Genomic DNA, 72,089 nt, shown 5'->3' on the forward strand with positions numbered 1-72,089 from the left:
GAAAAGGGAGGGACTTCTGGTGGCAAAGGTCAGGGGTTAGGAGGTGGGACTTCTGGTCCCAAGATGGCAACCAGGGGACAGGGCACCTGTCAAGGGGTGGGGCTACTCATGTGGCCCTTAACAGCTTGCCAAAACTCAGTAAGCATCCCTCCGCCCGAAATAATTGCCCGCCCCTGGACTAGATGAACTAGTAGAGGTTCTAGTCACACAATCATTTGAACTAAACAACAGCCATTATCCTCTCCACTACAAATCACATGACAATTCATTAGCCATTTTTCTGCTGCAATAACTTGCCTAGAGCAGTCTTTGGAACTGCACTCTTTGCTATGTCCAGTCCCTTTGTGCTACCCTCTGATTCCATTTACTGGGCTGAATATGTGACAGACTTACCTATTTCAGCCATTCTGTATTGTTTGGCAGTTCAAGGACATGCTGTTCAGCTGCAGGTTCAAAGATCTGTTGTTACATGGGTTTTTTTTAATTTTTTTGTTTTTGGAATATGCAGTGTAACAAGTCAGGAATGTTTTTCTTGGCTTAGGTCATTTGCAGTTAGAATGTGTACAGACTATACTCATCATTCTGGACATTTTCATGCTTTTTTTTTTAATGGCATTGCCAAGTGCTTGCATGTATAGATGCAGCTGATCAGTGGTGCTGTATGTTACTTTCTATACCAAATTCATAGAGGATGTGATTCTGCTACTTTCTTTAACCCAGTGTCCAGTTATATCCTTTTAGCGCCATAAGCATGAGTTCTCTAGTGTAGGCCAACTTGATAGCCATCAAAGACGCAGGGACTTCTCCAGGACTGAGACTGTCATGGGCTTCAGAGGCTTGGGGTAAAGTTCCTCTGTCCAGAACGAGAAGGTAGCCTAGATCTCGGAGCCTCTTGTGGTAGATTTTGGAGCCTCCTGGAATTGATCCAAGGCTAGGGTAGGGGCTGAGTATCCATGTGCATGCATGCATGTGCCCCAGCCCAGCAGATCAGTCCATGGGGGAGGGAAGGGCGGGGGCTAGATTGAGGCCCCCTCGGTTGAGGGACAGTGCTGCAGAGGCAGAAGCAGAGGTAAGTTGAATGGGGCCCCAGCCAGGTGGGACTTACCTGCTCAGGAGGTGCACCCCCAAATTAATTTTTTGTCCCTCTGCCTTGATCTGCTCCTCCCCCTTTCCTCCCCACAGATTTACCTGCTGGGTGCGGGGAGGGAGGATGGCGGCAGCGCACAGCAGATCTTGGGTTGCTTTTAAATGCCCAGGGTAATCTCCTACTTAAAAAGGTTGGAGACCACTTGTGTAGCCTATTGGTCAACTGGCATGACACCTCCTGCCCAGTGCACCTGGGATATTGGATAGGTCTGGGCACTACATGTGAACAGAACAGTTTTAGCTTCAGCTTGGAGAAATAACAAGGTTCTTTAAAACAAATAAAATCTTCCCAGGCTATCTGCAAGTCTGTCGAGCAAGAAGAATGAGAAAGCACCTGTGCATTCTCATGAAACATGTCAAATGAGCTTTTATTGGCTAGATTCTTAATCTTGTTTACATTCCCCTTGTGCCACTTCACACACTTGATATGGAAGATCGTATTCCAAAAATGCCTTATAAGCAAACAAAGAAAGAATCGGCAACATGTTTTCATCAGTACTAATAGGCAAAAACCAGATGGCTTATGTAGCTCATGATCATGCATCACTTTGGCAATTGGCTGAATATCTACTAAGTATCTTTCATGTCTAATTCTATGAAAAGTACTGATGTACTGTACTTTGAAAGCTGGACTAAGGACAGTTTTCCAATAGCTGCAATTCCATGGCATTTGTTCTGCAAACACAGATAAAGATCTATCTCATTTTTAAAATGAGCTTATGTTTACACAAGGACTGAAAAAATATACCTAATGGCAGTTTAATGAATGCATGTCATGAATTTTAGAGATAAAGGTTGAGGCTTGATGACTGTTTAATCTCATAAAGAGAAGTAGGATGTATTCAAATGTTTTTGCTGTCTTGGAGCCTAACAGTGAGAACTCCATATACCTACATGTTGGCCTACATTAGGCAGGAGCCATCAAAAAGAACAGAGCCAGAGGACATATTCTCAACCTATTTCATCACTGAACCAGTTGTATAGTATTGTCTCTGGCAGAAAGTTGTGACTAAAGTCCAAAATTATCAAAGATATTTTAAAAGTTTATATACTGGTGGAAGAAGAACAAAGTTGTATTTGAGAACAAATCCTGCTCCAGTTATTCAAGGTCTCCTATAAATTGCTATGCAAGGTGGGAATGTATTTTGATATCACAACCAGGTTCTTCTAATTGTCCTCTGTTAACAGCTCTGATTCTCATGGTTTAATACTTACAGAGTAGCTGATTCATTCATTCATTATCGTTTGTGATAGGAGGGGGTTGTGATATATATGCCTGTTGCTCATGCCTAAAAAGTAAATTTCGGACAACATTTTAAAGATTATGTGTGTGAATAAGGTTTAAAGTGGTTAACTTCAGACAACCAAGCTCTGTATATTTGGTCTACATTTTCTTTTCAGTCTTTACAGTCCTGCTTATATGTGATCTATTGTGAAGGTTCAATCTTGAGAGGTAAAACTACTAGCAGAAGTCAATAAATGTCAACAGAGCATTGACTTTAGTAGAAATCAATAAGGAATTATGTACATGAGGCCAACCTTTGGCCCCAGAGGTGAAACAGAGCAGCTGTGGCTCAGAGGGCACCATCAGACTGCCGTGATGCCAATAGCTGTAATGTGGTTAACTGCTCCTGCAGTGATGGCTATTTCTGCATTTCCCCGAAAACCCCCCAAAAGATGGCACCAGGGACTGCTTCTCCAGTTGCATCCCCTCACTTACACCATTGTCTGTCTCTGAAAACTGAGGAATTCTGATCACCATGCTAATTTCCAGAAGAACCTGGAAACTATAGGGTGGTAGTAAAGCATGCTGCAGAAAAACAGTAATAGAGATTGCTTGCTTTCCTTACTACAGATCCTAACAGAATAGGACCTACTTTCTGTCAGGGGAGATATGAAGAGCAGCAGCCTGCTGACAGGGACTAAACTGAGTGAAGCCTTGCAGTCATGGTAAAAAGAGAGCTATAGTTTCATAGTTTCATAGTTTCTAGGGTTGGAAGGGACCTGAGCAGATCATCTAGTTCGACCCCCTGCCATGGCAGGAAAGAATACTGGGGTCAAACGACCCCAGCAAGGTGTTCATCTAACCTCCTCTTAAACACCCCCAGGGTAGGAGCCTGCACCAATTCTCTTGGAAGCTGGTTCCAGGCCCTAGCCGCCCTGACCGTGAAGTAGTGCCTCCTGATATCTAGCCTAAACCTATCCTCTGCCAGCTTGTGACCGTTATTCCTGGTCACTCCTGGCGGTGCTCGGGGGACCAGTGACTCCCCCAATGCCTGCTGATCCCCCCCTGACTAGTTCATAACAGGCCACTAGATCCCCCCTCAGCCTTCTCTTTTGGAGGCTGAACAGGTTCAGGTCCCGTAGCCTCTCCTCATAGGGCCCGCCCTGTTGTCCCCTGATCATGCAAGTGGCCCTCCTCTGGACCCTCTCCATGCTGTCAACATCCCTCTTGAAGCGTGGCACCCAGAACTGGACACAGTACTCCATCTGTGGCCTGGTCAGTGCCTCATAGAGGGGGAGGATCACCTCTTTGGACCTGCTCGAGATGCATCTGTGCATGCATGCCAAGGTACGGTTGGCCTTCCTGACTGCATCCCCACACTGCCAGCCCATGTTCATCTTGGAGTCAATGATGACCCCCAGATCCCTTTCCGCCTCCGTGCTGACAAGAGGGGAGTTCCCTAACCTGTAGGTATGGTGCCAGTTGTTCCTCCCAGGGTGCATCACCTTGCACTTGTCTGTGTTGAAACCCATCCTATTCTCGTCCGCCCACCCTTGTAACTTGTCTACGTCTGATTGTAGCCTGTTGCATCCTTCCAGTGTGCCCACGTCCCCCCACATCTTAGTGTCATCAGCAAATTTGAACAGGGTGCTTTTTACCCCCTCGTCCAAATCACTGATGAAGATGTTGAACAGTGCGGGCCCGAGGACCCAGCCCTGTGGAACCCCACTGCCCGCGTCCTTCCAGGTTGAGAAGGAGCCATCCACTACCACCCTCTGGGTGCGGCCCTCCAGCCAGTTGGCGACCCATTTGACTGTGTGGGTGTCTACACCACAGCCCCCCAGTTTCTTAATGAGAATGGGGTGAGAGACAGTGTCAAAAGCCTTCCACAAGTCCAGGAAGACTATATCCACTGCTACCCCTGCATCTAATGATCTGGTGATCTGATCGTAAAAGGCCACCAGGTTGGTCTGACAGGACCTGCCACTGATAAACCCGTGCTGGTTGCCCCTAAGCATGCAGTCCCCTGCTGGCCCCTCCTGGGCATAATTTTCTCGAACAGCTTGCCTAGGATCGAGGTGAGACTAACCGGCCTATAGTTTCCCGGGTCCTCCTTCCTGACTTTTTTGAAGATGGGGACCACGTTGGCCCTCTTCCAGTCCTCCAGTACCTCACCAGAGTACCACAAGTGCTCGTAAAGCCGTGCCAGGGGACTTGCAATGACCTTGGCCAGTTCCTTTAGCACTCTAGGGTGGAGATCATCCAGATCAGCTGACTTAAATACGTGCAAACCCTCCAGAAGCTCCCTAACTAAATCCTCGCTAACCTGTGGCCCAGGTGTGCCTCCCCTGGGGCCCGAGGGGGGCCCAGCAGGGAGGTGGCTGTTTTGGTCCCTACTTAGGAATATGGAGGCAAAGAAATCGTTAAACATTGTTAGCTTTGCCATCTGGTGTGATGACCAAGTTTCCCAACACGCCCTGCAAGGGCCCCACATTACCCGGGACCTTCTTTTTACCCCCTATGTATTTAAAAAAAGGACTTCTTATTGTCCTTAATCTGGGAAGCTAGTCCATTAGGGAAGCCTGAGAGAATGGACTAGTCAGAAGGCAAGCAGACAAGTGAAAGTAGAAGCTTGGAAGAAGGAAGGATGTGAGCATGTTGGAGGCGGATGTTGGCCGCTTAATTGATTTGGGCTTCAGCACTGGAGGAAGAGGTAGACAGAAGGTCAAGGCCCTCCTGTGTTTTCCTGGTGCCACCTTGAGGTATACTTACTGAAACACCTGCCACCAAATGCAAAATACTCCTTTTAGAACCCTAGGAGCAAGAAGTCTGAACACTTGCTTACAAGCAGAGTGAGATGAAGTCCCAAAAACCTAGGAAAAGGCCCAACAGTCTAGAGAGAGCAGAAGTCTTTGTGAAGTCCCTGCAGTGCAAAGTTAAGAAAGCATTATTTTATTTTCCTAACTCTGCATTATTAATAGCATTATTTTATTTTCCTAACTCTGGAACTGGTGGACTTCTTAATTTGGGATATAGTTAACCTACCCAGAGCTCCAAGGCAAGGTATGCAGAGCACAAGATAAATTACCCAGAGTGGGTGTGAAAACTGAGACAATGCCAGCGTGGGATGGATTGAGAGCTCTCTCACAGAGCTGATGAAATGAGCCCCTGATGTCTAACTCAGTAGTACCTCCTAGGGTGGGTAAATGTAGGTGACCCATAGGATATACTTACTTCCTACAAAAAAAATGTATTCAGAATAGGGGAGAGAACAGTTTTGAATGAAATTAAAGCAGTCAGAAGTTCTAACAAAATGGCACTTTTATTTCAAAACAGGGAATGTACAAAACTCTATTGGTACATACAGGTACAATGGATCTTGGCCTTTAGTTCCTACTGATTTATTTTATTTATGATGTATAAATATGTACAGTTCTGGACACTGACGTAATGTAATATCACAGTTTCTGAATATGGTTGGTTGATGTTCTCACACAAACAAAGACATTCCAGCAGATGAGATAACCCCACAAAAAAGCTTCTCCAACAGCTGTCTTCAACAGCTGGACAACAAGATGTGGTGAGACATCTAACAATTATACTGAATGGCTGAAGGCCAAAAGCAAAGTTTTTGCTGGCAACACTCTAGGAAACATATTTTAATCTAATGTTACCAAGAAAATGTTCTATTCCTTTCTTTCCAGCTTTGTAAATACTTATTATCCATTCTTGCATGAACTTGTTTTTGCTAACTCCTTTAAAAATATATGTTCCTTCAAATTCAGTGGAATATTTGTAAGTTTTTAGTCCTTTTGAAACAACCTTCTTCAATTTATTGCCAAATGATGCCCTACTATAAGCAAGCTTCTAAACAAAATACATTTTCTTTCCAGAGAATGCCTCAGGGGTCCAATGCAAGTCATCGCAGGCACAATAATATTCAGTAGCCCCCTGGAAAGATTTCAGTGTACAATTGCCAAATCTAGATCAAAACAGTTGTGAATTCACACTAACTTGTGAAAAGTTGCCATTCCAGATATCCTTTATGCAAAATATTGCATTAAACCCTAAAATAGCTAGCAGCAATAGTTTGCTGTTTCTTTTTTTATGGACCACCAACAAATCTGTTGAGAGAATATTCCATAGCTTTGCAGTATGCACAGGGCAAGCAATTATTTACAATATTCTACAAAGAAGATGATATCCCACTGTCTCATGTTCTTTATTGTTTTTAAAAAGTATTTATTAATGGTGGCAATGATGTCCACTTGATACAGACAGTGAAGGGAAAATTAAAACACCTTCTGCTTCACCAAATTTAAGCTTAAATATTGTTGGTATGTATTCACAAGCATAACATAAGCATGTATGCTGTGAGTCAGAGTATTTCTAGGCCAATTTTTGGGAGTAATTAAACTGATGATCATCAGATCCCTCCCACTCTGTGAGAGACTCCCAAGTCTAAGTTAGGACTTCATTTTCTTATACTCTGAATACATTGCTTGACATTCTGTTAGCCACTGTGAAGAGAGTTGTGGAAGAAGGTAGCCACTCTAAAATATAGACTGTTCATTGTTTTACGTTGGCATTTACCAGGATGTGCCATGCAAACAGAAATGTTTCTGTGCATAATTCTTTTCAAGCTCACGGCCTTTGGCATCACCATGTCTTATACCCCCTGGAAAGATTGGTATGTGTGTTAATAGTTACCCATGTACTTAACATATGGTTTTGCTTTTGTAAAACTGAATATTATTAACCAAGAAAGGAGGTGTGGTGGGGAGGAGGATTGGAGGAAAGTACATTTACCTGTGTCAGAAGTTTCTAAAAACACATTTATGCAAAAACTAGTTATAAAATGTATTTCCAGTTATGAAGTCAGTGGTATCACTTCAGGTGGACTTTTTGCATTCTGGTCCGCTTCTTTTCTTTCCTTCTTTTTCTTGCGGTTCAAGTGGAAGAATACAGCCCCTAAAATCCCACCTGGTCAAATAAAGGGAATATAAAACAATTCTTTAAAAGTGTTTAAGCAAAGATTTCTTATTTGAAAATTATACATAATATTCACACCACTGGAAAGAGCGGACTTCTGGGTGTTATCACAAAAGACTGGACTAGTAGTCTATCTCATTTGGCATCCTGTCTCTGATTGTGGTCAGTACCAGGTACTTCAAAGGAAGGTAGAAAAAATAACCTATTAGTGGGTAGTAATATAAAAACATGACTACAGGAAAATATTCTTCATTAATTCCCTTCAGTTAGGACTGTTTTATTCCATATATCGTGAAGGTCAGTATCCTTTATCACTTCTTTTATTCAGGCTAACATAACTGGAAAATCTCATTAGTTTCATATACTCATTTCAGTAACTGTCCTCTTGTTTCTATATTTTGATGAAGCTCAGAGGGGTGCCTGAGTTACCTTCTGTCTGCCATTTGTTACTGTGTACATCCACTCTATTCTGTACAGGTTCTCCTGTCACATTCATCTCCATAGTGCCTGAGTAGCTGCACCTTCAAGTAGTGCATTAAGCAATCTGATTAGCATTTTTCCCCATGGTGCTTGTTCATTTATCCTTTCCTTAAGAAGAGAAGGATGTACAGGGCACAGTTTTATTTTAATAGGATTTTTGGCCTACTTACTTGGCTTTTGTGTTTCTTAACTATGAATGTTACACATATGTATTATTAAAAAAAAGGTAAAAAATTATGCCTTGCCCTTGGAATAGAAGATGGCTAACTTTGTGAAGGGCTTTTTTTCCTGGTGCTTCATTCTACAATTTTGGGTACAGCCCTGAGAAAATGCTGTCTCTGCCATGTCAGCTCTTCTTAGTATCCATTCTGAACAGACCAGTCTCATTATCTTCCATTTCTCATCACACGGAAGTCTTTCCAGCCCTCTCATCCTTAACACTGCCCAGTAAGCCTGTGCAAATAAGGAAGTATTCGATTCAGATTCAGCCGATTCAGAGGATTGATTCGATATGGAGATTCAGATCACTGTTCTGAATCGATTCAGCTGAATCAGCTTTGGAAGATTTGGCACTGATTCAGAGAGATTCAGTGATTCAGCCATAGACTATAATGACTATAACATTGTCATTTTTTGGCAGATTTGGATGAAGACAGCAGAGATGGTATGAAGCCTAACAAGTTTGGGATGGTATGAAGCCATGCCTTCTGCTGGCATAAGCCTGCCAAGTTTCAAGCAGACAGATGCAGGGGTTTGGGGAAACTGCACCTCAAACTCCTGAAAGCAAAACTTGTGACATGTGTGACTTTGTGTGTGGTTTAAGTCACAGTGGGATGAAAATAGCAGGGATGGTAGCCTGTAATAGGGGGGCCTTCCTGGTGCCGGTTAAATCTCTGCCCACCCACCTGTTTCTGGGCCAGCCGCCCATCCCCCTTTTGCTCAAGCAGAAACAGCTCACAAAAGGGACAGAAAGGCTGCAGACAGAGGCTTATATACGGTTTCTACGTCTCTCCCCCAGAGCACTGATTGGAAGAGGACTCATTGGCCAGCTACAGATGACAGTCTTTCCCCCTCTACTTCCCCTTCCTCTTCTCAGTTTCTGTTCCCCTGAAAGACTGCCTTCTGAATCACCAAATCTCCAAACCTTTTTCTGAATCTTTTCCGAATCAATTTGGAGGGGGGTTTTTGGTTCCCAATTCAATTCAGATTTGGTGATTCGACTTCTGAATTGCGCCGAATCTTCTCCAAATTGAATCAGCGACTGAGGCTTCACACACCCATACTGCCCAGCTCTGAATCGCTACTAAATCTGCCTGAAAGGTCTTATTCCTGAGTCAGGGTGGAAAGTCCCTTTAGATGTGGCAGAGTAAAGGTTGTCACAGTCATTTCTTTAAAAAGTCAGGCTGAGTCATGTACAATTCTGTATAAAGCGATGAACTAGTTGCAGCTTTCATTGTGCTCCAGAATTTGGCCTCTTTAAAGCAGGCCAAAAAAGGCAGCAAAAAATATTTTCACTCATTTCTCAGGCGTGGCTTGCACTAGTGCTCTGTCTCTAGCTTGTGTTAAATGAGGAGTAAGAGGAAGGGAAGGGATTGCAGGGAAATGGGTCCTTTTTCAAAGATATGAACACAAAAGGTCTTGTGTCAGGATTTGCTCTCTGAGTTGCAGAGTCTGAACCTTGTCTTTTCAACTCTTAGTTTTGTTTGAATCAAACTTTTCCCCTGTCATCATCAAATGGCTGGTAAAAGTTCATAGGTAGTTTCTCTTTTTTTTTAGTGGTTTATATATTACATGGTAAACATCACTGTGGAATCCTGGCTTCCTTTTCCTAGTTTCAGGACTGAAGACTTGTTCTCTGGTGCTCATTCCTTTTTCTCTTCTTCATAGAACAGACACAATTGAAAAGCTTACATAAGTTCTTTGCTTTTAAGCCTCCTCTGAGTTTGTCTGACACTTTCAGATATGATGTCTGCATTTTATTTAGTTTCATCTCTTTGATTCCCTCCTGTCTCTAAATCTGAGTCACAATTTCCTAGTCTGTTTGGCTATAGTATCCAAAAATCACATTGGATTATGCTCTGGATTCTCTTGTTTATTTACTTAGTTGGGGGCTGGATCCCATCAGGAGGTCATCCTGACTACTTTTGTGCTTACATTTATTAAAAGAATACCCCAAATAATTGTCTTGTTTTGGAAAAAAGTATTAAACTGTTTGTCTAAGTTCCATCTGCTTATGCCAATCAGAATATCTTGTGCAATATAGTCTAACGATATAATCCTACTTTGTTCTTATAAATGCTGGTATCCCACAGTGCATAACACTTACAGCACTGGAAAAATGGCAAACCTAAGGAGTTAAAGAGGGTGAATAGACTGGGAGAGAGATAATAATCAAAAGCTTTCATATGGAAAAGTTATAGCAATTTACAGCACAGATCTAATGGGCTCCTTTAAGAAGGGATCAGAGAGACACACTGATACACAGTAGCCTATTTTACTGAGCATTAAAGCATCTCTGCAAAAACTGTGCTTATGCACTAATGAACAGTAAAATTAGGCTACAGTGCATTAAGCATCACTAAAAAAGTGTGCACTTTTGCTACTGTGCATTAAGGAAGCTAATGTGAATTTAGTTAGTACTTCACATTAGAGACACTAAATTTAATGCACAGTAGCAAAAGCGCGATAATGAATGTATAGATGCACCCAGAGAGACTAGCAAGTCATTTGGAGTAGCCACAGCAACAAGTCTACCTTTAGAAGAGAGGAGGCAATAGAGGCATAAGTGAAATTTCTTCCAAAGCATTAGTCATCTTCCTCTTCCTGTTTTTTATGCAGCTGGCAAACAGCAGAATTGCACAAGAAAGGATACCTTGATTAGTGGAACCATTAGAGACCACTAAAAAGGATAAAGTGTCATTAATAGCCCTGGAATGAAGATTTTACAAAGAATCAGATAGATTATAATGAGCCATGAAGTGAATTGACTCGGTCACTGCTGCCTGAAAATAAATAAATAAATGCTGCTGCCATTGCCATCACTCCCACTCCACTTTGGTTGGAGCAGGAATCAAAGTGGGGTGCAACTGCACCAATGGACCTCCCACCCTCCCCCCCAGTCCGCACCTGATGCCATAGGGTCTGTAGGGGGAGGGGCAGAAGAAATAGGTCAATCGGAAGAAGGGCCAAGGTGGGCCTATACTATCCAAGAAAGCTGCTGCTTGACCAAGTTTTGAGTAATCAGAGTAGTGAGAGCTGTTGTTCTCACTGATTCGTCAGCATTTGTAGCATCTGCTTATCCAAGGAGTGGAAGATTTTAGAACTGCAGGTAAAGAAAACATTCCAAAGAAAATGTTTAACCTACCAATGGTTATCGCTACTGCAAGAAGGATACCAACTGCCATGCCGACTGATGGTGACTGTTTATTGTATACTAATTCAATAAAACATGTCCTGGCATCTGTACACCTGCAGATGTTTACTGTGGGCAAAAGTATATCATAATATTAGTGAGATATTTTACCACCTCCATGTAAATATCTGTGAATATTACCATCATCCGAACTAATAGCACAAATTCTGTGTTTATTGTACCTTGGAGATTCAGGTTTCTTTCCAATGGTGGTTCTCCTTTGTCCTTAATTTTTAGTGTAATGTTATGCATTTTTGCCTCTAGATCAGAGCTCTTTGGGTAAAGGTCAACATGGGTACCTGTCAACATGAAATGGGACAGTCATATTAGAACAATAAGAAACTTCCACATGTGCACAGCTAAGCTAATCACCATCGCTCATGGTTCTACCTTACCCCTATAAATATCTTGGAGAGCTTATTGCGTTTACAAAACATCATTAGTAAGAGCATGTATGCATGCATGCACACAATACTTTCCCTGGAACTCCCTTCATAGGGTGCTGTAAATGGACCTTCTGGGGAGCAGCTCCAGACATAGGAAGCCCATCTACCTATCACCTGCACCTAGGCCATCTCTATAGGTTCCCCATTCGCAAGGGATATTTGGGATGGGCTAGAAGCAGGGCTCAGTCAGGCTGGAGTTGTGAGAGGTAAGGTGGAGGAAGCGAGTCATCTTAGGTGTTGTTACATGTGAACTATTCTGCCCTCTGCAAAACAATAAAGTAGCCTTCATAATACAGGCAGAGGGAAGTACATTCCTCTGGATCCACAATGCCCCTGAACAGAATCCTGGACTGCAGGTTTAGAAGGATGATCATTACCATCTGATGATCTAGTCTGACCTCTTGCATAACACAGGCCACAGAACCTGACCTAGCAACAGCAGACCACAGTCTATCTTGGGAAGTCGTTCTATACCAGTACAATCAATTACCATAGCAGATCTAACAAAACTGTTAGTATCCCCACATTACACCTTGTGATAACCAATGTAGCAGGCCTTCTTATAGAATACTTCTTGGGTCACCCCAGCAGCATTGACACCTCTTAGGTAAAGAAGCCATCACAAACATAACCACACCAACTATACTGTGGACTGAACCTCCATAGTCTGATTCTACCCATTGCCACACAAGGTCAGCATGGGAATGCAGTATTATAGGGACAATGTAATGCATCGTTTGTTGTGGCTACTCCATTACTTCAGTAATAGTGATTTTTTATACTTTTCTATATGCAAGTTGGTACCTATAACATTGAGGCACTTGTGTTTCTTCTCTCCCAAATTTCAATAAAGTCCTGGTTAGCTAACTAAGTTGATTTTGTCAATGTGGCAAAAATAACACAATTGCCTTCAACGACCTAAGTGTTAAAATAACCACATATTCAAATACCCATTATTTTCTCACATCCCTAATATTTTGTGTGAAATATTTAGCATAAGAATATAAGGATGAAAGAAGCATTTACTTCTTTTAAATATACAGAATATATGAAAAAAGCCCTATGTACATACAACATTTAACATATGTTTGAGACAAAGAAAAGCTTACCATTGATTCTAAAGATCCCCCAGTTCCTTTTTATATTTTCATCACCCCCAATAGAAAAAATGAACTCTGGATCATGTTCATCATCATCAGTAGCTTCAATTTGTGCATGTTCTCTTCCACTGAGTGGATGGCAGAAGAATAGAGAATAATTCTTAGCTAAGCGGGGAGCATTATCATTCACGTCTCTTATGTGTAGTATGAAGATCGCTGTGGAGCTCTGAGATTCTTTACCTATAGAATTCAAGACAGCGTGAGTTATTCTTCAGAGCTTTGACTTCAGTCACAGTGAATCAGAGTTTTGGAGCTATAGCATCTTGAAGGTGGAGGTTAGTTGTTGTGCTAGAGAGTTCCTGTCTTCAGAACAGAAGCTATGTCCAAGGGCGCACTAAATGGCTAGTAGCAGTTCCTTCTGTTTTAACATGTGGTTTGGGTACCTTCCACTGCTTGGCATTCTAGAGTGCTAACTGGCAGAAAAGGAAATGCAGTGCATATTGTCCCCAAGGTCCCTGAGTCTTTCCCTTCTTTTAGGGAAATATTTTGGTTAATCCTTCCAAGAGTAGGCTAATGGCAGGACCTCTCTTGCCATCAGCATAAGAACTCAGCCAGGTGCCTGGACCAGCTGCCACACACAGGGCAAGCCTCACCTTGCTTCAAGATCAACTACCAGTTGCTGCAATCACAACCCAAATACCATTTTTTCACCCCCTATCCCTATTTGCACCCAGAGCTTTTGGCTCTACTGCTCTGCCCTAATTGTACCACTGCCTCTCTCTTCCTCTGTACATCCCTGAAAGAGCAATCATAGTGTAGCTTTTCATCCAAGATGACATTAGATTGCCCTGGCGTGTGCTGAAAGCAGTGGAAGCTATTGGACTTTCAACTTGAACACAACCTTAATTGAGGCTTCAGATGATCATGTAGTTTAAGTGGCAAAATGAAATCTTCAAAAATGATTGCTTAAAACCCAGCAGCAACTCGATCTGAGGTTTTCATTCTGTTTAACATTGTTCTAGTTTATTGTAATGAACTAGAATGCTGCACAGGGTTGTGTGGAGCTCCTACACACCTAATTCTACCAACCTTTCACTCCCTAAGTACCTTTCACTGGGAGGGATCTCTAAAAACTTTACTAAAGCTACTACTGTGGCTCCATTTTTAACTTTTTACAGACAAGAAAATGGTCAGATAGGCAAAGGAACTTGCCTATGGCCACTGCAAGTCAATGACAGAGTTAGGGATGAATTCAGGTCTCATGTCTTGAAGCTGTCTGGTAGCTGCAGGTGTGAGGAGTATTCTCCCAATATTTTAGAGCAGGGGTGTCAAAGATCAGACCTGTAGGCTAGATCCGGCTTGCAGATTCAAGTAATTTAAGCTACAGGACTCCTGGAAGGGCCAGCAACTCCAGGGTATGGAGTCCTGCTAGCAACATTTTGGCCGGAGTGCGGCTAATGATGGCTGAGTTAATTTCTGCAGTTCCCTGTTCCAACATAGTAGCTCAGGCACCCATGGTGGTTAATGTCACCACCATTTACATGGCTGCTGGAACAGTGATGGGTCCAGATCCAGCCTGTGAGTTTCCTTGTGTCCCATGAGGAGCTCCAAAACTTGGATCTGGTCTAGGGGCCAAACAAATTTGATACCCTATTTTAGACAACAGTTGCATCTACTAAAAAATTTTTAAATCCTACCTGCACTGACCTTTGAGAATATATAGAATAGCAGAGGTCAAAAGGAAGGCAGAATTTTCCCTAAAATTATTTGCTACAGGAAAAAACCAACAATATTATAACGATATAATGTATACCAGTGTAATCTTTGAAGAAATATCTCTTCTGTTAAATTAAATCAATTGCATGCGGTAGTTAATCTCACTGCAGCTGTTTCAGTCCACAAATTTCAATGTACAGAAAGTAATTCCTTTGGTAATATATTCTCTCAAGAGTAAACAGCAAGATGTATCAAAAATAATTTAAGACAATACAGATGTTATAGTTGTGTCAGATATAGTTCTGGTTTCCTATATCAGCTCTGCATATAGTTTTGGAAGCCATATATGTAGGACTTTGATTACTTACTGGTCTGTATTGCAGTGACCTCTACTCTGTATGCACGTTCTTGTTCTCGATCCAAATGTGAAGCAGTATATATGTCTCCAGAGATTTCATCAATTCGTAGCCACTTCCTGTTATTGTTCTTTAAGGTATATCTTCACAAAGAACAGACAATACAGATATTCTATTCAAAACCATATATTGTTGATAAAGCAAATGCCTTCTCTTTGGATAAAAATAAAAATATCTCCACCAATGTAAACATTATTGAGCATTGAAGATAAACCAATTGCTGTAGCACCCAGAGAAGTGAGCTAGTTCCACCAGAGATAGAGAGAGAAAGCAAGAGACACAACGGGCCTTCACGAGACTCCCACAATCTGCCAACAGCACCCTGTGTATAACATAATTATATTGCCAAGCAAAGGTTAATACACATTCAAATACGGTAATGTGCATTAAGCGTCACTTAAAACCATGCTTTTTAGTTAACATGCATTAAACAAGCTAATGCACATTTTCCTAGTACCACGCTGTAGCAGGAGTCTTACTTTCGGAGCCTCTCTGGACGTGGGACTCCGCCCTCCTGCAATGGGCCAACCACCTGCTTACTCTCACCTGCCACGCCTTGATCTTACTTGTGACTGATAGATGATCTGAATCAGCAGGAGGCTGCCCGTTTATATACGCCCCGATGACAGGGGGCGCTGTCTGCTGCTCCTTTTCTTCCCCTACACCGCAGCCCATGCCTCACGGATGTTGTTGGCCTGACCTAACATGGGCCATGTTCCTAAGTCTCAGCCCTTCTTTCATTCTCGGGGATCCTTGCTGCCCCTCCTCACTCTCGGGCTCCTTGCCGCCCCCTACCTTGGGACTTCTTGCTGCCCCCTGGCTCTGAGGCTCCTCGCTGCCCCCTTCAGCTCCAGGGTCTCTCGTCCTCCAGACTCCGGGCTCCTCACTGCCCCCTTTTTACTCCGGGGCACCTTGCTGCCCCCTAGCTCGGGGCTTCTTGCTGCCCCCTCGCTCAGGGTTCCTGGCTTCCCCCTCACTCAGGGCAGCCTAACTGAGCCAATGTGCCCCTACACAAAACTGCACCCCCTTCGGCGCCAGGAGAGCCCCGCTATCGTAGGGCTCCCATGAGGCCTCCTCCAACCCCTTATAGCCTCACCCAGTCCTCTGGTTAACCATAACTAAACAGAACCATAAGCCAATCGGCTGTAACACAACAACAAGCCCGCTGGCTATAACATACAATCCAGTCCCACCTGTCTCTCCTGCCAAGCCTCCCAGCCAGGGTCTTTCTACCCTGCAACATGATGCAGCTACTCCATCGGTCGGTCTGCTCAACTCAGCTCGGCTCCACTGCAGAGCTCCTGCTTCTCCGGCTGCCAGAAGGGGACTGCCCTCCTGGCCTTCTGCCTGGGCTTAAGAAGGGCTAAGCTCCACCCCTTCCTGGCTCTAGGTTTTCCCTGGTTCCTAGGGCAACCGGTGACTGGCAGTTGCGCTTCTCCCTTCCCACCACTAGGAGTCTCTCCCGAGCCATTTCTGCTCTCAGTCGCAGGGCACCTGAGAGCTCTGCGACACACACAATGGAGCCATTTGTATACATCCTTGCACTGCAGCACCAGGTTCTTTTAAAAGTGCCCAGCACTACAGCACATGCATTTATACAAACAGCAAAATGCATAACTGCACAGAGAAAATGGCAGCAGTGCACTTTTGAACTAAAACGCTTCAAAGGTGTTTTAGTTCAAAAGTGTGCCACCACTATTTTCTGCAGCACATAGCAGCTCAAAAATATATGTATATAAATCCCTGGAGGTACTAGATTTAATGTGCATTAACTAAAGCTCATTAATGCACATGTAGACACACCCACAGAGACTTAAGCTTTGAGAATTAAACAAGAAATAAAAGATTAATTTTAAAAACATTGAATGTAATACTAAACACGGACTTTACATGAATTAGTCTTCAGTTAGTTTATGGGTATGTTACAGTGAATAAAAAGCATCAAAAAACTCCTTTATTGATAGGAAAGCATTATTGGCTGTGGCCTATTTATATTCTCCATCAACTCTGTGCACAATACATTCACTAGTTAAACCCACTTGAAACTGCAAATCCTGGAAACAATGATTGTTTTCAACTCAGTAATGCCTTTCTTTCTAGAGATTTGCTGTGGCCTGTATTTCATACACCACCACAAGTCCCACTAATTATTCTAAATGCAACATAAAACAAGAAAGTAGATACAGAAACACTGCTGGAAACGATCACATACTACAACAGAATCACACCCAACTCTTTTCACTGCATTATTTCCCACTGTCAAATTTAATGTATACATGCATTTGAAAAAAGCTTTGTATTTTCCTTGTATTCCAGAAGTTTGGATGGGTCCTGTTCTAAACAGATGTATTGTTGTTCCTAACCCTAGTATTTATAACTGGGTGTTCACAAGCTGGAGTAATGAAGCTAGCAGCTGATGTAAGAATCCACTAAATACTATGAACTATAAATAAAGAGAAGACACTATTTTTTTTACCTTATTTCATCCCCCTCGGGATCATATGCCTTTGCTTTCATTACCAAAGTGTTTACAGGAGTATCTTCATATACAGCTGTTATATAAGTGAGCTGGCTGAAAACTGGTGGTTCATTCACATCAGTCACAATAACTCTGAAATAGGTAGTGGAGTTTGACTGATACTGTACTCCAGACACCAGAGGTTCAGGGTTTGTGGCCTTGATCGTAAGGTCATACACTGGAGATTTTTCAAAATCGAGAGCCTGAATAAATGGGGAAAGGTTGCAACATTAATAACATATTAATTAATAATAGAATGGTAACATTTACATTATAATATTCATAATATATTTATATCCTTTTTTTAAATGGGGTGCTGCTAAAAGTCCTGGAGGGGTCCCTTGAGTCTGAAAAGATTGAAAGCCCCTGGGCTACACGGTGGAAGCCTTCCTTGATAAACAACAATTCCAATAAAGGTTGTAACTGCTTTCCCAAATTTAGCGTTTTCCCAAATGTTAGCATCTTATTTATACCAGTATTATTTGCTACAGGCAACGAAGTCCTGGCTCAAAACTGGTTAAAAACACTTACATGATTAGTAAGTAGGGCTGTCAAATGATTAAAAAATTTGATTGTGATTAGTTGCACAATTAAAAAATTAGTCGTAATTAATTGCAATTTTAATCACACAGCTAAAAAACTCAAAAGTATGCACAGAAAAACTCAGTTATGCAAAATTATGCAGGTACTTTGTATGGTTGAGGGGTAGGGATAGGGTGTATGTGGGGGAGTTGGTATTTGTGAAGATGTGGGGGGCTGTGGGTGTGTATGGGGTGTTTGGAGCCTGAGGAGGGGGGTTCCTGCATACCCTGTCAGGATGTGGGATAATGAGGGTCAGGAGTGAGGGGCAGCCATAGGGCTGGGGGGGCTGTGGCTTGGGAGTGAGGGGCAAATAGGCAAACACACACATACACACACACCTGCCCAGCAGCTAAGTGTGGGGGGGGAGAGGAGGAGGGGGAGGGAAGGGATGGGGGTGGTCAGATCGAGGTCCCTATGCTGAGGGAGTGGGGCAGAGGCAAAGGCAGGGGGTGGGGTGAATGAGGCCCCATGGCCAGGGTGGGTCATGGGATGGAGCCACAGCCCATCCAGGGGCATGGAGGGGGCCACTCCCACTGCTGGGCATGCCCCCGGGGAAGACATAGGGGGCACGTGCCACCCATATTTGTGCACAGGGTACATACAGGCTGTGGGCCTGGGGCTATGCATCTTGCTATCATTGTCCCAGGAACCACGTGATGCCATGCTGTGCCTCCCACTGCCAAGCAGGCAAGGGACACGACACAGCCAGTGTGCAGCTCCCAGGGCAAAGGCAGTGGGGCACAGAGCCCCAGCCTGCAGTAGCAGCCCACCTCCACCCTGCGCACAAATCCAGGGGCACGTGCCCCTTATGCCTCCCCTGGGAGTGTGCACAGCAGCGGGAGCCCTCCCCCACATCCAACCTAGTCCCTGCCCCACTCCCTCCCTCACTATGGGGGCCTTGATCTGTTGTCCCCCCCACCCCTTTCCTCCCCATGCCCCTTCCCCTTCACAGACTTGCCTGCTGGGCGCTGCTCATACACTGCTGAGCTGCGTTCCTGGCCACCTGCAGGCTGCAGCTGCTCATCTGTGCATGTGTGCGCCCCTCCCCACCTGCTGTAGCTAACTGGAGCCCACGCCTGGGCTGCCCTGCAGTTTTCTGCACTGCCACCGCTGCCCCACAGGATAGCTTGGAAGTAGCAGTGACAGTAGAGGAGCAGAGCCTGGGTGCAGGCTCCAAAACCACGTGCATGATTAAAGCATTAAAAAATTAACACAAACAACAATTAACACGTTAATTGTGCACATTAATCATAATTAATTAACAGCCCTATTTGTAAGGGGGAAAAAAATCTAGTAATTATTTCCTTATAAAACAATACTGAAATCCATAGAATCAGAATCATAAAAAATTATGGTTGCAAGGGACCTCAGGAGGTCATGTAGTCCAACCCTCTGTTCAAAGCAGGACCATCCCCAACCTGATCATCCCAACCAAGGCTTTGTCTACCTGGCTCTTAAAAACCTCTAAGAACAGAGATTCCACAACCTCTCTGTGTAGTCTGTTCCAGCGCTTTACTATTCACTTGGTGAGAAAGTTTTTCCTAATTTTCCTTCCTAATTTTCCTAGTTTTTCCTTAAACTTCCTTTGCTACAACTTGAGACCTTTGCTCCCTATTTTATTATCTGCCACTACTAAGAACAGAAACATGATAATCCAAAATGATGATATTCAAGCAGATTGCACATGCAGATGACTGACCGTATCCCAGATGGCTGCAGGTAAGGCCAATGATAAAATATATTTTATTTTTCTGATGATGAATAATAGCTTTTTTAGATCTATAAATTCAGCTGCCTTTGAAAAAGTTAACTGCAAAGGAAAAATGCCTACATGTTTGAAACTCTTAGCAAAAATTATAAGTTTTTCTGATATTAAATTAAAAGCAGCCAGAATGCATTGAACACCACAGAAAACCATAAGAATCTAAGTTTCCTACACATGCCTTTCCCATTATGTGATATACCGGATCTGATACACCGAGTGCCCTTATGTCAACTATGCGGATGAAACTAAATGGCAACTGCACCAGAACAAACTCTCACAAAAAAAAAATATAAAAGATGGAAAACCACTAGAAGCACTTTTCTCACAGAACAACCACTGCCTCTGATCTCACTATCCTCACGCTCAATTGAAATCCATCTAACACCTTTAAAAGGTGAACTTCAGAACAAAAATTCATAAGCTGGCTGGATACTAAACACAATATAAGTTTCAATCCACACAATATTTCATCCAACTCCTATATTCTTCCTACACAAGGAAGAATAGAAAGACCTTCCTCCCTTTTGACAGTTATCAGCTATCACTTAGCAGCTTCTTTTCTGCTATCCCTGAGAATTTCTCTCAGGCCCTGCCCTCTGTTGTTTTTTCACTGTGCTGTGCCTGGCTTCTTGCTATCAGAGACGCAACAGAAATGTTTTGCATTCAGAAGTTTATCAAACTTTATTCCAAGTACATAGTCGGTCCAATAAAAGATACCACTCTAAGGGATTCTTGCCTCCTGCATAATTTCTGGACCATCACAGCTACAACATCACTCTTACACTGCTGGAACACTATGTACTGATTTCTTCTTTCAGTGAAGAGTACTTTGGCTTTCTCTCAGTTAAGAAACAAACTTCAGTAGAAACTCTTCAGTAGAAACAAACTTCCACTCACAAGACATTACTATTCCACAGTGAAAGTCATGAAGGATTGAATGCTCAACCACTTTATAGTTCCATCCCTGAGACAGGTGTCTTGCCTAATAGCAGATTACAAACAACTGTCCTGGAGACTTCATTTTCCAGTGGCCCTAAGAAATAACACAGCATATAATACAATGATTTCATGGAATACAAATATCTACTGCATAATATGCTGTCATATATTTTGTGATATATTCTGAAGAAACTGAAAAGTTTCAGTGAGGGACATATATATATATATATATATACACACATTTACATATATATACACATATACATATACATATATATACATACATATATACATATATATATATACACACATATATATGTAAATTCTCCTGACACCAGGGAATTCCACATGAGGAATTCCACAACTGAATTCTACTACAGCCACAAACTTGATATTCTAGCAAAGATTACAGTGTACATTTTATGTATCTAGCATTTGACTTAGTGGAAGAAAGATGGATGGTTGGTATAATATTTGATATAATCATGATAAAAGACATTAATATTATAGTGGACAGATAAGATGTCCTTTCAGGTATATACCAGCTAGAAATACAGCACTACTGCTGTGTAGGTTTCAACAAATTATCACTACCATGTTTATAGTAAAAAACAAAAGGCTTCGATACACTTTAGAATTAAAACATTTTCTGCTCTGCTACAGCCATTTTGTAAAGTGTTATAGCCATTCGGACTTGAATTACAAATTTTTGTTACATACTACATTTCATGATTTTTTTTTTTTTCATTTTCCTGGGCACATGTAGTTTAACTATCAATTCTGAAGCTACTGTAATGAAAAAGTTTCTTCCAGTTCAACATTACATGTCAAAGTCTCTGCCTTACGAGGAAGGGGGGCAAATTTTAAACAGTGATCCAGCCATTGAATACCCAGACCTTGTTTAATATGTTGTAGAACAACAACAGAAAAGAGTAAGGAAAAAAAGTGTTTGTGCAGCTAAAACTTGGATATAAAGTGGTCCATTTATTCACCTTTTGAATCTTGATGAATCCTCTATTTGTTTTGGGGTCTGTCTCTATGAAAAAAAAATTTCCTGGGTCCCCCTCTTCAATCTGGTAAATGATTTGAGAGCTTCCCGTGAATGGCTCATCTACATCAGTAGCTTGAATTTCTTGTATTACATTTCCTATTGGAGTATCTTCTGGAATAGTCACATTACCATACTGAGGAGAAAAGATCATTAAAGCATAAGACACTAGGAATCATATAAAGAAATGAACTTCAGTGCTACAAGCAGCTAGTGACCCACAAACAGAAACCCTGTGGACAATTATCTCCATTTCAGAAAGACATAAGGGGTGTCTTTATGCATGCTCTGGGATTGCGGGGGGAGGAGGGCGGCATTTTATTTAGAGGGGCTCTAAGAGCCCCTCTAATTAAAGCTCCTGCAATGTCTCATGAATTCAGCATCCCATGCTTCAAAACAGCAGTGGGGGCACTTTAACTAAAGCTCATTCAACAAACTTTAGTTAACGCACAGGGATGCTGAGTACATGAGATGTGGAAGCTGCTGAAGTGCACTAATTAGCATGCTCCAGCAGACTTGATTAATTGAGTCTTAATCTGACATGCTGTAATAACAGTGTGTCAGAGCAGTGTCCTTGCACATCTACAGGCATGCAGTGAAATTAAGGGATAATCACACCTTCCTCCTTGTTTTTCTGCATGGTCTGATCCAGCAGATTTCTTCTAAGAATGCCTACTGGATTGAGACAGGCAAGGTCATACCTATTTTGTGATTCCCAAAGGGGCTTAATCACAAGGTCAGCACCTAGATGTTGGTCAAAGGGATCAAAGGGAGCAGGAAGGCGCAAAAGCCCCCACAGCTCACCAAAAGCATCTGGGAATGTCTCCTAGCTAAAAGGGAGGTATACACCCAATGGAAGGGAGGGGCCATCACCAAGGAGGATTATACAGCAGTTGCTCAGGGATACATGGGGGCAGTCAGGAAGGCCAAGGCGGAGATGGAACTGGGACTAGCTTCCCAGATCAAGGATAACAAGAAGTCCTTATTTAAATACATAAGGGGCAAAAAGAAGGTACCGGGTAATGTGGTGCCCCTGCAAGACACACTAAGAAATTTGGTTGTCACACCAGATGACAAACCTAACCTATTTAATGACTTCTCTGCCTCCATTTCCTGAGCAGGGACCAGATCAGCCCCCCCAATGGGCCCCCTTCAGGCCCCAGGGGAGGTGCACCTAGGCCAAGGCTCAGGGAGAATCTAGTCAGGGAACCTCTGGAGGGACTGGATGTATTTAAATCAGCTGGTCCAGACGATCTCCACCCCAGAGTGCTGCGGGAATTAGCTAAGGTCATTGCGGGACCCCTGGCACGGCTTTACAAGCACTTGTAGTGCTCTGGTGTGGTGCCAGGGGACTGGAAGAGGCCCAGTGTGGTTCCCATCTTCAAAACAGGGAGGAAGGAGGACCCAGGGAACTATAGGCTTACTTCGATCCTGGGCAAGCTTTTTGAGAAAATTATTCTGGCACATGTCCACGAGGGACCAGCAGGGGAGATTATGCTTGGGGGCAACCAACACGGGTTCATTAGAAGCAGGTCCTGTCAGACCAACCTGGTGGCCTTCTACAACCAGGTCACCAAATCCTTAGATGAAGGGGTAGCAGTGGACATAGTCTTCCTGGACTTTTGGAAGGCCTTCGACACTGTCTCTCACCCTGTTCTCATTAAGAAACAGGGGGACTGTGGTGTCGACACCTACTCAGTCAACTGGGTCACCAACAGGTTGGAGGGCCACACCCAGAGAGTGGTGGTTTCATAGTTTCATAGTTTCATAGTTTGTAGGGTCGGAAGGGACCTGAGCAGATCATCTAATCCGACCCCTGCCATGGCAGGAAAGAATACTGGAGTCAAATGACCCCAGCAAGATGTTCATCTAACCGCCTCTGAAAAACCCCCAGGGTAAGAGCCTGCACCACTTCTCTTGGAAGTTGGTTCCAGACCCTAGCCGCCCTGACCGTGAAGTAGCGCCTCCTGATGTCTAACCTAAACCTACCCTCTGCCAGCTTGTGACCGTTATTCCTGGTCACTCCTGGCGGTGCTCTGGGGAACAGTGACTCCCCCAATGCCTGCTGATCCCCCCTGACTAGTTTATAACAGGCCACTAGATCCCCCCTCAGCCCTCTCTTCTGCAGGCTGAACAGGTTCAGGTCCCACAGCCTCTCCTCATAGGGCCTGCCCTGTAGTCCCCTGATCATATGAGTGGCCCTCCTCTGGACCCTCTCCATGCTGTCGACATCCCTCTTGAAGTGTGGCGTCCAGAACTGGATGCAATACTCCAGCTGCGGCCTGACCAGTGCCGCATAGAGGGGGAGGATCACCTCTTTGGACCTGCTCGAGATGCATCTGTGCATGCATGCCAAGGTACGGTTGGCCTTCCTAACTGGCTCTCCACACTGCTGGCCCATGTTCCTCTTGGAGTCAATGATGACCCCAAGATCCTTTTTCACCTCTGTTCTGACAAGAGGGGAGTTCCCTAACCTGTAGGTATGGTGCCGGTTGTTCCTCCCGAGGTGCATCACCTTGCACTTGTCTGTGTTGAAGCCCATCCTATTCTCGTCTGCCCACTCTTGTAACCTGTCTAGGTCTGATTGTAGCCTGTTGCATCCTTCCAGTGTGCCCACATCCTCCCACATCTTAGTGTCATCAGCAAATTTGAACAGGGTGCTTTTTACCCCCTCGTCCAAATCACTGATAAAGATGTTGAACAGTGCGGGCCCAAGGACCCAGCCCTGCAGAACCCCACTGCCCGCGTCCTTCCAGGTTGAGAAGGAGCCATCCACTACCACCCTCTGGGTGCGGCCGTCCAGCCAGTTGGCGACCCATTTGACTGTGTAGGTGTCTACGCCACAGCCCCCCAGTTTCTTAATGAGAACGGGGTGAGAGACAGTGTCAAAAGCCTTCCACAAGTCCAGGAAGACTATATCCACTGCTACCCCTGCATCTAATGATCTGGTGATCTGATCGTAAAAGGCCACCAGGTTGGTCTGACAGGACCTGCCACTGATAAACCCGTGCTGGTTGCCCCTAAGCATGCAGTCCCCTGCTGGCCCCTCCTGGATGTGTGCCAGCATAATTTTCTCGAACAGCTTGCCTAGGATCGAGGAAAAACTAACTGGCCTATAGTTTCCCGGGTCTTCCTTCCTGCCTTTTTTGAAGATGGGGACCACCTTGGCCCTCTTCCAGTCCTCCGGTACTTCACCAGAGCACCACAAGTGCTCGTAAAGCCATGCCAGGGGACTTGCAATGACCTCGGCCAGTTCCTTTAGCACTCTAGGGTGGAGATCATCCAGACTGGCTGACTTAAATACGTGCAAACCCTCCAGAAGCTCCCTAACTAAATCCTCACTAACCTGTGGCCCAGGTGTGCCTCCCCCAGGTCCCAAGGGGGGCCCAGCAGGGAGGTGGCTGTTCTGGTCCCATCTTAGGAAGATAGAGGCAGAGAAATCGTTAAACATGTTAGCCTTGCCATCTGGTGTGATGACCAAGTTTCCCAACGCGTCCTGCAAGGGCCCCACATTACCCGGGACCTTCTTTTTACCCCCTATGTATTTAAAAAAGGACTTCTTATTGTCCTTAATCTGGGAAGCTAGTCCCAGTTCCATCTCTGCCTTGGTGGATGGGTCATTTTCAGCCTGGAGGGTTGTGGGCAGTGGGGTCCCCCAGGGCTCCGTCCTCGGGCCCGCACTGTTCGACATCTTCATCGGTGACTTGGACTAGGGGGTAAAAAGCACCCTGTTCAAATTTCCGATGACACTAAGATGTGGGGGGATGTGGGCATGGTAGAAGGAAGGAAGGAATAGGCTACAATCAGACCTATCAGGTTACAGGGGTGGGTGGACAACAATGGGATGAGATTCAACACAGACAAGTGCACGGTGATGCACCTGGGGAGGAAGAACCAGCATCATACCTACAGGCTGGGGAACTCCCTTCTCCTCGGGTCCCTTCTGACCCTACTAACTATGAAACTATTAAACTATGTCTGGCACTATCAAGACTTAGGTTCTGGGTATATTCAACAGCAACTGCTTATACACCTGGAACTTTGCTGATAAACACTTCAGCACCTGGATATATTAGACACCTCCAGGAGGAAGTGGAAGCTGAACAGCAAAGAATCTGAATTTTGGACCCAGGCACCTACATCAGTCAGGTGCCTCAGTTCTTTGGGCACATAGTATACAAGACTCACACATGTCACATGGGAAGTTTGTGGCAGAGCCAGTCCAGTGCCAAAAGACACTAAATCAGCCCAAAAGAAAGGTGACAGGACAGGTTAAACCCTGAGTTATGCAGGCTCCATTTTACTTCCCAAATTACTCCTTTACTTAGATCCCAAAGACTTGGACATCATGTGAATGGAGTGGCTGTTAGATCCTTTAACAACCATGAGTTTAAATGATTTCTTAATGTCATCCTCTGTTAATCATCTAATAAAAATTTCTATTGAATTTCTCAGCTCACAGAGCTTTTTAAATATACTCTCAAACAAAAGGTAGGCTGGACACATGCCAACAAAATGTTTTTTTCCTTATCTCTTCAGTTAGTTTACATGGTAAGTAATTATACAGGGCTAGCCTTTTTTAATTTTGAAACACTTATCCTTTTTTAAGCTGATTGTATAAGTGTGATCATACAGCACAGATTGCTATTATTGTTTCAGAAAGAAAATGGCAAAACATTATTACATTTAAATAAATAAAATCCATAAAAGTCAGCTAGTGAGGCAACCTAGTGATGTACCTGATGGTAGATTTTGGCCAACTATTTAATCTGCCCCACATAATTTATTGCAATATTTTTTCAAAAACTCTTTTTATTGAAAAGCCCTTCTCCTTGTAGAAAGGACACTGTTAGAAATGTGGGTTTATATTAAAATTATTTAAAGATTACTGGTAACATTTTAGATGATTAGAACTGAACAATGCTAGCACTAAATTTCACTTATTGGGACACATCTAACTTATACTATATTTGGGATGGGAGCAAGGCAAAATTTAAATATAATACACGGGGTGGGCAGAGTTTTCAGCCATTTTAATTAATTTTTGCAAAGTCTTTTATTTTTCCGCCCCCATTTACAAAACCTAACTTTGGAGACTAAATTTTTGGCACTGTCCCTTCAACAGACCATGGATCAGGCCCAAATGTTTAGTTATAGTTTGGTTAGTAACATCAAAAACAACATTAGAAATACTTACATCTGATTTTTCAAAGATGGGAATCTGATCGTTGATGTCAATGACATTTATTTGCACATCACACTCTGTTTTAAATCCTGCACAAAACAAAATAAAACCGTATCACATTTCTGCAGGAAATGTTTTATTTCTTCTAATAGCATACATGTGAACAACTGCATGGGTTATTACAATCAGAGTAAAATCCTCCAACCATCACAAGGACTGGCTCGAAAGTACTGGGAGCCAAAACAGTATTATGATGGGGGGGAAGGCGGGGCGGGGAGGAGGGGATTCTCTCTCTCTCTCTCTCTCTCTCTCTCTCTGTCCCTCCCCCTTTCCTTTTCCATCTTCCTTTAATACTTCCTACATTCATTCATTTTCAGCAGGTTTTATAGGTCCCAAAGTCAGCAGTGGTTGATTTAAAATAATTTACATAAAGGCAGATTTTAGTATTATCAGCATGTGCTTCATAAACTAGGACTCAAGGAATATCCTAAACACAGTAATTTGGATATAATTCATATGAGCCTTCAGAATAAACCACCATATTATTCACAGTTCTCATATTGCTGTTTAAGCTGCTACTGTCTAAGCAATGCTGTTTCATTAACATAAGAGACATGTAAATTTGCTTTCTCTTTGCTCTTGTGTAGTAGTGTGGCCAAGGGAAGTTTTGTCTGGCTAAGGATTTCAGGATGAAGCTTTTAATTCAGTGGTTCCCCAAGCCATGGTTTATGGCAGCATGATTCCTGTAAGCCCCTCTGATGTTGCTTATGACCATGGGAAGTTAAAAAGCTAAAACTGAGATCACCACCACTGGAGTCCAGGTTGAATATACCATGCAGAGTATATTGTTTGTTTGCAATAAAGAGATGCAGTTGTGAGTCTGAAGTTAGGCAGAAAGCAGGGTAGGGTGGCATCTTATAGCATTTGGCAAAGCAGCCTGTAGCCTACAAAAGCTCCTGCCTATCTGTACATGTTATTCTATAAGGTGCCACCCTGCCCTGCCTTTTGCTCCCCCACGGACCAGTGAAAGCACAGGACCATTGGTTTAAAAATATATCACTTAGTTAACCATTAAGGATTTCAGGGCTCTTCCATAACAGGTTTTGCAAACCCTTTTAAAACTGTTTTTCCTGTATAGACTATGTGGAAATTGGTTAACTGTATTGAATTATCTGAAGTTTCTTCAGTTAGACATTTTGGCCTCCTATACACATACAGGGACCTGGCTGCTACATTGCACTGCTATTACAGAGCATCAGAGCAGACACAATTAATTGAGTCTGCTGGAACATGGTAATTACTGTGCTCCAGCAGACTCCAGCATCATGAGTTTATCAGCATCCCCACACTGAAAAATGGCAGCAAGGCACTTTAAACTAAAGCTTGTTTGATGAACTTAGTTCAAAGCGCTCTGCCACCTTTTTTCAGCACAGGGATGCTGATACACGTGATGCTCCAGGCGCTTTAATTAGCATGGCTCCTAGACCTGCTCTAATTAAAGGGCCCCCCTACCTCCCAGAGAACATATATAAATGCCCTTTTATGTTTTTCATTAAACCCAAAGGAAACTCCACAAATCATTGAAGACTATTTTAGGCCCCAAGCTACTTAGTGGCAATATATTGTATTTGCTTGACCAAGGTTTGCATAAGAGAAGAGGCCAAGGAAATAAATGAGAGAATGGTGAGGATAATTGTACAGAGTGCCAGAAAGACAGGTCAAAAGAAGTAGGCTAAAGGTTGCCCAGAGTGCATTTAGCAGTTTTATGGTATTTAGATCTGATTTTAGCCAAGATATAGCTTAAATAGAGAATAAAAATACATTTCTAATTATACTGGAACCTATTAAATAGGGATTAAATAGGTTTGAATTTGAGTAGGACCTAGTAGAAGCATTTTTATATGTTTAGCCATATCTAGTAAGCTTTAGCCAGGCAATAGAGTATAAAAATTTGGGTCCACTTTGGAATCTTCACTCTTTGGTCTTGAATTACAGTTCTTGCTGACTTGCTCACCTCCAGGAGTGCCTGCTTAGTGTTTTTTCAGAACATAGTTTCTGAGACCTAGGTAAGATGTCCTTTTCCCCAACAGGCTGGCCACTTGTTGGAGGCTTTTCTACTTAGAAAATGTAAGAGTAATTTCTTTTAAATATTAATATGGTTGATATTTCTTTGGATTGATAATTTGCTTGATATGCCTTACCTGTATGGTTTGCTCATTTATATCTTATCTGTATTTCATTATTAAATTTGCTATTAACATTTATCTATATTTATACTTTTGTATATTTAATTTTGGTGAGACCACCTATTTGAACATTTCTTCATTCCCAAAATACCTCTTGAGGTTATCATCATGCATCTTCTTCAATTTTCTATATTGTGGGTAACCCTTTCTTCAAGAGCTCACCTCTGCATCTTTAAAAAAACTAAGTGAAATTCAAAAGGAAGAGTAGCTTTCAGTCTTGCTGGGTGCATCTACATGTTCATATTAATGTGCCTTAGATACTGCACATTTAATTTAGTACTTGCTTAATAAAGTACTAATGAAATGCACAGTAATTAGACTTACTGTGCAGTAGCGCCATCACACAGGTATTTTTTGATGCTTACTGTGCATTAGCCTAATACACTGCCCAGCAGCCTATTAGCATGTTTTTAATTGCCACGCTACTGCACAGTGTTATTAAACTAATGTGCAGTAAGTGTCTCGTGTAGATGGGCCCACTGTTTCCTTTAGTGCCCTCACCCACAACACCTCAATTCCTGAACAAGAACAACTTGGATACTGAACACTGAATCAGATAGGGGGAAGTGTGAGATTATTCCAATGTGTAACAATTATCTCTACTGACCTGCATCTGTTACTTCCACTTTCAGGGTATAGTTAGAAACTATGTGCTTGTTTAATGAAGAGCTCCTTAACTGGAATGTCCCAGCTTCTTGCTGAACAATGAATAATTTATCTACAGGAATTTTGGGGTTCTGATCCACAATACGAAACTGCAAGCGAGAATTAAGAGTGCCTTGTTCATCCATGTCTGAAGCTTCCAGAGTTCCAATAACACTTCCTAGGGTCAAGGAAAAATAGACATTAGTCAGATAACATATTTTCCCCACTTCCCCACAGAATGAAATACAAAGAACCTCAATAGTGATACAAATATTGGAGAAGCAATACAATCCTGAAAAGAAACACAGTAGATTGACTTAAAATATGTGCTCTGACTTAGCCAGCAGTTATAGGGCTTGATGCAGTTATTACTGGGAGCAATTTTATTGCTTGTATTATGTGCTGTGGTTAGAGTAAATGACCATTGCAGACAATCCTGGTCTTAGCAATGAATACATAATATGAAGACTTTGGGATAGATTTAACTTACAATTCCACTGGAATCAGTGAAGTCATGTCTGTGCACATAAGGGGGAAAGAAATGCAATTACTCAATTAGAGCAAGCATTATCTTGTATTTTAATAAAGAAAGGGGAATTCTTTTTTACATCTTAGCAGTGGAGCAAAACTGGGGCTGTGGAAGATAACAGTGTTATAGTCTAAATGCAATCACATTTGAACACTGAAGGTTTGATTCAGCTTAATCACACTGACTCAGTTTTTGTCACAGTTGTCAGTGAGATAGTGCATGAGTAAGCACTCTACCTACAGAATACCTGTAGCTGTAGAAGGCCCTGAAATGACAGCTTTAGTCCTGTTTAAGGGAAACGGCATTCAGACCGAGAGAATGCTTTTGCAGTATAGGGTCAAAAAATATTTTCTTACCTACATTTTCATTCTCCTGAACTTCAAATATGGTTAAAGCTTTCTGGCACACAGGTGGATTATCATTAACATCTTCCACCACAATTTGGATTTCCAAATGCTTGTCTAGTATTTCTCCTTGTTCATCTTTTGCAGTTGCATAGAAGGTATACTGCAACAAGAATGGCAAAAGGCAAACACTATAATAGTTTAGACTGAAAAGGACAACAATGAAAGCCTGGTTAGAAAATAAAAGATCCTTTTGCATATTTGGTCAGTATTTCTGTACTACTTACAGGTTCTTTGATGATCTCTATTTCCTTAGTATTTGAGTCAGATTCTCCAAAGCATTTATATATATTTGAGGGTCTGGGTCTGGGTCTGGGTCCAGGTGCCTCAGAACCAATCAGTGAATTTATTTTCTCAACACCCAAGAGATGTACAAATATATTATTATGTTTATTTCACTAGATGAGTAACAGAGCATGATTTACCTTAAGTCACAAAAGAATGCCTGTATGACATTAGGACTATAATATAGTCTGCAGGGGAAACCCTAATTCCAGTAGATGTCCATGGGAAAAGTCCCATTGATTTCAATGGTCCAAGATGTCACTGTAGAGCACAGTCTAGTCCCAATCCAGAGTCTATGGTTATGGATAATTGTGTACCTGAAACGGCTTCAACAGGCATGGTGAGCAGCTGCTCAGGAATGCAATGCAGCTGTTATGCTGTAACTTATATGTGCATGAGCCTGTAGCGCTACAAGTGAGCTAAACTGCCCCAGCTTTAACCATGGATGAGGCATAGTTAACCTTGGAGCAGTTTTGCTATAATTGTAGTACTCCACTTACAGTATAACAGCTACTTCTCATTGTTTTTTGGAGGTTTTTCCAAAAGAATCAGTCTTTTTTCCCACACCCTAATGATGATGTGTTGGTGTGGGATCAACGAATTCCCAGGCAAATGCTGACTATGCCTTTACAGGAAATGAAAAGAGAAACATTCTGGGAAAAAGGGTTTTTTTCAAATTAAACATCACATGTATAAAATTGATCTGTACATGCTGACCAATTGCTGTTCAGTATTTTATCAGCTCTTTCAGCACCGAAAGCTAGGTTTAGGTCCTGAAAACTTATAATGTATATAATCTTTTTCTTAGCTCAGTCAAAAGTATGAAATTATTTTCCTTGTTCAATAATTATTGTCAAAAAAACCACATTTAACACCCAAATAGACTAGAAACTTCACATTATGACAGCCTGTCCTTGTGGTTAATTCAAAATGCAAATTTTTGTTTATCCATTACTACAAGTCAGACCCTGGCCTTTGCTTTACCAGTCATCAGAACAAAGCAGTCATTCAGCTGGTGGATACCTGTGATTCACACATTATGAGGGAGCCTCAGGTGGTAGCAAGCCACCAGAACAGTTCCTATGTCCAACATCTTTGCCAAGTCTCCTCTTTAGTGGGGGGACTATGGCCAGGGGAAAGAGAGACTGGGAACAGTGCTGTTAAACTCTAGTGATTCCCAGCTGCCCTGAAGGCCCCCAAGAACCATGGAGAAGTGGTACAACTTAAGAGCAGGCCTTGGGCTACAGTGGTAATTCAAGCTCACACTTTGACTTAACATATGATTTTAATTAGGAAAGGAAAATGAGTTTGCACAGTTAAATCCTAGTCATAGGATACATGTTACACAAAATATATATAACTTTTCGTTCCTCTTTGTAAAATGTAGGAATGCATTTTGGGAGAGAGAGAACTGGAAAACATCTATTGCTATCCTAACAGGAAATGCATTTATTCTTTTTTTATCTGTTGTCAAAAAAATAAATCCCATCCTATCTCCTGCAGAAAAGCAGAGGAAAGATTGCAGAGGTCTATGATTCCTAACCACAGAACACACAGTGCACGTCTCAATCAGGTACTGTAACATTTTCTTGGTATATATCTCATATTCTATGTACATCAATGTAGACTATGAACACTAAAAGGCATACAGAACTATAAGAAAAATATAAATACTGAATTAATGACTATTGGATAAATTAATATAATCAGGTGGGATGAACGTGTTTGTTCTTAAATTGCATTAAATCCATGTTTATCGACTCACTTGGATTCATCAAGAAAAAACATCAAACCAAACCTGTCCTTCCTCTTTTTCTTCTGTCCACAACCAACTTTCATACATTTATACACACACACAACAACTCCTCAACCTAAGATTATGGTTAGGTTTTACAACTTTACTTACAAAATCCTTTTCTTCCCTGTCCAATGGTTCAGTCACATAAATAGTCCCATTCTTATTAATCATAAATGGGAACCTGGGTAACCTCTCTTTTGGAAGAAGTTCATATTTTGCATCTGGATCATTCCACTGTACCTAAAATTTAAAAAATGAATCAAGGTAAAAGACTTTAAGAACTGCAGGCTGAGCTTTAACAAGATTAAGTGGTGGCAACCATCGAGTCTCCTGGATCATGGTATATGCATGAGGGCCACCCAGACCTTTGATGCATATGCCTGGTAAGAAATTTTTGGAGGAGTGGAGGCTGCCCACACCGTCCATCCTCCCTTTAGGCCACTGAGACAGAATCCAAAAAACAGACTGAGTCCCATAGGCAACATGTACGGGGGAATATAGGGGGGCACAATCCTCCAAGATTGGCCACCACTGAAGCCACCGCTAGCTTCTGCGGGCAGTCACCACTCGCTGAGTAACTTTTGTCTCTGTGATATCTCTTGATAAAACACCTTTTTTTAAAAGCACTTTGAGATCGACTTATCTGCACAGGAATAAGATACTACTATTAGAATGTCATAACACTAATTTATAACAGCTTTTCATACCAATCGACTCTTCTGCTTGTCCTTTTCATGTTTTTTCACCAAAGGTTGGATGCATGCATGAAGATATAAAGTGGATAGTCAAACTGTAGGAGTATGTGCACATATGTTTGTATAATACCTTCCAAAAATTTTGACATAGTCTGGCACAAAAGAAGTCTTTGGATACAGGAAACTTATTTCTTCATAAACATGTAAGACTTTTATCTATACAAATAAGTAGGAGATGCTGTTTATGCAGTAACCAATGAGACACCACCTCCTATTCCACAACTCTCCATAGAGAGAAGAGACATATCTGTGGGTTTTCCTAGGAAATTTTGATATCAATTATCTCAATATATAGTTATTACTTTTGCCTCATGTGATGTTATCTGGACTTTCTCCCACCTGCACTCACTTTGATCCTACTTGATCCTACTACCAAGTCAACGGAAACACTCCTATTGCCTTTAATGGAAGTAGAATAAGGTCTTCTGCATGTTGTTTAAAAAACAGCTGTTCTCAGGAACAGGGTGTGTGGCATCTTGTAATATTCTAAAGATCAGAATACTGTAGGATCCAGTTCCAAGTAAACTTTCAAAGTCAAACATTTCTGGGACGATGTTTGTCTATTGGTAAATATTTGCATACAGGTATGTTACTTTAGCTATGCTGTTATCATCAAAGTGTTCTGCATTTGCACTGCAGAGTATCAGAGAGGGTCAGTGTTATAATAGGGAATGAGGGAAATTGAAAGAAAGGAAGCTGTCTTGTCTACTAGTTTGAATGTAGCAATATATTTAAAAACTGGGTGGGTGTGTCTACACATGCTATAGTACAGAGCAATAAACTCTGGTGCATATTGTGCCAGAGTTTATTGTTCCCAGGTGCAGCATTTCATAGGTTTACAGATGTAGGGTTGGAGGGGACCTGAGCAGATCATCAAGTCCAACCCTTTGCCCTGGGCAGGAATGAATACTGGGCTCATATGACCCCTACTAAGTTTAAGCTCATCTGACCCCAGCTAGATAGTTATCAAGCCTCCTTTTAAAGACGCCCCCCAGGTAGGAGCCAGCACCACATCCTTTGGAAGCTGGTTCCAGATTCTGGCCACCCTGACTGTGAAATATTCCTGATGTCTACTGAACCTACTCTCGGTCAACTTGTGGCCATTATTCCTTGTTACTCTGGGAGGCACTCGGGAGAACAGGGTCTCACCCATTCCCCTCTGGTCCCCCCTGGTAAGTTTATAGATGGCCACTAGATCACCCCACAGCCTTCTCTTGTGAAGGCTGAATGGGTTCAGGTCCCGTAGCCTCTCCTCACAGCACCTGCCCTGCTGCCCCTGATCATGCAAGTGGCCCTCCTCTGGACCCTCTCGATGCTGGCCTCATCCCTCCTGAAGTGCAGAGCCCAGAACTAGACACAGTACTCCAGCTGCGGCCTGACCAGTGTTGCATAGACGGTAAGGATCACCTCTTTGGACCTGCTCGTGTAGTGCCTGAAGACTGGAAGAAGGCCAATGTGGTGCCGATCTTCAAGAAAGGGAGGAGAGTGGATCCGGCTAACTACAGGCCCATTAGCCTGACTTCTATCCTGGGGAAGATCTTAGAAAAGTTTATTAAGGAGGCCATCCTTGAGGGACTGGCCCAGGCTAACATTCTAAGGGACAGCCAGCACGGGTTTGTTGCAGGTAGGTCTTGTTTGACCAATCTCATTTCCTTCTATGACCAGGTGACCTATCATCTGGACAAGGGAGAAGAGATTGATGTCATATATCTTGACTTCAAAAAAGCTTTTGATCTGGTATCCCACGATCACCTCTTGGCCAAACTGGCCAGTTGTGGCCTTGGCTCCACCACGATCCGCTGGCTGGGAAATTGGCTCCATGGTTGGACCCAGAGGGTTGTGATTGATGGCAGTCACTCATCGTGGTGCCCTGTGACCAGTGGGGTCCCTCAAGGCTCAGTCCTGGGACCCATACTGTTCAACATCTTCATTAACGATGTGGACATTGGAGTTAGGAGTGGACTGGCCAAGTTCGCCGATGACACCAAACTTTGGGGCAAAGCATCCATGCCAGAAGATAGGCGGGTGATCCAGGCTGACCTGGACAAGCTCAGCAAATGGGCAGACCAGAATCTCATGGTGTTTAACACCGAAAAATGCAAGGTTCTCCACCTTGGGAGGAAAAACCTGCAGCACCCTTATAGGCTCGGCAGTGCTACATTGGATAGCACTACAGAAGAAAGAGACTTGGGGGTCATCATTGACCACAAGATGAACATGAGCCTCCAATGCGATGCTGCGGCTAATAAAGCGACCAAAATGCTGGCTTGCATCCATAGATGCTTCTCGAGCAAATCCCGGGACGTCATTCTCCCCTTGTACTCGGCCTTGGTGAGGCCGTCACTGGAGTACTGCGTCCAGTTTTGGGCTCCACAATTCAAAAAGGATGTGGAGAAGCTTGAGAGAGTCCAGAGGAGAGTCACGTGCATGATAAGAGGTCAGGAAAACAGATCTTATGATGACAGGCTGAGAGACATGGGACTCTTTAGCCTGGAAAAGCGTAGGCTCGGGGTGATCTGATGGCCACCTATAAGTTTATCAAGGGTGACCACCAGGATCTGGGGGAACGTTTGTTCACCAGAGCGCCCCAAGGGATGACGAGGTCGAACAGTCACAAACTCCTGCAAGACCGTTTCAGGCTGGACATAAGGAAGAATTTCTTTACTGTCCGAGCCCCCAAGGTCTGGAACAGTCAGCGGAGGTGGTTCAAGCACCTACATTGAACACCTTCAAGAGTAAATTGGATGCTTATCTTGCTGGGATCCTATGACCCCAGCTGACTTCCTGCCCTTTGGGCAGGGGGCTGCACTCGATGATCTCCCGAGGTCCCTTCCAGCCCTAATGTCTATGAAATCTATCAAATCTGTGGACACATGACAAGGTGCAGTTAGCCTTGCTGACCGCGTCCTCATATTGTCAGCCCATGTTCATTTTAGAATCTATAATGACTCCAAGATCTCTTTCTGCCACTGTGCTTTCAAGAAGGGAGTTCTCCAGCCTATAGATATGCTGCTGATTCTTTCTGTCCAAGTGCAGTACCCTGCACTTGTCAGTATTGAATCCCATCCTATATTCGCCCACCCCTGTAACTTGTCCAGGTCCAGTTATATCCTGTGGACTTCTAGCGTGTCCACTTTGCCCCAAATCTTGGTGTCATCAGTGAATTTCACCCCCTCGTCCAAGTCACTAATAAAGAAAATGAACAATGCAGGCCCAAGGACCAACCCCTGGGGGACTCCACTGCCCATCTCCCTCCAGGTCAAATATGACCCATCCACCACCATTCTCTGGGTGCGGCCCCCTAGCCAATTTGCAATCCATCTGACTGTGTAGGCATCAATGCCACAGTCACCTAGCTTTTTAATGAGCATGTGTTCCCAGGACTGCAGCACATTGAGCTGCGTTGGAGCAGCCCCAGCTGGCAGAGGGCCCTGAAGGGTCAGCCTGCCATCCTGGGGCTGCTCTTACCTGGCTCAACATGCTGCGAAGGGACTGGGCAGAGCAAGAGAGTGCTCCAGTGTGGGGCTAGCCAGCGGGCAGCCCCAACTCTGAAGCACCCTCATGTCCCAGCCAGCCCCATCAGCATCTACACATCTGCTGTTGCACAGGAAATAACTCCACCATAGGATAGTATTTGTATTTATAAACACTAACCTGTGGAAAAGTTAATTAGTTTCATGCAGCTTAATGGGGATGCATGTGTAGACATTGAGACTTTACTGTGGAGCTAATTAGGCAGCTCCTTAGTAAACATCTCACGTATATGTGCCTTATGGGGGACTGTTCACACCAGGATCCAGACTTAGAATGAGAGAACAGAAAGTAGGGCCGGGGGGGAGAACCTCAGGAGGTCACATAGTGCAGGCCCCTGCACAAGGAAGGATCATCCTTTTCTAAACCATCTTATAAAAGTATTTGTTTAAACTGCTCTTAAAAAAATGCCAAGAATAAGTATAAAGTGACCCATGCACTGATCCCCTTCTAGGTTCCCATGTAGAAGAAAGGAAGCAGCCTAACACTTCTTTCAGATCAGGCATAAACTGGCATGTATTGGCCATGTAACTGTACTGAAATCACCCAAGCACCTGGGACAGGACACCAGATCTTCTGGAGAAGGTCACAGCATCTGCAAATATGACCTTAGTCCTCCAGTGATCCACCCTGGAATTTGGAAACCACTTAGATCTGGATGACCTTCCACCTAGATAGCCTATTACTGATCCTATTACCTGTTACTGATGTAATAAATCTTATTCCAAAGTACAGTAAACCTGGGTTCTTCATAAGTTTTAGTTCCCGAGACATGTGCAAAGATGAAGGTTTGCAAATTAACCTAGGTATAAACAGAGCTATGTCAAACAGCTGAGAGGCTCCTCACTGTTTGCTGCAACATTTATTTCAAAGGGACAATGCTTTTCCAATCAGCTACATGGAATCATTGATGAGCTCCAGCTGAGCAGAGAAGGATGCCTTAGAAGAAAATTTGTCCTTTACTTGGCATCCCACTGACTATTTTCTGGGACGAGAACCACTTAGATCTGGATGATCTGGGTTCTATTCCATTGCATTTTCTGTATGTAATAAATTCTAGTTTAAATTCTATGACTAAATCAGTTTTAAATCAATGTGCCTCTGCTTTCACAGTTCATATTACGCCAAATACCCTGAAAAGTATCCTCTCTCTTCCTTCTTTGCTTTAGCAGAAGACTCAGTACATTTCCTTTACTTCATAGACTATACAAACACCAGCACATTCTTTAAATAAAGAGTAGTAAAAGTGCTTCACATTGCCCTAGGCCAGGGGCAGGTAAAAATACAGCCTGAGGACCACATCTGTCCTGCCAGATATTTTCATCCTGCCTGAACTGTACCCCACCCAGCTCTTCTGCCCATGAGGGTGGGAGCAAGGTGCCCATGTATACACATGCCCCAAACATACCCCATTGAGTCTTGCTCCCACCCTCGTGGGCAGAAGGGCATGGCCTGGCCAGCATACAGCTTCCAGGTGGGACTGCTGCTGTCCTTGCTGCAGCTGCCAGGGAGCTGCTGGGCTTCCCTGGCATCCCATTTGCTCCAGGCAGCAGGTAGGGAAGTGGTGGGGGCATGGCCAGGGGCAGAGCTGCAGCTGCAGAGCAGAGCAGTGCAGAGCATAGGGATGGGGCTGGTGGCTGTGCGGAGCCCACACCCAGAGGGACAGTAGCAGCACAGAGTTCAGGTGGTAAGGGTGTGGATGTGAGGGAGGGTGGGAGGGTGTGGGGAGCCCCAAAACGTTCCCCCCATGGCATACAGTCCTGGCATGCAGAAGTGGCAGCAGCAATAGGCAGGGCTGCTCAGGGCACTCTTGCCTGGTGCAGGCGCTGGTGCACAGTGGTACATGGCTCCAACCAGCACTGCACATGGGAGTGAGGAGCACAGCCCTGCCAGGCCATCTCTATTGCCAGCACTCCCCACCATGCACACACTGCCCCTGCACTCATGCGGCACAGGAGGGAAGCCCTGCAGAGGGTGGGGAAGGCAGCCAGCTCAGTGTTTGGGGCTTCCCTCCCATGGCACACAAGTGCGGGGCTTGTGCATGTGTGGGAGGAGGCACCAGTGATAGAGACAGCCTGGTGGTGGCTGCGCTCCTCAACGTGATGTGCGGCACTGACCAGAGCTGTGCACTGCTGAGTGTCCCTGCCTCGTGCTACACCATGGGAGGGTATGGGGGCAGTCCCTACACACCCCCACCCTCTCTCACACCTCTCAAACACCACACACCCATACCCTGTTCTCACAACCCCCCACATATACACAACCCCCCAACATACCCTATACTCCAACACACAGCCACACATCCTCACACCCCCCCACACCCACCCACACCCCACCCTACACACACACCCAACCATACCCCCACACAATATACAAAACTAAGAAGTTATTTTTGAGTTATTATGCAATCACTTCTATATACATACAGTATGCAAATACAAATCATGACAAAAATATTTTTGTAGTAAAATTAAATATGTTAGAGTAGATGTTTGACTTTTAGTGTATGATTTATTTTGTTTCTGGTTCTAAGATGGCAACCCCACCCTCCCAAAAGGAGTATTTCTGGGGGGCAAGGAGAGGGACTTCTGGTGGCAATGATCAGGGGCTAGGGATGGGACTTCCAGTTCTAAGATGATGACCAGGGGGTGGGGCAACTGTCAAGAGGTGGAGCTACCCACCAAAAATTGCCAAACCTCATTAAGAGGCCCTCCACCTAAAATAATAAAGGCTACATCTAAATCATGCCCAAATTATCACTTGCATGATAAAGATATAATAATGCAACCTGCATTATTCCAAATTTGCAGCCTATATATAAAGTATTCCCAATCCTGAAATCTGTATTCTGTGTTTACCTAGGTCTTCCTTGAGCAAAATGCACATAGACCTTCATGTCCAGCACCGGAGATATACCCAAGTGTTCCAACTAAAGGAAAGAGATTTTGCACCGGGGGTAAGATTTAGGGCAGGTAGATGCATTGACATCAGTCATTTATCTGCTTTCTAGATCCTACCTGAGTGATGATGATGGGATAGGGACCAGGATTGTTCTCTCTGATGTGTACTGGAGGAGGTGCCTTCCAAAGGTTCTCCTTCACAGTGATTTCCACATCAGCATTATTGGCGAAAGCATTCCCTGTCATTCCTGCCAAATCCTTCACTGTGACAACAAGGGTGAAATGATCCTGCTTCTGGGGATCTAACCAACGAGCTCCTAGAAACCAAAACAAAGTGATATGAATGCAACAATACCAAGGCTCTGACGTTACACATACATTGCTTATCTGCAGAGGGATCCTAAACACTGTTTTGTGTACTTGTGCCAGCACATGCTTTTCTATAACTGTTATTCCAAGGTATTTTTCATCGGATTGCTTTATCCTGCTTCCCAAGGGAGAGAATAAGGACTGGAAAGCATAGGTAGTATTTCAAGGTCTGATCAATTCCAGTTGATTTCATGAGGACTTGGATAAGGCCCTTCATTTGTTTCTCTGTTATAATTACCTAAAAGCCCGAGAACTGCTCTTCTGCTGAGTGTAATACTATACTGAAATTTTAATATTTAAATAAATAAATAAACAAACACACGAAGATTTTTGACAGACAATTCTGATTTGGCGCTTATCTGAACTAGCATAAGGTAATGCCATTGTAAAGATGCATTGTCCAAGAAACACCTATTCATGAGAAATATATAATCTACTGGCACTATCATAATTAACTCATAATTATCCATTTTTGTTCTCTCTTTTTTTGGTGCTTAGTCCAACAGGATCCTGTACTGTGACTGAGGCTTCTAGGCACCACAAAAATAGACAATACTCGGTTATACTGTATGAGATGATAAGAATAACAACTAATTCCACAGAATAACAGAAGACATATTCTAGTCATCTCTTCCTTAATATTTTCTATATCATCTATCACTACTGCTACTATATCTAAGCAGTTCACAAATACAAGTTTCAACAATGACAATAATTTTCCATACCTTGAGGACTAGTAGCGATTCCTCCAGTTTTATTATTGATCTCAAAAAGCATCTCATGATAGGGGTTAGGAAAATGCTGGAAAATGCTGTAACTCAGCTGTGCATTGGGAGTTGTAGGATCATCAAGGTCAGTAGCATGCACATACATGAAAGGTTTTCCTGTTTGGATTATAGAGGAAAGGTCAGTAAGAGAATGGAGAGAGGGATCATGATTCTCCAGTTCATATAATAATCAGTCACAAGCGGCAGAGAAAGGAAGACCCACAAGAATAGAATCATAGAACAGTGGAGGGAGGGACCCAAGTAGGTCATCTAATCCAACTCCCTGCTCCAGTCAGGCTCATCTCTGATCCATAACCCCAGCCAGCAACTGTTTGTCTTACTTGCTCTTGAAAACTTTCCAGAATGGGGATTCAACAGATTCTCTAAGTAATCTGTTCCAGGGCTTAACCACCTTCCTAGTGAGAAAGTTTTTTCCTAAAATTCAAATTAAATGTCCTTTGTTGCAATTTCATAGATTTCATAGACATTAGGGCTGGAAAGGACCTCAGAAGATCATCAAGTCCAGCCCCCTGGCCTAGGGGCAGGAAGTCAGCTGGCGTCATACTGTTACTTCTTTTCCTGTCTTCTGTTGATAGAGAGAAGAGTCTATCACCATGCTCTATAACCACCTTCCAGGTGAAGCCTGTTGCCCATAGATGATACATAAGTGTTGACAGTGCTGGGGCAAACCTCTGTGCCACTGGCAGCACCGCTGCCCCCGCTGCTGCCAGGCACTGGCTCTGGCCAGGTTGCAGCCCCACACTGTGCCAATGACACAGAAATGGGGGCGGGGGGGGGGCACGTGGCCCCCCATGCACCCCTCCTCACCTGTCAACTATGCTGTTACCAAATCCCTGCTCAGTCTTATAGAAAGGGAGGGCTGGAAGAACTTCAGGAGGATATCCAATCCACCCCCTAAGAAGTCTTCCCTTCTCCAGATTCAGTAACCCCATTTCTTTAAATCTCTTCTTGTAAATCATATCTCCCAGGCCTCTAATCATTTTTGCTGCTCTCTGATGGACTCTTTTCTTGAAGTGTAGTACCCAAAACTGACCATAGGACTTCAGGCAATGCTTTAATAGTGCTGGATAGAGGGGAAGAATCACTTCCCTTGATTTGCAAGCATAGCTCCTATGAATAAAACCATTTATGCTATTGGCCATTTTTTTGTAACATGAACACACAGTTGGCTCATATTCAGCTTATGGTCTACTGTAACCCCCAGGTTGTTTCCTGCAGTACTGCAGCCTAGTCAGTCATTCCCCTATGTGTATTTGTGCATGCGATTTTTCCATCCTAAGTGCAGGACTTTGCCCTCATCCTTAGTGAATTTCATTTGATTGATTTCAGACCATTTTTTCAGTTTATCAAGGTCATTCTGGATCCTAACTGTACCCTGCAGAGTGTTTGTTCCTCCACCCAATTTGGTACAATCTGCAAATTTACTAAGTATGCACTAATGCACTCGGAACTTCTCAGCACCTACGTTAATCAGGCTAAATTTATAGCCCTAACATCAAATCCCTCGGAGAATCTTATAGGTCCTGCCCCAGACACTTTCTCTCCCCACCTACACCAGGGGTGGGGAATTGTTTCATCAACTAACTCTCCACCAGCAGGGAGTTCTTCTGCCCAGAGGGCGTTCTCTGCTATCTATATCTGAGTAGCTTGGGGTCACTTTGCACTGCTTAAGCCAGTAATCCAGAATGAATAGAGAAAACGTAAGAACGATTAAAATCTTAACAACAATTATAATGACAATGGCAGTTACCTGCACGTGAAGGTAGTGGCCTCACTACTCCAAAATACTTTGGCTGGTCAAACTGTGGCTGGTTATCATTGATATCCTGAACATTTATAGTGATAACGTAGGGACCTTTTACTTTCTGTCCCTTTGCATCTACGGCATACACCTAACAATGAAAAGAGAAATAAATGTCAGAGACCAGTTCTCATGTAAGTGAATTTGACCATTGCATCAGCCTGAGTCAAATGGTCTAGACCAGTGACATCACCAGTGAGATACTGTACTTTCTTTCCACCCACTCCAGGCCAAGTAGCTGAGAACTGTATTTGGGCTGCTGATGCTTATCCCAGCCCTCCTGCTCCCTGGCTGGCGTTGGGCAGATTCCAGCAGGTGGGGAGGATGGCTGGGAACTCTGTCCATGCTGCCACTGCTTCTCCCTCTCCCCCACACCTCTCAGCTGCAGCACAGATGCATCTTGGCCCCACTGCAGCTCCCCCCTGGCTGGAAGCTGAGCCCATGCTGCAGCCTTGGGGAGCATTGGCTGGTAGGGAAAAGAAACCTCAGCAAGAGTGCAACTGGAAGTTGCCTGGCCCTGATGCAGCTCCTCACTGCTGAGCCCCTGAACAGGCACAGGCAAAGCCCTCCAGCTCCTGGGCTGGATCCAGTGATTACATGGACCAAACCTGGCTCATGGGCCATATGTTGCTGACCCCAGTCTAGACTGTTATTATAATTGTCTAGAGCCTGGATAAAAGTCACAAAGGCAATTGTTGCACTTTCTCTCAACAAATCTTGGTACAACCCCTTTCAAAGGAGTAAGTTTCACTGGACTGGAGTGTCAGTACCACAACCCCTTACTACAGTTCATATCATTTTGGCTTCATGACATTGTTCACATGGTAGTTTCCGCTGCACAAAAGCCAGCAATTAGGAAGACGATCATCCTCATGAGGTGGCCTGTTTCAGTAACAGTCTGAGCTCCTTTTCCCCGTGATTCCCCCATGATTTCCCCAGACATTAGTTAAGGCTGGATTCTGAACATTGTGGATAAGGCAAACTCTTCAGGACAGTTCAGTGCCAGGAATCAGTGTCTTTCATCTTTATAGTTCCATAGTCCAATGCGGACTATCAAACTATGTGTATGGGGCATTGCTAATGGTAAAAGTGTCAAGAAAAATAATTTGATTCAGAGGGCTCGCCCTAAGGATGAGCCACAGAAGAGCAAAACTGTGCAGGATTTTCCAACTCAGGAAAAGTTTTGAGGTCTTGATTTTTTTTTTCATTCTGAATGAAAATGGAAAACAGTTTTGAATTTATTTGTTGGAAAACAAGCTTGGAGAAATTCCATTTTGCAAGAACTGAAATTGATTTTTTGTTGATTCATTGGCTGCCTAGATTTCTAGGACAAGACAAATCATTTAAGTGAAAAATGTACTGAATGGCTGTAATGTGAGATTATGTTAGAAACGTTTGATCCAGCTGATCCATTCAAAACCTAGAAGAGTGCCAATGATTTGGTAAGATAAGTGAGACTGAGGATATGTCTACATAACATCCTGGGATGCTGTGAAGTCTTTTCAAGGGTGCCGCACAACATTTAGCACTGTTAGGTGTGCAAATATGGTTTACAAAATTAAAACCAGAGATTTTGAATAGGGCTTCATAGGTTTAAAAATATTCTGACCTGTTGTGGTCTTTCTACATTCTTTGCAAGAAAAGAATTGCTCTACCGTTTTTTATAGTAAAAAAAACAAGTAAAAATTAAGATCTCACATTTTCTGAGGGGTGCCTACAGTCTAACAAGGGGGTGTCTTCAGTTCAGAAACACTGGTCTACACAGTAAAGTTTTTGCTCCGAGATAGTTTGAGTACAAGAAGCAATATAACTATATTAGTACAGGACTCTGCCCAGGGTACTTAGACCTACTGAGAAGTAGGATATATTAGCGCAGGTGGATTGCCATGCTTTTGCATCTGTACTTATTTTGGTACCCAAACTGTATCTCTGCTCAGCAGTGCATGGTGCCATTGTAGATATACTCAGAGATAAAATGGAAACAGAACAAACAAGAAGGTCTTGCTCATGCTCTACATTTACACAGGAACTTTTCTTACAAAATGGAGGATGACAACATTGCTTCAGCATTTGGTTTGATATACTGAGTTTTTGCAAATGTTTACTGGGTGCATCATTAGTACACTATTAACGTCATCAACCAGATTCATAGTCTCATCACAAAAAGATATGCAGTTAGTTTGACAGGTTCAATTGGCATTAAATCTCATTTCCTTTGTTGTTGTTGTTATTTAATTCTTTCTTGAGCCCTATATTAACCATTATTTTACTTGAGATCAATACCAAATTGACATGTCTCTACTGATACCCAGGTCATCTCATTTACCTTTTCAAATATTGACATGTTAGGTTTTTTCTAGGTTTTTGGAACTTCCTTAGATCATATCTGCATGGTAAACTTACCAAGTGCAGCAGTACTGCACACTGTGCTTCAGACTACCTCTTAAACTTGAAGCACTGTATCTTGGGGGAGCACCAAGGTCAGGTGAATTAGCATGGGAGTTCAGTTGATCCCTGTCCTTCCTTCCCCTTTTCGTATTAGTTTAATATAGTGATCTGTCCCAGTTCTGACAGATGGGATGTAAGGTCTTGGATCAGAACCTGCCTGCAAATGGAGGTCTGAAGGAACAACTGGAAATTTGGGGGAAGTTTTCTCCTCAATTTCAGGTTTTGGCAAAAAAATGCAAAATAATTACTACTCCCTCCCTATTTTTCACCCAGCATTTACCTGTAGCTTATAGACTGCTTTGGTTTCTCTGTCTAAAGTCTTATTGAAATACAAAATTCCTCGCTTTGGTCCAATTTCAAAGATGCCATCTGTTTCACCACTTAGTCTCAGACTATCAGCAGGTGGCTCTATTATGAACTACAGGAGAAAAAGGAGAAAGAAAATCAAGAGGTTAGTGTAAAAGAGTATTACATAACAACTTTTTCTTGGAATTCATTGTTAGCATTACTTCCAAATGGAGCTGGAGAGATGGTATTCAAGTAGTTTGCTCAACCAAAGCAGGTATTTTTCATTTTAAATGCTTCAATGAATTGTTTTGAACTTAGCAGGGACTAAGGGTTCTGCATCCTCCATAGCAAATATCTCCTTATAATGCTTGTTTGAAGATAAGAATGGGATGACATGACCCTCTCATCCCACATCTACCTGTCTGTTTTCTCTGCTATGTTCCTGCCTGAAAAAACATAGCAATGGTCACTTGGAGTGACCTGGCTGTGTGACAAAGGGAACTTCTAAGAAGAGAGAGTTGCAGAAATGAAATGAGCAATGTTTACCTGAATCCAAGACAACTTTGCATTTAAGATGACCCCCCATTAATTAGATACAATACATGGAAAATATATACATTTGTTATAATTTTCCAGGTTTAGAATGTATTGCAGGGTCATCTTAAATTCACCTCCCCCCACTGCAGTTAAGGCAGCAGCAGCATAGGGGCAGGTGGGGGTGGGGGCAGGCCGCAGGGGAGACCAATAGTCTTCCCCCTGCCCCTTCTCCCCTCCTTTCCCCCCTTGCTGCTTGCCCCACCCCCACTCCCAGTATCTGTACACCCCAGCACCTATGCACCCTGGTGCCTGGCCCCCCAGCACCTACCTCTGCTACTACTTGCCCCCTGCTCCTGCTTGCCTCCGTGCCTATGCCCGCTGTTGCCTGCTCCCCACCACCTGCCCCCCTGCCTGTCCCTTCTACTAACTCTACCCCCCTGCCACTTAACCGGTAGCTCCAGGCTGGGGCACGAAGCACACGATCACTCCAGCCACCACCTGACCATGCAGCAGTAGTTGCGGTGGTGGGCTGAGACTGGAGCTGGAGCTGATGCTGCATGGTTGAGAGGAGGCCAGAAGGTCCATGTGCTCTATGCCTTGGGCTGGAGCAGGGCCAGAGCCAAAGCCAAGCCGGAGGGTAAACGACAGCGCTGGGGCCAGGCAGCGGGGAAGCAGGGGATGCTGGAGGAATGCTGCAGCTGTGGTCTGACTCTGACCCCTGATCCTGGGATGGGACCAGAGTCAAGAGCCACAGCAGGCCCCCCTGCTTGTACTCAAATCCAAGATGAGGGGCTTTTCTCATGTTAAATGGGGGGATGGGGACTTTGTCTTGAGTTCAAGTAAATACAGTAATTGCTTGTGTTCATTCACTAGGATTATACTAATATCCATTCTAGATTTATTCTGATAAATTTTGGTTTCTTTAATTGAGTTTTCAGATAATGGAAGCCTGTGGCTTTTGGGGTCACTGATAAACTCTCCAAGATGATGATTACCTGGTATAGGTACTGAAATCCAATTGTACCTTCTTGAACGCTGAAAGTCATATCTTGCAGAGGTCCGCTTAGATGCAGTTCCTCTGTATGCTGGCAGGCAGCCTGTAGGGAGGGTAGGGAAGGAATATGTTGGTATTAATTGTGATTAAGCAGTTGCTTGGCCTTCCCTTCACAAGAATGAAGCTTTACATTTATTTATTTTGCCCTAAAATAATGTGAAGTGAGCAGCCTGGGGATGGCTGGCTTGTACTGTGCCCCATCTTGTCGGTTTTTAAATGTATGTCCATTTTGAAAGTCCATGTCCTGCCTTAAAGTTTACTTCAAAACAAATAATTTAAAAAAGAAATACATTAACTAAATTCCAGATGATCATCTTGCAAGAGTCATCACTTTGCCTGCATAAAAGGACAGAGGGGACAGACTGGCCCCTTCTGTAGAGCTCTACGGAAGAGGCAACGTGTAGCTGCAACACCCCAGAAGCCTCTTACTTTCCTGTCAGCTGACAGGCTACAGGATCGAGCCTTGGTCCTGCCACTTGCTTACAGGTTTCTAAGCCAAACAGTGGGCCTTCAAAGCCTACTTCTCTACCCTTAGCAGCCATAGCAATCTGGGTAGATCCAGCAGAGGGATGTGGGACATCAGAGCTTCCTTCTTTCTTCCCCCTTCTGCCTGGCAATCTTAATCAAAATAAGCAAGTGGAAGAAGCTGAGAGCAGACAGAGGCAAGGCTTGGTAAGTCTTCAAAAGATGGTGGTTGGCTGTAAACTATCAGAGGATTATATTAAAATATTATGACATAGATTCAAAAATCAAATTCAAAATTATGAAGAATATCCTTGATAATGAATCCTTTAAACAAGCAGTTTGTACATTTTGTTACTCAATTCAAGAGATTTATATTCTTTTCCTTGTGGCTTACAAGTGACTTGCCATTGTGTCACTTGCTCTGATATGCCTAAAGTGCAGACTGTAAAAAAAAATAGCTGTCTCATCACTCAGGAACTTGGCTGCTGAAAATGTAATGTAAACTTGCATCAGTGGCTGCTGTCTTTTTAAGGGGAATGACGTTCAGTAAACTTGGTGGTGTTCCAGTATACCCTTGTGTTCATTATGACCAAACCTCCCTGTCCCTTGGAAACTCTGCACATGGACATGTTGTTCAGTTTTTCATCCTACCCTAATAACTCGGAGCTGCTCTTGCTGTGAATCCAAGGTTGCCAAACAGAATCTGTTTTTGCAGATGTAGCTTTTACCTACCAGAAAGCCCAGCCTAGGATTCAGCTCATCTGATTGATATTTGTATTCCCTTCTCCCTATCACTGTGGCCTTGCCTGGGCCAAAAAACCAGACCATCTATACTGACATAGCAGTATTATTACATACTACAGCCAGCTGTGCTGGTATAACTCCTGTGTAGACACTATGAGCATTTATACACACACATTTGTCTGCTCTGACATGCTGGAAAACCCCTGGGGTGGAACAAACTTGATTAATCAAGTCTGCTCTACACACAAGCTGATGTGCCTGGCGCTGCATTGCATGCATTTGTATAAATAGCAAAATGTATGTCAACACTGAGAAAATGGCAGTGGTGCACTTTTGAGTGAAAACACCTTTGATGTGTTTTAGTTCAAAAGTGTACTGCTGTCATTTTCTCAGCGTTGATGCGTATTTTGCCATTTATATAAATGCATGTGCTGCAGTGCAAGCATGTATACAAATGCCTTATATTCTAGAATAAACATGATTTTATTCTTGTAGAATACGACTACTTCTGTAATTCTACTGGCCTGTGGAGACAAGCTCTAAGGCTGCGTTCAGACGAGTACGGCTGTGCGGTATGCAGCGCTGCAGACATGACTGTGGCACCACAAACCATACGTTCAGTTGTTCTCCACACTGCAAGGGAGCAGCGTAGTGGGGGGAGTCAATCCCTGGATATCCAGGGGTCAAAAAAACCTGTGCAGAAAAAAAGCAGAGTGGTGCATGCAGGAGCAGCTCATGCCACTCAAAACCAGAACCTGGCTGGCCAGAGCTGTGCTCCAGCTGCTGGCCAGGCTCCAAGCAGCAGGATTGCTGCTGCTGCTGCAGCTCCAGGAGGCTCCCAAGACCCCAGGTAAGGCTTCTGAAGCCAGCCCAGTGCTGGCCCCAGCCTCCCCTACCCCACCCAGGGCAACCAGAGGACACCTGGCACAGGTGTTCCCCCCGGACAACTAGTGGCAGCACAAGGTGTCCCACTGCTAGTTGTCCTCAGGGAAACAAATGTCCATGCTCATATGGACGCAGCCTAAGAGGGTGCCTAGTCTATGGCATGATTTTCACTGGAAGCGAGATCCTGTAATTTGTGGGACAGTTTCACCATAGAAATTCAGACGAATAGGCACAACACAGCAAAATGTACTTGCAATGATGAGTAGTAAAGTCATAGACTATACTTACAGGTTTCAAAGGGAAACATTTAATACAGGTTATGAAAGAGGCCTTTCAAACCTCAGTATGGTTAATCAGGAAGCAACATTTGTCTTGTATCTCTAGTCAAGGACCAGTAATGTCAGATCCACGCATGCTAATAACAGTGTTGTTCTGAGATGTGGGTTTGGGTGGCCTTTTGCTTGCTGCCATTTTTGGCATTCACGTCACTTGAATCTGTGTGCTTCTGGAGGCCAGGGCTAGCAAGCAGCTTCCTGGAGTCCAGGTGCAACACAAAAAGAACAACTCAATTTTGTGTTGGGTGGCTAAAAGCTCAGAGAGGTTCATTGCCTCTTTGCCAGTACACTAGCTGGCCTGTTTAGCAATCAGCCCAACTCAATAGAATTGCCAAGGACAATGATAGCAAGACCATGTACAAATTAACTCCCCTAGCTCATTACAAAGAAACAATCCTAGCAACACCTATATTTATACCTGAAACACTCAAGTTTTTGTGCCAATGATTATCTTTCTTTTTGCCAAAATATCTGTTTTTACTTGTTCTTTTGCCAAGTGCATACCTGGCTCCCTTCATTTCCTCTCTTAACTCCTTTCTTTGTACCAGCCCCCCTGCTCATTAGTGTGTTCTTCCTTTTCTACACCTTTTATCAGGGCATTCGCTGATCAGAGAGGCCTATTCTTCCTAAGCTGTTTCTTAGAGCCTTAGCTATGTCTTAGCAAAACCAGAAGTCCCATGAATAGCCATGGATTTTGCCATTTTTCTTCACATAAGGAAACAATCTCCATGAGTCCTGGGGTACTAGTCATGAAGGTACTGCTCAGAAAGATCAAAGTGAGCAGGATCTGGCCATACAGATTTTAAACTAGTTTAGGTCATTAAATAGTGCTTTTGGAGGGATTTTACTCTGTCATATTTTACAAGGTGACTTCCTTCTTTTGAAAGTACAAACACTATATAAGCCAACTGTAGGGTTCAAAGTTTAGTTCTTCTAGCAAGGAACAGATATCTCTTCTTGTCAATTAAACTGCTTTAAGTTAGCTGTAAACACTTCCAAATGCAACAAGAATGAATCATAATCTATTCATGAAACAGTAAGGGATGAGGGATTCGCTCTTTGTCCCATTTTTGTCCAGCAGGTGCTACAATCCTGTGTAAAGTCAATGCAGTTGGTGCAGTGCAGATTCAACAGTTCTATTGTCACAGCCACTGGCAATAACAATTGGAAAGAGAAGACGTAAGATCCCAGAGTTCAATCTTGAAATAATCCTACTAAAGTCAATAAGATTAATTAAGAAGCACAGTTTATGCATGGTGCCCAGGTCTCTGTATTTCATAGGTCTGAATCAGATTTTGTTATACTTCATGTTAATTGCCAATGCAAAACAGGAGCCTAACTGTCCAACTTTTATAAATATCACCAATTACTTTGACTTGACTGGTCTCTTCCAAAAGGAAAGACTATTCATATAAGCAAAAGTTATCAATTTATGCCATAGATACTTCACTGCAAATTGAATTTCATGGGAAACTGAAGATAAGTAATGTGCATGATTTAAACTACATAGCAAGGGGTGTTACAGAGCAAATAACAGAGTAGCAGGAGTGTAAATTATAACACAGTAACCAGCACCAGGACACTATAAAACGTCTTCAGTGTTTGATGATTTAGTGGCTGTTTTTTAAATCTTTAATAATGCAAGTTTCAGCTATAAAAAGCAACTTAATCTCACTATTATCAGATTCAGTTATTACAGAGAAAAATAAGGCTTTTCCCCCATACTTGAAACAAGTTGTTCACAAAACTCTTCTTTCTGAGTGACTGATATTAATTTTAAACTTTTGAATAAAAACATAAATGTCCAGGACTTATGTCATAGTTAGTAGCATAAACACTCTATATGGAAGATGCTGCCAATTCACATGCCATTTCTGAATTACAGATTTTTCTGAATTACAGATTAAGGGCATGGATATGGCTATCAAGATTTGATGGGTTGTTTATCACGGAAAGGAAAACTCATGACTTACCAAATGAAATACAAGGAGGTAGAATATGTGAAGTCCATGCAGTATAAACATCTTGGTGATTTCTTGGCTCCTGTAAATGAATACATCTTAGTTCTAATATCTTTAGGTTATTTTACTCCTAAAATTGTTAGTTTATAATCATGAATAAAAACTAAAACTAAACTCTGTGTGATAACAGTAAAGCTCCTTAGTCCATATATAAGCAGCCATAAAATATCCTGAATTCCAAAAGAGCCAAGCACCGATGATGGCCATGGCCCTTTGGGTCCTTTGGGCTATGGACAGACATTCAAGAAGCTGGAGCTTGAACAGATTCAGCCTTTGCAAGTTAGTCTAACCTGGCTAGACTTAACCGGTTTGTAACCACACAGACATGTGGGCACATGCTTGCAGTTGCTCAGCCCAGAGGCCCAGGGGCGCTAAAGCATGCCCTCAGCTGCAGGAAAGGTGTGCTGGGGGGTGTGACCAGTCTGGGCTGAATGGGCCAGAGGAAACTTTAATTCCCCACTCCCTGTCCTACCAGCAGGGACCTGAGCCAGGTCTGCTGAGCACCCCGCTTCCCCTCATTGCTGAATCCATGACCAGCATGGGCCCTGAGCCAGAGAGGGTGTGGGGGGGTGCTATTCTCCCCTCTACCACCACTGCCCCCAGGGGGCTGCAGCGCCACGCAAGGCTGAGGCAGCTTCCTTCAGCCTGGCAGTTTCAACCAGAGTTGGGCTAAAGCTGCTGGACTGAAGGGAGCTCCCCCAGCCCTAAGCAGCGCTGCACAGTGCAGCAGGTGCTGCAGCCAGAGGCGAGGGGAGAGAGTCCCGCCAGGTCAAGCCAACTTCCTCTCACCTGCTGCAGTGACTCCCCCTCCCCTACAGCCCTGCGGCTTATGCCCCATGAGTGGAGCTGTGGCGGCAGCCCCCAGACTGAAGCCTTCCACCCAGGTGCTTTCACCTTCCACGGCATCTGGGAGCTGGAGTCAGAGCTTCACGTGCTCCCCCACCCCAGCAGTGCGGCGTGGCACAGTGGTGGCAGCAGCAGCCTGCAGCTGCTTGTTAGGCTGCAGACCTGGGTGCTGCACAGGGCAGGCGGCACAGCAGTGGTGGCTGGCCAGCTTAGGACCTGCCACCACCTCTGAGCTGGCCCAGGAAGCCCACTCCCCAGCCAGCCCCCAGCTGGCAGGGCCAGATGCTGACTGGCAGGGCCCCGGGCGGGGGGGGGGGGGTCAGGGACTGGGGTTATTCCCCCTCCCTCCAGCATCTGGTGGAGGAAACAAGGAGGGAGCTTATTCTGCCACTCAGTGGTGGTCAGGGCTGGCAGACCTGGCTGCAGTCCCCCAGAGGCGGTGGGAGTAGAGGAGAGAATAACCCTGCTCCTTGCCCCCTCTGGCTCAGGGGCCATGCTGGCCCATGGCTGCAGTAGCGAGGGGGAGTGCTTAGCAGACCCCACTGGGGTCTCTGCCGGTGGGACAGGAAGGGGGGAATGAAACCCCTCTCTGTCCAGACCCCGCCCCTGCCTGCCCCAGCTCTGGCTGGGGAGCAGAGGGGCAGGGCCAGCCCTGCTGGGCTGCAGCACAGAGCCCAGCCCAGACAGCGTGCCAGGATGCTGGGGGACTCTGGTGTAAGTTAAACCAGGAAGGGGTCTGGGACAGATACTGCATAAACCAGCTTGAACCAAATCAGTTAAGTCTGGTACTACATTCAACCAGGTTTATCTCAAACCAGTTTTGGTCATTTTGAAACTGGTTTATGTGCATTGAACTTATGTTCTGTTACAGATTTAAACCAGCTCCTGATCACCAGTTTATGTGTAATGTCTGTCCCTAGCCTTGAAGTTAAGGGCACTATGTAGGAGCCCAAAGTTTCAAAAATCGTGTGTATGAAATTCTCTTCCCCGGCTATTTATAAAGGACAAGAACAGTTCTGTAAAAGCAGGACCACTGCAGAGTAGAAATCAGTGTTGCACCAAGCAGTGTTAACCTCTTTGTCAATAATCTATGTTGCTTGGAGAATAGTGTATTGGCTTTGGCCTGAGTATGTATGTATCTATCAGTATCCAAGTCTCCTGAAGGGCTCCGAGGGAGTGAAGAATATAGTATAGGATCACAGCCCTCCACTTGTCCACAGTTTAAGGCATTTCCATCCCATTTATTTCTTTTTTGTCCTTTCTTCCTTGCCCTACACGTAGGAACAATATTGCCCAATACTGCCACCAGCTTTGGCATACAAAGGTTAGACAGCATGTAGTGACACTGCCCAAGACAAGGCAGATTTTACAACCCACTTGCTCTTGTCAGTAGTCATGACTGATGAAAGTAGCTCCACTGACCTCACTCGGGTGACTTGCATAAACAAAGACAAATTGCATATACAGAGGAAGGGAGCAAAGGTATCTCAACCTGTTTAAAATGCAACAAACAATTTAAGTCAACATGAAAACAGCAATTTTCAGAAAACAAGGGTTTACATCAAAACTTTGTTGTCAAGTGTTGATTTTTCTTTGAAAAGCTTAAATGAAGCCTTCCTTTGAAAGGCTATTTATCCTTTCTGGCATCAAGAAATCTAGGATATGGGCTTAGCAGTACTGAGAGGAAAAAATTTAGAACCAGCCAAGCTCATGGAGAAGGTGTGAACTGATCTTTACTTTATCTTATTATGAGTGGGAGATTTTTTTCTCTTTTCATAAGGCAATCCTGAAAAGGGGATTGAATTTCAACTTCATGTACCATTTAGACTATGTAAAAGCACTTATGTACATGGCATAAATCCACGCAAATCTGACTAAGAAATACAGCAATATGAGTTACATTTGTTTCCTAAGCCACTGTCTGGGTGTCTTATTTCTTATTACTTTCTTCTCTAAATGTAATAAAAACTGTACATGCTGACAAAACTCAAGACTGAGATTTGATCAATGCTTTTTCTTCATCGTAGCCTTTTCTACCACAAGGCAGGAACAGTATGGCTACTGTATGGCTTTCCAGATTTTATGTATCATGGCATTCTGTGGGTCGGATCACTCTGAAACACATTATTCCTCTGTCCATCCCCAGTAAAACCAAAACTTGTGAGATCTGAAGACAGAAAATTGCCCACTAAAAAAAGCAAAGCCTGCTTTGAATTAAATATATATATATTAATGTATATATATTAATATGTATTTTAATACACACTAGGTCAGTTGGAGTCAAGAAGAGGGAGAAATACCTACCTAATCTTTTTTGTAACTAAAAAAAAAAGAATTTGCATCTGACTCCTGAGATCATGGTTTCACAGTTATAGATCAATAGGTATGCTCCACACTTTCTCTGAAGATATCCATAATGATTTTCTTATAGACCCTCTGGCTAAAATAACTAAAAATTTACCATAACAAATATGAAAATATCTCAGCAACTTTTGTTAATAAATATTCTGTGACTGTAGACATTAATCACCTATGAAAAAACAAACTAAAAAATATCTGGTTCCACAAACATTTGTTTTAAGATTAATTTCAAAACCCATTTTAAATTTTTGTTTTAGATGGTCACGTTTTCAAGTTTAAAACACTTTGCTTTGGAAAAAAGACACTAATCTGCATTAGGACAAACCACTCCCAACACAAAACCTGACATTCTTCATTTTCCAGGAAAAGAACAAGAACAATACATCAAGTTGCTAACATCACCCAAAAATAATCCAATCCCTTACTTCCATTTGTAAAATATATCTTTCAAAGGGAGGTGGATTAGATAATACCATACCTCAAGGATGAAAACCTTGTTTCTTCATAAAATACATATTCCCTCTTTTAGCCCTTACACTCACCTGTTGAGGTTAGTAGTGCCAAGCCTGTGCTTCTCTGCACAGTTTATGGTTTCTCAGACTCACCCAAGAGCTTGGCTCAAATATTAACTACATGGATCTGTAAATGACTAGGTGTGGCATGCCATGGAGGGAAGCAGTTTAGCTAAGTAATTGCTCTTTCAGTATTTTCATTTCTGTATGGATAGTCTAACTGAGCTCAACTTCTCAGTGATGGTTCCAGGAGTTAAAGGCAACCAATATGTGGCTGGAAGTTGAGAAGAGAAATTTTTCTTTCTGTGAGAGAAAAAGCAGAAGTGAAACATCCTCTGGAGATCATCTGTTTCTCACTGCTAGTAATGGATCAAGCTCAAAGGACAAGAATTTGGACCTGAGAATGACCTGTCTTTGAAGCAGTTGATCAATGCATATGGAAAACACAACCCATTTACTGAGAATATTGTAGTACTAGGCTGGGACTTAGGACATTTGAAGAGCAAATGAAGTTTGGGGACATTAGAGAGAGATTAAATCACATTAAAAATGGCCACCCAAGCTAACTTAGTTGCCCAGGTGTGGATAGTTAAATCAATCTAAGTGCGAACTGTTCAGACAATTAGATTGGTCTAAAACTGGCTGACCTAATCTAAGTTAAGTGTACCTCACAGGTAGGGTTAACTTAGATGAGATTAGGTATTTTTAGACTGATCTAACTGTCCTGAACTTCTGTACAATTCCCAGCACAGCCTTTGAACTTCTGTACAAAGCCCAGCCGCTGCCCCCTGCCCCTGCCCTAGCCTTCCTTTCCCTACCCCCTCTCTGGCATTGGGCTATTTTTAGACACCCCCCCCAGCCCCTTCCCCCAGACCCAGGACAGTCAACTCATCCCACCCATGGATCCAGCCACTGCCCTGAGCCTAACCCCTCCTCCCCCATTCACAAGCTGTTCCCTGTGCCATTTTTACCAGCATTTGCCAGTGCTGAGAACTGAACAAATAAGACGGGGTAAGGGAAGAGGCAGGGGAAATGTGGGGGGTTAGTTCACCTGGGGAAGGTGTTTGTTTGAGGGTCAAGGGACTAAAAATATTCCCTGGTTACAGGGGGTGGAGGAAAGAGCCCCCTCCATGGACCCTGCAAGCCTCCCAGATCCCATGAAGCCCCGCAGTAAACCCTTCCTGTCCCCCCCCCAGCTCCGGCACTGCAATGACCCCTTCTTCCCCCCAACCCCTGTAATCCCCCCACAGACCCTGCCTGCTCCCCTGATTTTCATGATTTCACAGCAAATTTACAGGCTCAGTGGTCCTAAGCTAGTTAGCACCATACCCAAAAGGGAGCTGGGGGTCATAATTGACCATAAAATGAATATGAGCCACTATGGTGATGCTACAGTTAGCAGAGCAAACAATACGCATGCATGTATCAACCAATGCATCTCAAGAAAAACTAAGGAAGTTATTCTTGCACTCTACTCGGCATTGGTCAGACCGCAGCTGGAGTACTGCATCCAGTTCTGGGTGCCACACTTCAAGAAGGATGTGGGGAAGCTTGAGAGAGCCCAGAGAAGAGCCACTCATATGATTAGAGGCCTGAAGAGCAAGCCATATGAGGAAAGGCTGACAGATATGGGACTGTTCAGCTGAGAAGAGCAGAGGGAGCAGGGTGCACGTGTGCCACACGTGTACCCACCTTACCTCAGTGGTGAAGGCAGCAGCTGCAGAGGAGACAGCAGTGGGGGCAGCAACAGCTGATTTCCCCCTAAGATAAGTGGGGCAGAGGGTACAGTGCAGCTGAAGCGGATCCAGAGGGGAAGCCCTGCGGAGCCCTTTTAGCTCGCCCGACAGGGAGCCGTGCTCCCAAGCTGCGCGTAGACAGCACGCGCGAACAGTGTGTGCAAACAGGTGCGCTCTGTAGGGGCATGCCAGCATTTGTGCCGGCATTCGCGTAAGGTGGGCACAAGGTAGCTTCCCAGAGCGGCACCTCCAGTGAGCAAAAGCAGCAGGCGCAGCTCTGCAGACATGGTGCAGACGTGGAGCACAGCTGCCAGGGGCCCCACCTGGGCGCAGCCACCTGTCATGGGCTCTTCTGAGGCCTTCACCCAGATGGAGCAAATGGCGGGGTTGGTGGTCCCTTGCCCCGCCTGTCTGTGGGGGGGGCTTGGTGGGGTCCTGGGGGAGGGGCCTTGTGGTCCCCTTGCCTGCCCCTCCTGTGCACGACTTAGGGCCCTGGAGGAGCAGGTGAGGGAGCTCCAGGCTGAGGTGAGTAGGCTGAGGGGGATCAGGGATGCAGAGGATGAAATTGATGCCCATCTCTGTTCTCTGCAAGCCCGGTCTCCCACTGTACAGCCCCCACAGGAGATGTATCCAATGCAGGAGTGGCAGAAGGTGCCCAAATACAGAGCTGCTAGGCCTAGAGTGGTGGAAGCTCCCCAGGTTCACCTGGGGAACAGGTTCGATGCCCTGGCAGCTGTGATGGAGAAAGATAGTGAAATTGCCTCCAGCGGGGACAATGACACTCCCCACATAGTAAAGAATGGGCAGAGAGCGAACACCAGCAGGAAGAAACGCCGGGTCTTTGTCATCGGAGACTCCATCCTACGAGGACTGGAAGGTCCCATCTGTCATCCTGACTCCATGATGCGGGAGGTCTGCTTCATGCCTGGGGCTCGGGTTAGGGACATCACGGACAGGATCCCGGCCTACATCCGACCTGCAGACCAGTATCCCATGGTTGTCATCCACATGGGGATGAATGACGTGGCCAGGGGCAACCCTGACCACCTTATGAAGGATTTCAAGGCTCTGGGGGACAAGCTTAAGGAGATGGGGTGCAGGTGGTATTCTCCTCTTTTCTTCCAGTGAGTAGGCGGGGACAGCAACATGAGACCTGCATTGGCAAGGTCACCTGGTGCTTACACAGTTAGTGCCGCCAGGCAGGCCTTGGATTCTTTGATAAGGACCCATGCTTTTGGACGGAGGGCTTGCTGGGCTGGGATGGGCTTCACCTCTCTCCTAAATGCAAGCGTGTCTTCTCTTCCAGGCCTACGGCGAGCTTTAAATTAGCCTCGCCGGGGGAGGGGGCCACAGGAAGACGAGGAGACACCACCCGAGCAAGACAGGTAACAAATGCTAGGAGTGCCCAGGTAAGAAACAGGGGTCCAAACAGTCTCCCAAATCGGGGGGTGGCACACGCAGCTAGGCAGGGCCTTAAATGCCTATATACCAATGCTCATAGTAAGGGGAATAAGCAGGAGGAACTCACCCTCAGAATAGCCAGTTCAGACCCAGACATAATAGGGCTTACAGAAACATGGTGGGATTCATCCCACGACTGGGAAGTTAGCATTAGGGGCCATAGGCTTTACAGGCAGGATAGAGAAGGAAGGAAAGGCAGGGGTGTGGCGCTCTGTGTCAGGGAGCAATATACATCCTCTGCCAGGAAAGTGGGGTCAGAGTGGCAAGCTGAAGTGCTCTGGGTCAAGATACAAGGGGGCTGTGGGGAGAGGGATCTAATGGTGGGAGTCTACTACAGACCCCCCAACCAAGGGGAGGAGCTGGACTGGGAATTTTCAGGCCAGCTTGCAGAAGCACTTAAGGCAAGGGATGTAGTTGTCATGGGTGATTTAAATTACCCGGACATCTGCTGGGAGGAACAGTCAGCCAGGTCGGACCATTCCAGGAGGTTCCTGGCTGAGATACAGGACCTCCACTTAATTCAGGAGGTGCACAGTCCCACCAGAGGAAATGCCCGGTTGGACCTGGTCCTTGCCACAAGCGACGACCTGGTAAGGGGCCTCCAGGTCCTTGACCACCCAGGTGATAGCAATCATCACTTGCTGGAATTCACCATCCAGCGCAGGGTGTCAAGGGCCTGCAGCAAGGTGGTAGCCCTAGACTTCAAGAGGGCCAACTTCAACAAGTTGAAATTAGTGTGAGAGGCACTGGGGTTCTCAAGGGCAGGGGAACTCAGTGCCCAAGATGAGTGGTCATTCCTTAAGGAGACGATACTCAGGGCCCAAGGGGTGATCATCCCAACAAAAAGCAAGGGGGGCAAGAGTGCCCGAAAGCCCCCCTGGCTCACCAAGGGTGTACAGGAATGCCTAATTGCCAAAAAGGTGGCGTACATCTGGTGGAAGGGGAGTGCTATATCTGAAGAGGAGTATACCTCCTCTGCTCGGGCCTGTAGGGGGGCTGTCAGGAAAGCTAAGGTGGACATAGAGCTAGGACTAGCATCCAAAATCAAAGATAACAAAAAGTCCTTTTTCAAATATATAGGGAGGATGAAGAAAGCACCAGGAAATGTGGGGCCTCTGCAAGATCCTTTGGGCAATCTGGTGGTTGTGCCAGAGGAGAAAGCAGACCTCTTTAACCAATTCTTCACCTCCATTTTCCTGTGCAGGGACCGTGACTTCCCCACCGTGATGCAAGACAGACTTGAGGGGAACGCCTCCAGACCTCAGGTTGGGGAGGACCGGGTTAGAGAGCTTCTGGAGGAGTTGGACATGTTCAAATCAGCAGGTCCAGATGCTCTCCACACCAGGGTGTTGAGGGAGCTAGCAGGGGTTATTGCAGGACGCTTGGCACTGCTTTACGAGCACTCGTGGTGCTTGGGCCAGGTGCCAGATGATTGGAAGATAGCCAACGTGGTCCCCATCTTTAAAAAAGGGAGGAGGGAGGACCTGGGCAACTATAGGCCAGTCAGTCTTACCTCAATCCTAGGGAAACTCTTTGAGAAGATCGTCATGGAGCATATCTGTAATGGGCCAGCCTCAGAGATGATGCTCAAGGGCAACCAGCACGGTTTTATTAGGGGCAGGTCATGTCAGACCAACCTGATTGCCTTTTATGATCAAGTCACAAAAGCATTGGATGCAGGTGTCGCCGTGGACATAGTCTTTCTGGAATTCAGCAAGGCCTTTGACACCGTCTCCCACCCCATCCTCATTAAAAAATTGGGCAACTGTGGCATTGATGCCTACACAGTCAGATGGATTGCAGATTGGCTGAAGGGTCGCACTCAGAGGGTGGTGGTGGATGGGTCATATTCGACCTGGGGAGAAGTGGGCAGCGGAGTCCCCCAGGGCTCGGTCCTTGGGCCTGTGCTGTTCAATCTCTTTATCAGCGATTTGGACGACAGGGTGAAAAGCACCCTGTTTAAATTCTCTGATGATACTAAAAATTGGGGTGAGGTGAGCATGCTAGTAGGGAGGGAAAGACTGCAGCAAGACCTGGATAGGTTACAGGGGTGGGCTAACAAAAACAGGGTGCGTTTCAATACTGACAAGTGCAGGGTGCTGCACTTGGGCAGTAGTAACCAGCAACACCCTTATAAGATAGGAAACCCCCTTCTTGAGAGCACAGAAGCAGAAAGGGATCTTGGAGTCATTATTGACTCCAAAATGAACATGGGCCGACAACGCGAGGTCACGGTTGTCAGGGCTAACCGGATCTTGTCATGCATCCACAGATGCATCTCTAGTAGGGCCAAGGAGTAGATCCTCCCCCTCTACGCGACACTGGCCAGGCCACAGCTGGAGTACTGCGTCCAGTTCTGTGCGCCCCACTTCAGGAGGGATGTGGACAACATTAAGAGGGTCCAGAGGAGGGTCACCCGCATGATCCGGGGACAATGAAAGACTGCGGGACCTGAACCTGTTCAGCCTTCACAAGCGAAGGCTGAGGGGCACCTGGTGACCGTCTATAAACTCACTAGGGGAGACCAGAAGGGTTTGGATGAGACCTTGTTTCCCCTAGCGCCCCCAGGCATGACAAGGAATAATGGCCACAAGTTGTTGGAGAGTAGGTTTAGATTAGACATCCGCAAAAACTACTTCACAGTCAGGGCGGCTAGGATCTGGAACCAACTTCCAAGGGAAGTGGTGCTGGCTCCTACCCTGGGGGTCTTTAAGAGGAGGCTTGATGCCTACCTGGCTGGGATCATTTGAGCCCAGTTTTTTCTCCTGCCCAGGCAGGGGGTCGGACTTGAAGATCTACAAGGTCCCTTCCGACCCTACTTCTATGATTCTATGAAGACTTCAGGGGGATTTGGTGGCAGCTTACAAATATATCAGGGGAGAGCATCAGGGGTTAGGCGAACAACTATTCACCAAAGTGCCCCTGGGGAAAACCAGAAGCAACAGTTATAAACTCCTAGAAGAAGGTTTCAGACTGGATATAAGGAAAAACTTCTTCATGATTCATGTGACCAGACCCTGGAATAGACTCTCAGCGGGGGTGGTACAGGCACGTACCCTAGCGATCTTCAAAAGGAGACTGGATGCACACCTTGCTGGGGTTATTTAACCCCTGCAGTCTTTCCTGCCCGGAGCAGAGGGGCTGGACCTGATGATCTCATGAGGTCCTTTCCAGCCCTAAACTTCTGTGAATCTGTGATCCCCCCCACCCCCAATACCCTAAATCCCCTCCAATAGTCCCCCTATCCCAACTTATGTTAGAGTGGGTGGCTTTAGGTCAATCTCACCTCCCCCTAACCTCCCCAAATGTCTGCACTCACCTTTAAGTTTAATCCATACAGCCACACAGATCTTTTTGAGGATACTTTGGGCAAATCTGTCTATCCCTCTGAGCTTCCAGACACCCATCTGAACGTTGGGAAATATAGGTTATTCAGTCCTAACACATGTTCTAGTCTTCTGTTTATTCTAATTTCTTAAGTTCCTGTTATTTTTGTGGTTTGCACTATGTTTATTTTCTTACCTTAAATTTTGAATTAAGGATGGAACTGATAGCACTTATCCAGCTTCTAACATCCAGCTTAGCTTTCCAAAATGTACTCTTTCACTCTTGGTTATGGTTTTATTATTTCTGTAATAGATTAAGCATGTTCTGAGTTTAAAATAACAACACACAGAGTTTATATGTTATTGTATAGAGCACTGGGAAAGGTTAGCTTTCTGCTTGGACTTCAGCTTGTCCTCTCAGCTGACATCAACATTTGTTCCTGGGAGAAGAGAGTTTTGATTGGTTGTAGATTTTAACATGATATTTAGCACAAAACTTTAGTGTGTGTCTTATACCAATAGACTCACAAAGGACTCTGACCTTCTTAAAAGCTGCTTATTATGAATGAGCACAGCACAGAACCTACTATTTCTGTTAAATATTAGAACTCATGTCAAATTACTTAGAAGTAAAAAAATATTAGTGGGACAAATCCATCCTTAATGTCAATACCTTCAAGTCAAATGACTTTAACTCTGATTAATATTTTTATTAAAGTCAGCAGTTGATAGAGAACAGTAAGAGTTCTTTCTCATTTGACTATGTTAATGTATAACTGATTGGTAAACAATTGAGGGTCAAATTTTGTTTCTTTTTTTGGTTGTATAAACAGAAAATCTATGTTGCATACAGTAAGCTGCACTGAATTTGGGTCTGTCCCTCCAACCCTAAGGTCTGTATTTAAGATACATATTTTTAGGCAGTACAAAATAGTTCTGTTTCAGTGAATGCTTATACAATTAGATCTTTGGATGATGTTTGTTGTTACTATTGTAAGTTGTGATATACTTACTAGAAGTGTGATATATCACTTGCAAAAGTTATTCACCACTCTGTCTTTCTCTGATGGACATTTTTCTCAGGTGCAGACAATGTTCAACAAATTGGAACCAGAGAAGAAGAAAAAATGTCACTGTCAAAACCATTACAAAATCCAGCAGCACTGAAGGTGTTACAGTAGTCATAACAGTACTGCAGATGAAATCAAGGGGGGAACCCAGTAATGGGGCTTGTTTCTTGAGCCAGCTGTGTCTTTGAACAAGGAGGCAAGTGTTCAAGTGTTTATCCTGTGACTCATTGTTAAGCGAGTCAGTTTTTCCAGAGAGCAGTGCTCGTATCTTTACTTATGTCCTCCTCACCGTACCCTCCTACTACCCTTTGACATTCCTCCCCTCTCCTTTACTTAATGAATGCTTCTCCAATTTTTCATTTTACTTATTGAAGTCTCATGTAATCCTATCGCTGCCATACCTCCTTCTTTTCCAGACTTAGATGAATTTCTTTAAGTCCAGCCTCTTTTCTCCCTATACTTTTGACACCCTTCTGAAACCATTTCAAAGTGTATTGTGGAACCCATTTATTTTACAGTAGCATCATTATGATTTACAGTGAACAGGCATGAAGGGAGCGGTTGATATGCTTTAGTTACTCTTATTCTACATGTAGCCTGTGACACAATGGAACCTAATAGCTTTTGTGGAATAAATAATGCATAGTCTAGTGATTACTTTTACTTATACTTACACTTGTAAGAGCTTCAAATGGAGCCTGCATTTCATACTCAAGTAAAATAGAATAGCAGCAGTGTGCATTAGAGAAATTAATTTTCTTTAAACATTCGCACTACCTCGGTCTAATTCTAGCATGGACTTGGAGTGGTGTACGTATTTATTAGTAATGAATTGTATATTTTCAATATAGCCGTTCTGTTTTTCCCTAAATGCTGAAGAGGCAGCTTTTCCCAGCTCTTGGATATGTTTCATTTGTGAAAAGAGATCTCCAAATTTTGTGAGATTCAAAATATAGTGTAAAATACAGTATAGTAATAGAAACAAATGATGAGCCAGAGGCTTTTTCCATTTATGCTGGGTCATTCCTGCTGCACAGTAGGTTTGGAAATCAAAAGACACAATAGGAACTTTGGGACCTCTGCAACCTGTAGCCAAAACTCTTTAAATTGTTATAGGTACCTCAAAATAAGCCCGCTACAACAGAAGAAGAAAAATGGAGAGTCTGACGGCAGTGCTTGAGGCATCCCAAGCTCATCTCCCATCTCAGTAGCTGAGATGGTTGCACTGCTGAGCACTCAAGGTGGCACCTGACCACCAGGTCAACAACTTGATAGTATCAGAGGAGATTTAGTCTACTGGAGTAAGAGAAAGGTACTTTACTCTCCTTTCTGGTGCTTTACTCTTTCCTAGACTTTACTTAAAAGCTTTCAGTTCTTCAAAACTGGGAAACACAATAGCCATCTACTGGATGTTGTGAAAATTAACTAATAAAGCTCTGCTGTATAAGCACTAAAACTTACCAAAATACACACACACAGCCCCCCGCCAGTAGTGGACAGTTCATAGCTCCTGCTTCCACCTTATTTGAAGAGATGGTATTGTGTGCATCAAGAGGGTGCCGGGGGCTTAAATGGAGTCTGGCACAGGGCCATGATGATAAGTAGCTGGATTCTATTTCTCCTACCAGGAGAGGCTGATATGCCAGTCCCTAGCCTCTTTTTATTCTCTCTCTCTCAGCTGAGAGTTGCCCCCAAGAAATATTTAGCCTGTCTCCCTCCCCCATAAATGCCATGCCTTTCACAATGCACAACAGTGAGATTGAAATAGGGAAGAATTGATTAGATTAGATTAGGTTGGGACCTTTATAGACTTCAGAGTCTGGCTCCATTCATAATAGCAGAGATCAGTCCAGCATTTTGTGGGGGCTCGTCTCAAATGGGCTCTGGCTGTTCCTCTAAAAGATGCAATTTATTTTTGTCTTATTGATTAAAATGGTTGTATTAAGAGGTCAAACATAAAAAAACAAAGCTTCCATTGGTTTTACAACACTGACTAGAGGGTGGGCTTAAAAAATTTTCCACTAGTATGGAGGAGATTTCTACATATACTATTTGCCAAAGATAGTAGAATATTTTTCAGTAAACATTAGTAAGTGGAGGTTGGATACAGCAGCATTAATTTCTGTGAGCGCAGGATCCTCCACATACCTGTTTGGCAGCAAGAACAGTACTAAGGGGAAACATTTCATTACATGAATAATGTTCCCTACCTACGTAAGTCCATAAACTTCCCTAAAATTCCCATAGACTTCCCTAATATCTAACATCTCACTGCCTTATACAATACTACTTATACAACTTTGTAATTTTGATTAAGGTACGGTAATCCTATGTATCAAATTAATAGTCTGTGTCAACAAGCTTTCTATTAAGAATTAATGACTGGGGTGCATACATTTCAGACCTGAAAGAAACATAGCTGTCTATCAATCACATTACCTCAGTCTCTGCAGAAATGCGTGCTGGGGGTGAGGGTTATGTACTTCATAATGTGTTATACGATTTCAGAATGTATTAATAGGATTTCCTTATACGGACTTGAACCCGGCCATTTACAGAAAAGGACATGAGTGCACAATACATAACAACAAGTCAATAATGGAATCCATTTTAACTTATCTTACAATAGATAATTCAGTTTAGAAACAGAATAGGAGTAGCCTCACACAGCTAATCCCCTTGGCTTCAACGACCTACTCTTCTGCTTGGGGAGTATTTACGTGGGCAGGTCTTTACAGGATGGGCCCTTAGTTTACAAGATTCTCTTTGAGCACTTTTGTAGGGGTGATTATCTGCAGGGGACATCTAAACTGGGATTTCCTATACTTAGAATGGAAAATACTACAAATACCACAGTAATTATAACTACTGCCTGTGGTAAACATACAGTTTTTCTTGGCTTACTTCATAGATGCTTTTGGCAGAGATCTCAATACTCCTGTGAGTAAGAATCTGTGGTATTGAGGTCTCTCTTACTGTATATACTTTAGGCTCAATTTCTCTCGACTTTCAAAGATTGAGTAAAAATAGCTGCTTACTAATCCTTTCTTCAAATTCTTCTTACATGGAAATCATGCAAACCCTAGCTGGTTAAAATTGAGGAAATTGTCTGACTTCAAACTACTGTCTTAAAAGTCTCAACCACCCCATCCTTAGCACATATGGTTTGCATTTGTGGCATTATATCACCTTGTAAGGTAAATAGGTAGTAACTTAAGGTAGGGCCTGTGTCAGGTAATAGCCACATCCACCTTTGTCAAACTTAAACCTTTATACAGCCAGCAGGTCCAATGCTATTTTATTACAGTACAGCTGTAACTCAGTGGAGCTGCACCAGCAAAACAGACAGTATGGTCATCCTGGGAGCTAATGTACACAACTGTGTGTGGCATCACACTAGCAAATCTGATCCAGAGCCCAAGAAAGTCAAAGTATTTCCAGTGAGCTAGATTCAGACCCATAATTCAGTGAATACAAACAGAGAGGCTTAAATATGTCTGTGGTAGGGATACCATCCCAGCACAGTCTTCATGGAATTGTATGGCAGTGCAGCAACTCTGCCTCAGTTTCCCCACACAGCCATTGACCTGTAGTTTGGCAGCTCAGCAAGGCCAGCACAGAAAGTTCAGCTGTGCTTGCCAAGGAAGGAAGAGTTCTAAGGTAAAATCCAACAGAAACAAAATAAATCAAACTTCAGCACAGCCATCTCAGCCCCTTGCTCTTAAGGAAGTCTCCAGCTACAATAGACGGTTTCAGTACCCCAGCCGCAAGTTCTCAAGTGTCAGCCAAAACTATTTCAGGACTGCTGGGTTAGAGCAGACATTTCAGGACAGGTCTAACATGGCTTCTACCTTGCCTCTAGCCTTCAACTGCTAGGTTTTCCTCCTTTAAAGCTAACCCAGGTATAGCAGGATGGACTGTTATACCCATTCTTCAGTCAGGCATGCTATTTTAATGCATCTATAAAGAGAAAGTATGAGTCATTGTAGAACTAATCCTGTTTGTTAGCATAGCATGTGTCTCCTCAACAAGTTGGCAGATCTAAAAGATGTGAGGCAGGATACCCATGATGTGAAATGTTTTTCTTTGATCTGAGATAGAAGTTGGATAGACCAGTTTACCCTAAATCAGGCCCTAAGTCTGATACCATCCATGTTTATCTTAAACTGGTTTTGGCCACTTTAAAAACAGTTTATGTGCTCTGAACTTCTGTTGGGTTACAGATTTAAACTGGCTTCTGATCATTATACCAGCTTATATGGAATTTCTGTCCCTAGCCCTTATGGTTAAATAGATTCACCGTAGTTTTTAGTTATCTGAATTATTAAAAAAATTACAGAAGCTAAGACTGTCTCATAAACTACATACCCATCTGGAACAATAACCAGAGGCATTGCTCAGTGACATTTACAGTTTTACAAGTAAATATTAGTTAGCCAAGGTTTAAAACATCTAGTGAACTACAATACTAAATGCAGTATATTTTCTCCTAACATTACTTTTATACAGGGCCTAATGGGAGCTTGGGGAACAAACAGGCTGCAGGATAAAACCTGTTTTTCGGGGAATTAAACTGTATTGCAATGACTCTATGTTTGCAAAGGTGAGGCCTCATCTGTGAACACTTTACTAGCCAGAGCGGGACATTCATTGAAAGTTATATAACCACAGGATTGGTCCCATATTAAGTCGCAAGCCCCAAGTCAAAAAGAAACACGGCATATTACAAAGCCGTAGTTGTCACTATAAAGCATGTTGACACTGAAGGCTAACACTGAAATTTGACTAAAGAAGGTACCTTCAGGAATGAAGATGAGACAGGTCACTGCTGATGCGTGTCTGGAAAACCCTGGCTGTTTCGCAGGGCTGAGTGGTGTAAATCAGGGAGTAAGATTCCAAACGTAGAGCTGACATGCAAATAAAAGCAATACTTGGATTCTTCATTCTTTTGACTCATTTAACACTAGAAGTCATGAAGTAAACTCTGAAGAACTAAGGCCTTGTTTGCACTTACCTGCCTCTGCCAATCACTTGCCAGGAGTTTGACTGCCAGATGGTTTGGCAGCAGGCAGACAGAAGCTGCCAACCACCAAGCCAGCAGTGCGTGGATGTTCATCTCCATGTAGCTCCACTGTAGCTCCTTACTAATAGCTCCTTACTAATCACTTTTGTGATTTCTTAGGAAGCAGAGATTGGAGCCATCTGCACTCATTAAGTTGAATACATTTATTAAACACACATAAATAAGCAGCTTACTTACAGCCCAGGGTGGAAGCTTTGCCTTATCACAGGACAAACTGATGAAAGGAGACCCAAAAGCCACTTGAGCAACCTGCATTGGTGCTTTTCATACCTCGGGACTCTTTGAGCTAATGAGTCCCATATGTATACCCCTCCATTCTTCCATTACGCTACTGCTATGTGTGTTGAACCACATTATACTCTGAGAAAGTAGAAGCTTTCTGGTCAAGCAAAATATATACTTGCTGTGTTTAAACTAAGACCTAGTGGTTAAAACCAAACATGCTTAAGCTCTTCAAAGCTGTGGTCTGAAGGAGTACTAGCAAACTACACCTCAGTCCTAGACTGACGAGTTACATTGGTGCCTGTCTTGCATGGTCTCCATTTTTCAGATTGCACCCATCGTTAGCTTCCTCACTGAGCTCCTCTCCTTTGAGAACCGTGTGTGTGTTGGTGCCTGTGGTACCTATGCTTGAAGTGCTTGGTAACAAAAGAGCAAGTGGCAGAGATCCGGGAAAAAGGCAGTGGGGACAAGGCAATAGCAAAGAAACAGGGGTTTGTGGCAGAGAGGAGCTCAGGATGGCTGGAGCCACAGGAGCATAGAACAGCTGTTGGGGGTGGCGGTCAGCCAAAGGCAGGAGAGGGAGAAATGAGACAGAAGTTAGGGGGGCGAGGAGCAGAGATTGGAGCAGGACCAGAACTGTAGTAAAGCAAACCCCAACTCAGGAATCCAAATAACAGTTTTATTAAATGAACACTGTACTGTACAGCTTGGTTTCTACACACACTCCCACAAGCACACCCACACACACTCACACAATGGCAGCAGGAGAAAGAGACTCAGTGGAAGGGTTGGACTCCAGGTAGGGAAGAGAAACAGAGTCCAAGTCCTTGGTTGAAGAGAGGGTGGGGGTGATAGCTGCCTATCCTGCGCTGTGAGTTAGTTGGGGGTCTTCTCCAGCAAGGTGTTGTCCAGAGGGGGGTTGCTAGCAGGGCCTCTGGGTGGATGGTGGATAGGTGGTGTGGCATGGTGCTGGTCCAGATGGAGAGGGCGTCCCAAGGAGTCAGTCTTCACTACCTCTTTTATGGGGCAGACTACCTCTGATCTCCTATGGGGAGGGCCTGTCCAGGCAATGTTAGTCCTGTTCCAGAGGGTTCCAGGTGTCCTTACTGAGTAGGTACAGCCCGGCACAATGGTGGGTTGCCTCATCTTTTGTTTCTTGAATGCTGAGGGTGGTTCCAAGAGCTGGGTCCTTGGTCCAGGTATTGGTTTTGATGGTGGGGTGATTTAATAGGGGGGTCCTGTTATCATTGTGTTTCACTCATCCATTCACTCTTATGTTTCAGGGTAAGCCAATTTGCACGGGCGAGGTTACAGACTTAAATGTGAGTCATAATTGCAACATACTTACACAACAGGGCATGGGGACAAGATGGGAACCTGACACAAAATGGATACTTGACATCACTCATGGTAACCCACATTGCAGGCCTAAATCATACAATGTTAACACAGAGACACTTAAGACACAACAAGCACATGGTATAATACATTACAGTAATCCAACACACAAAGCCAAACACTATTACAATAGCTAATGGTTACTATAAAAGGGGACTTATGTACACAGGGTTTCAACTTAGCTTATAACTGCTTGTATATATATATACCCATAGGGAATAGAAGAGGAGAGAGAAAAAGGCAGAAATGGGGGAAAGGGGATAGCACATAAGTAAAAAAAAAACCCAAAAAACCCTGGGAGTTTGCTACAGAAATGTGCTGTAATGTCAGGACAACTACCACAGGAAGCAGAGCATATGTCAAGATTCCTGTGTCAGTGGGTGACTATCCTGGGCTGCCTATACACATGCTTGGGGGTGGGCTGGGGCAGTTCAATTAGAGTGGTTCCTGGACAGCCGTTTTTATAAAACTGTTTACCACCACATTGTATTAAGCCCCCGCATGTTTTAAAATGGCCATGAGATGCTTTATCTAAAGCTGTTTTGTCAAGGTTTAGATAAAGCACCTCCATGGCCATTTAAAAATGTTTGAGGGCTTAATCATAGGATGGTGAGGCAATGCTGGAGCTTTTTAATTAGAATGCAAACATGCACTTGTATAGGCAGCCCTAGTGACTCCTCCCACAGAGGTTAGAATTGTGCTGTAACTCAGTGATTACTTTTGCAGTTTGTTGTTTTTAAGGGGGTTTTTTTAGTGTGTGTACCAAGCTACAGGAACAACTCCTTTTGCGAGGCTGGGGAGAAAGTGGTTTTTGTGAGGCTTGGGGCGGAGTTTGTTTTGTAAGGGCTGAGGTGGGGCTGCTTTTGTTGTATTGGTTTAGTTCATAAAGTTCATGACTCTATTTATGAAGTTGCAAGACATCCTCTGCAGAACTTATCTAGCTGCTGGTTAAAGTCCAGGCCTAGCACAGTCATGTCTGATTTATCTGAGGATATTGTCAAAAGTTTTATTATTAATCTGCACCATGTCATGCTTATATTGCTACACCCCATTTCCTTTTTAGTTTCTCTGTTTCAGCTTCCGTCTGGTCCAGAAGGTTAATGGGCATCACTTTCTGTAAAACATGGATGCAGACTTTCTTAGCCCTTAGGTCGTATACTTTTATCAGAGCTGTTAATTTTACTCCATAGAGGATATTGATTTTGAATCTACAAATAATTTTGATTAAACTATTTTAATTCTAACTTAACATTCAAATTCTCCACCTTTTAAACACAACTCTATGTTCACTGGATTCCAGCTTAACTTTTCTTGAGAGTGAAGTTTCAATTAAATATTTTCTGAAGATGGCAAATAAAATTTTGTGACATTAACACGGTAAATACTGCTAGATATACCTTTGCTGCTTCTCCTTTTTCTGGGATTAGCGTGTTTACTATGCTCCTTTGGGGCATTTATATATGTGCTCCAAGCATGGGCAACTGGTGCCACCTTAGTCAGGAGGGCATATGCCCCCCCAGCGACCAATCAGCAATCGGGGAGGTCCCCCTGTAGCCCATCTCACCAGCTTGTGCAGAGGGTCCCCCTGCAGCAAAACTCACCGACTGGGAAGTGGCTGTGGCACTCCCAGAAGTGGCCATGGTACTAGATCCAGTGCTCCCACTTGACACTGGTGCTCCCACCTGCCCCCCATGCCCATCACCTAAACAGGGAGCATGGCCAGTCAGGGTGTGCACCAGTACTCTCAGGGAGTGCACATGCACCCGCTATGTGTCGGAGGTGGGGGGGGATGCTTTAATTAGATCAGTCCCAAAAGCTGCTCTAATTAAAGTATACAGAGCATCACATGCCTCAGTATCCCCATGCTGAAAAATGGCAGTGGGGTTGTTTTAATTAAACCATGCTTCAGCGCAGGGACACTGATACACATGACGCTGGAGTCTGCTGGAGTGCAGTAATTACCGCAGTCCAGCAGACTCAATTAATCAAGTCTACTCTGATGCTTTGTAATTACAGCACATCAGAGCAGCCTCAATGCACGTATTTAGGCACCCATAGTTTGTATATTTAACTAATTCTCCATCACTTTGCGTTATATGGGAGATGCATGGTTCGGGGTATTTGCATATATTACCATTGTCATTTACCCATTGATGGCCATTTACCCATTGATAGAGTAATTAAAATAGCTGCAAGATTTCAGTAATATCATGTTGACCTTGTGGATGCACCAGAGTCCATGAGATGCTTGGCAGAGTAGCTACTCCTTGCCATTT

General features: G+C 43.9%; 1 protein-coding gene across 1 annotated transcript; it reads right to left on the reverse strand.

Annotated features, from left to right (window-relative positions):
- Nucleotides 1–5,845: 5,845 nt before the first annotated feature.
- Nucleotides 5,846–51,810, reverse strand: CDH17 (cadherin 17). Its single transcript, XM_090037356.1, has 17 exons — nucleotides 51,751–51,810; nucleotides 47,290–47,391; nucleotides 45,750–45,887; nucleotides 42,971–43,112; nucleotides 41,158–41,316; nucleotides 40,181–40,380; nucleotides 32,986–33,117; nucleotides 30,747–30,897; nucleotides 29,824–30,039; nucleotides 26,983–27,059; nucleotides 21,730–21,921; nucleotides 17,410–17,654; nucleotides 14,886–15,016; nucleotides 12,811–13,041; nucleotides 11,438–11,554; nucleotides 11,208–11,324; nucleotides 5,846–7,354 (listed from the first exon to the last, which is right to left on the reverse strand). Exons 1-17 carry the CDS (start codon nucleotides 51,799–51,801, stop codon nucleotides 7,242–7,244), a joined length of 2,514 nt encoding a protein of 837 aa, XP_089893482.1. The 5' UTR covers nucleotides 51,802–51,810; the 3' UTR covers nucleotides 5,846–7,241.
- Nucleotides 51,811–72,089: the final 20,279 nt, after the last annotated feature.

Source organism: Crocodylus siamensis, chromosome 3, assembly GCF_052110815.1.
Source record: "Crocodylus siamensis isolate JL-2025a chromosome 3, ASM5211081v1, whole genome shotgun sequence".
NCBI lineage: Eukaryota > Metazoa > Chordata > Crocodylia > Crocodylidae > Crocodylus > Crocodylus siamensis.

Excerpts from the sequence above, each read along its gene's own strand:
- CDH17 (XM_090037356.1), bottom strand. The coding sequence starts at position 51,801 with ATGTTTATACTGCATGGACTTCACATATTCTACCTCCTTGTATTTCAT. Across the intron at positions 21,922-26,982 it reads CCATCTTTGAAAAATCAGAT|TATGGTAATGTGACTATTCC; the intron begins GTAAGTATTTCT and ends TTTTCTCCTCAG. Across the intron at positions 13,042-14,885 it reads GGTCACTGCAATACAGACCA|GTAAAGAATCTCAGAGCTCC; the intron begins GTAAGTAATCAA and ends TGAATTCTATAG.